Genomic DNA, 72,089 nt, shown 5'->3' with positions numbered 1-72,089 from the left:
AATGCTGATTTCATGGAAAAACTCAGTTTAGAGTTTAAAACTCTAATGCCGGCTGAAAGGAAAAAGTTCAGTTTAGGGTTTAAAACCCTAATGCTGACTAAAAGGAAAATTCAGTTTAGGGTTTAAAACCCTAATACTGATTGCATGGAAAAGCTCAGTTTAGAGTTTAAAACTCTAATGCTGGCTGAAAGGAAAAAGTTCAGTTTAGGGTTTAAAACCCTAATGCTGACTAAAAGGAAAATTCAGTTTAGGGTTTAAAACCCTAATGCTGATTGCATGGAAAAGCTCAGTTTAGAGTTTAAAACTCTAATGCTGGCTGAAAGGAAAAAGTTTAGTTTAGGGTTTAAAACCCTAATGCTGACTAGAAGGAAAATTCAGTTTAGGGTTTAAAACCCTAATGCTGATTTCATGGAAAAGCTCAGTTTAGAGTTTAAAACTCTAATGCCGGCTGAAAGGAAAAAGTTCAGTTTAGGGTTTAAAACCCTAATGCTGACTAAAAGGAAAATTCAGTTTAGGGTTTAAAACCCTAATACTGATTGCATGAAAAAGCTCAGTTTAGAGTTTAAAACTCTAATGCTGGCTGAAAGGAAAAAGTTCAGTTTAGGGTTTAAAACCCTAATGCTGACTAAAAGGAAAATTCAGTTTAGGGTTTAAAACCCTAATGCTGATTGCATGGAAAAGCTCAGTTTAGAGTTTAAAACTCTAATGCTGGCTGAAAGGAAAAAGTTCAGTTTAGGGTTTAAAACCCTAATGCTGACTAAAAGGAAAATTCAGTTTAGGGTTTAAAACCCTAATGCTGATTGCATGGAAAAGCTCAGTTTAGAGTTTAAAACTCTAATGCTGGCTGAAAGGAAAAAGTTCAGTTTAGGGTTTAAAACTCTAATGCTGGCTGAAAGGAAAAAGTTCAGTTTAGGGTTTAAAACCCTAATGTTGACTAAAAGGAAAATTCAGTTTAGGGTTTAAAACCCTAATGCTGATTGCATGGAAAAGCTCAGTTTAGAGTTTAAAACTCTAATGCTGGCTGAAAGGAAAAAGTTCAGTTTAGGGTTTAAAACCCTAATGCTGACTAAAAGGAAAATTCAGTTTAGGGTTTAAAACCCTAATGCTGATTGCATGGAAAAGCTCAGTTTAGAGTTTAAAACTCTAATGCCGGCTGAAAGGAAAAAGTTCAGTTTAGGGTTTAAAACCCTAATGCTGACTAAAAGGAAAATTCAGTTTAGGGTTTAAAACCCTAATACTGATTGCATGGAAAAGCTCAGTTTAGAGTTTAAAACTCTAATGCTGGCTGAAAGGAAAAAGTTCAGTTTAGGGTTTAAAACCCTAATGCTGACTAAAAGGAAAATTCAGTTTAGGGTTTAAACCCTAATGCTGATTGCATGGAAAAGCTCAGTTTAGAGTTTAAAACTCTAATGCTGGCTGAAAGGAAAAAGTTCAGTTTAGGGTTTAAAACCCTAATGCTGACTAAAAGGAAAATTCAGTTTAGGGTTTAAAACCCTAATGCTGATTGCATGGAAAAGCTCAGTTTAAAGTTTAAAACTCTAATGCTGGCTGAAAAGGAAAAAGTTCAGTTTAGGGTTTAAAACCCTAATGCTGACTAAAAGGAAAATTCAGTTTAGGGTTTAAAACCCTAATACTGATTGCATGGAAAAGCTCAGTTTAGAGTTTAAAACTCTAATGCTGGCTGAAAGGAAAAAGTTCAGTTTAGGGTTTAAAACCCTAATGCTGACTAAAAGGAAAATTCAGTTTAGGGTTTAAAACCCCTAATGCTGATTGCATGGAAAAGCTCAGTTTAGAGTTTAAAACTCTAATGCTGGCTGAAAGGAAAAAGTTCAGTTTAGGGTTTAAAACCCTAATGCTGACTAAAAGGAAAATTCAGTTTAGGGTTTAAAACCCTAATGCTGATTGCATGGAAAAGCTCAGTTTAGAGTTTAAAACTCTAATGCTGGCTGAAAGGAAAAAGTTCAGTTTAGGGTTTAAAACCCTAATGCTGATTGCATGGAAAAGCTCAGTTTAGAGTTTAAAACTCTAATGTTGGCTGAAAGGAAAAAGTTCAGTTTAGGGTTTAAAACCTTGATGCTGACTAAAGGAAAATTCAGTTTAGGGTTTAAAACCCTAATGCTGATTTCATGGAAAAGCTCAGTTTAGAGTTTAAAACTCTAATGCCGGCTGAAAGGAAAAAGTTCAGTTTAGGGTTTAAAACCCTAATGCTGACTAAAAGGAAAATTCAGTTTAGGGTTTAAAACCCTAATACTGATTGCATGGAAAAGCTCAGTTTAGAGTTTAAAACTCTAATGCTGGCTGAAAGGAAAATTCAGTTTAGGGTTTAAAACCCTAATGCTGATTGGCTGGGGGCAAAGTTCGAGAATACTAAGCGACCTCTTTTTTTGAATTTTCTTGTTTTAGTAGAAGATAAAAGGGAGTTTCGTGGAAACTTACCTTTCGAGTGAATTCCTTATTACCAAAATATTTCTTGTACCCATGTACCTTCTTCTTTGGGCGACACCTGCTCCTTGCACGGTTGTCTTGGATTACACCTGTTTCAACTTTTCAGACAGAGGACAATTGTTAGTTCGGAAATGACGGTCGGTTTGGTGACCTTGATCGTTCCCGGTTGCTTTGTTGCGTCTTCATTTCTGTTGTGAAGTCTCGCCATTGATTTGATTCATATGCCGAAACCCTTTAGACCGCTCAGGCTTGTATTTCCAGATTCTGTGATGATTTGCCTCGTAAGGCTCTTTTTTCTTTTCTCTCTTTTTTTTTGTGTCCCGTTTTGCTTGGAGGTTCTCAACGGGGATTTTATTGGAGGTATTTTGTGGGGATTTGTACAAAAGGGAAGCTCTGTGGGGAATATTTACAAAGTGGATTCTTTGTGTGGATTTTTGTACAATGGGCATGCTGGGGATTTATTTCAAAGTGGGATTTCTAGGATTTGTTGGGGTAAGCTTGTTGGGGAATGTTTACAAAAGGACTCGCTGGGATGTGCTGGGGAGATTCCATTTTTTTTTTTATATTGGGGAGATTCTGTGGGAGATTGTACAAGACTCTGTTGGGATTTGTACAGGGGGAGACTCTGTGGGGATTTGTCCGAAGGTGGACTTGCTGGGGAAGATTTCAAGATTTCTCTCTTTTTCCTTTACTCCGGAACACCATCAAACGTCATGATTCATCATGCTTGGGTAATCATATCAACGAGATGAGGTGCTTTTCCTTTCATGAGACGGGATTCCGTGCAAACAAACCATGCCACCTACTCTTTCCGGTGTGTCCTGAACTCGGGGTTAAAATGCAAAAGGGATTCGAAAAGAAACAAAGCAGGGGAAAACAAATCAGAAAAGGAATACCCTTTTCGGGACGAGAAAGACTTATCTGAGGAAGATAACGCTGGCTTTAAATGACATGACATGCTCTTTGGACTGGACGTCCGACCTTCCATGAACTTGCGTTTTCCTGAACCAGAACAGATCTGTGATTCCAAAACCGGTGGAACTTTGCCGAGACCTTCTTGGGGTGGCGTCATTCCTTTTCGGCCAACAGCGCCCTTTGCGGGTTTTCACTGGCTGACCTCTCTCATTTCTCTTCCTGTCATCGCTTGATAGCACTCTTTGCGAGTTTTTACTAAACAAGCTCTCTCATTTTGGTTTCTCTACTCCCGTCGCCTCGTGGTGCCCGAAGGTTTTCACCGCCGAGACTCTCTCATTTTATTTCTCTCAACTCAGGGTGTGCCGGTTTCCATTTGTGATGCTTATTGGTTTCCCACTATCTTTGGTAATTGATTTGAAGGCTTGTACTTGGTAAAGAGAGGTAGCTGATACTAAACTTCTCAAGTGTCCGACATGCCCCGGTTTTCAATTTCAGGGTGGATGGGATTTTGTTGTTGGTGTGACTGAACCTCAGGGAGAGGCTGCCTACGTATCCTTTCGGAATCAAGTCAAACGTAGTTCAGGCATCAATCAATGTTTTGTTTTGTTTTGTTTTTTTTTTTTTTTTTTTTTATAAGCGGCTCAAAAGTTGGTAGAGAGAATTGGGTAGTGTTTGGGGAGCGGTGGGGAATAAACACCTTCGCCATTTTCAACGTGTCAGGACCACTTGGAGTATGATCTAGACGTAGTACCTCTTGACTGCATCTGCATTCACCGCTGTGTCAGGGTCATTTCCTTCGATATCACCTAAATACAATGCTCCTCTTGGCAATATTTTCCTTACGATGTATGGGCCTTTCCAATTTGGGGCAAACTTTCCTTTTGCTTCTTCATGATGCGGCAGAATACGCCTCAGTACCAATTGTCCTACTTCGAAATTCCGAGGTCGGACTTTCTTGTTGTAAGCACGGGCCATCCTTCGTTGGTATAACTGTCCGTGACAAACTGCAGCCATCCGCTTTTCATCAATCAACGTCAATTGCTCCAGTCGAGTCTTAACCCACTCGCTGTCCTCGATTTCTGCTTCGACAATGATTCGAAGTGAAGGAATCTCTACCTCTGCCGGTATTACGGCCTCGGTCCCATAAACCAAAAGATAAGGAGTCGCTCCCACCGATGTGCGTACCGTAGTGCGGTACCCCAATAATGCAAAAGGTAACTGCTCATGCCACTGTCGGGAACTTTGTATTGTTTTCCTCAAAATCTTCTTGATGTTTTTATTTGCAGCTTCCACAGCACCATTGGCTTTTGGCCGATAAGGAGTGGAATTCCTGTGTGTTATCTTGAATTGCTCGCACACATCTCCCATCAAGTGACTGTTCAAGTTTGCTGCATTATCTGTAATGATAGTCGCAGGAATACCGAAGCGACAGATAAGATTTGAGTGTACAAAATCCACTACAGCTTTCTTGGTGACCGACTTGAGAGTGACAGCCTCTACCCATTTTGTGAAGTAATCGATGGCAACCAGTATAAACCTGTGTCCATTCGAAGCCTTTGGTTCAATTGGTCCAATGACGTCCATGCCCCAAGCGACAAATGGCCAAGGTGCGGACATGGGATGCAGTTCCGTGGGAGGTGCATGAATCAAATTACCGTGCACCTGACACTGATGACACTTCCGAACAAAGCTAAAGCAATCCTTTTCCATGGTCATCCAGTAATAACCTGCTCTAAGGATCTTCTTTGCTAAGACATACCCGTTCATGTGAGGTCCGCACACACCTGCGTGTACTTCGTGCATGATCTTTCTCGCTTCCTCGATATCGACACATCTTAAGAGATTGAGGTCCGGAGTCCTCTTATATAACAATTCACTGCTCAAAAAGAAACCACTTGCATGTCGCCTAATGGTCCTCTTTTGATCTCCAGTTGCATGCTCGGGGTATTCTTGTGTCTTCAGGAATTTCTTGATGTCATGGTACCAAGGCTGCGTATTTGATCCCGCCTCGATTACACTGCAGTAACCGTGTCTTTCCTTGATTTGGATTTCCAAAGGATCGACGTGGGCGTCGCCCGGGTAGGGTAGCATAGAAGCCAGAGTAGCAAGTGCATCTGCCAGTTCATTGTGACACCTCGGAATATACCTGAATTCTATTGAGGTAAAGCGCTTGCTGAGGTCCTCCACATGTTGTCGGTATGGGATAAGTTTGACATCCCGAGTTTCCCATTCGCCTTGAACTTGCCGGATGATCAGGTCAGAATCTCCCATAATCAGTAAGTCTTTGACATCCTGATCGATTGCCATATGTATGCCCATAATGCAGGCTTCATATTCAGCTGTATTATTTGTGCAGAAGAAACGAAGTCTAGCTGTGGCGGGATAATGCTGACCGGCAGGTGAGATCAAAATTGCCCCAATCCCTATACCCTTGGCGTTCACGGCTCCGTCAAAGAACATCTTCCAAACATGAGCTTCCTCTGAGATCACTTCTACGGTGTTTACCTCTTCATCTGGAAAGTAGGTATCCAATGGCTGGTATTCCTCATCGACCGGGTTTTCGGCCAAATGATCTGCTAACGCCTGGGCTTTCATTGCCGTGCGAGTGACATAAACTATGTCGAATTCCGTAAGCAAGATTTGCCATTTAGCCAGTCTCCCAGTAGGCATTGGTTTCTGAAATATATATTTCAAGGGATCCAACCTGCTTATGAGGAATGTAGTGTGGGCTTGGAGATAATGCCTCAGCTTTTGAGCAACCCATGTGAGAGCGCAGCATGTCTTTTCCAACAGAGTGTATTTGGCCTCGTAGCTGGTGAATTTCTTGCTCAGGTAGTAGATCGCCTGCTCCCTTTTCCCGGTCACATCGTGTTGCCCGAGGACGCAGCCAAAAGAGTTCTCCAAGACTGTCAGATACAAGAAAAGTGGCCTCCCTGGTTCGGGAGGGACCAAGACTGGGGGATTCGAAAGGTACTCTTTGACTTTATCAAAGGCTTCTTGACACTCCGTTGTCCACTTAATCGCCGCATCTTTTCTTAACAACTTGAATATGGGCTCACACGTGCTTGTCAGCTGGGCAATAAACCGACTGATGTAGTTCAGCCTGCCCAAAAGACTCATCACGTCTTTCTTCGTTCTTGGGGGAGGTAGATCTTTGATAGATTTTATCTTAGTCGGATCTAGCTCGATACCTCTCCTGCTTACGATGAAACCCAAAAGTTTACCTGACGGAACTCCGAAAGCGCATTTGGCTGGATTTAGCTTCAAGTCATACTTCCTTAGCCTCTCGAAGAATTTCCTCAAGTCTTGGATGTGATTATCCTGTGTCCTGGACTTGACTATTACATCGTCCACGTACACCTCTATTTCCTGATGCATCATGTCATGGAAAATGGCGGTCATGGCCCTCATGTAAGTAGCCCCAGCATTCTTTAGACCAAATGGCATGACCCGATAACAGTAGGTGCCCCAAGGCGTGGTGAAAGCGGTTTTCTCGGCGTCCTCTTCATCCATCAGCACCTGATGATATCCAGCGTAACAATCTACGAAGGATTGTATCTCGTGTTTGGCGCAATTATCAACGAGGATGTGGATGTTGGGCAGCGGGAAATTATCTTTGGGACTTGCTCTGTTCAGATCTCGGTAATCTACACATACCCGAGTTTTCCCGTCCTTTTTCGGTACTGGAACCACATTCGCCAACCATGTTGTATATTGGACTACCCGGATCACTCCTGTTTTCAGTTGCTTGGTGATCTCCTCTTTAATTTTGTCACTGACCTCGGTTTTGAACTTTCGTTGCTTTTGTTGAACCGGAGGACAATCAGGATGAATCGGCAATTTGTGAACCACTAGATCGACACCTAGTCCCGGCATGTCATCATATGACCAAGCAAACACGTCTTTGAATTCGAAAAGAAGTTGAATTATCGCCTCTCTCGTTTTCTTGTCCGTGTGAATGCTTATCTTGGTCTCCCGGATTTCTTCCGGGGTTCCTAAATTTACCGGTTCAGTGTCATTTAGATTCGGCTTAGGTTTATTCTCAAAATATTCCAACTCTCGGTTTATCTCCCTAAAAGCCTCTTCCGCATCATATTCTGGTTCTGGGTTCATTAATTCGTAGTTAAACAGCTCATTGTGATCTGGGCGTGAAGTCCGCAAGCATGTCATATTTAAAGCCGCATTATTAGGACTGAAAAGGAAGATGAAAGGAAAACTAATAAAGATCAGAACAGAGAAAGAATAGGAAAGCAATGATGATGATTTTTTTTTATTTTCTTTGGAAAATTGGAAGACAACAACGTTTACAACTAGGAATTCGGAACAACAATTGAAAAGAAGAAAACGTTCAAGTTATGTCCCGGAGATAACTTGTGATACAGGAAAGGTGGCAGGACAGGTCTACCCGGACTTCCGTCTAGTTGGGAATGGCGTGATCTCCCAGTTTTGGAGCTTGGCGTTTGGCCCCATGTACATCATCTCAGCAGTGCTCGTGCCTTCGCCTGGTTGAACCATGTGGACCTCGTAGAGCATTTCCCTCATTGCCCCACATATTTCCTCGATTTCCTCAACTGTGAAGACCTCATCTTCTTCTTCTTCAGTGTACCTTGGCCTGACAAAAGTCGCATGTAAATCCGGCAGTGGTTGAGGCAACTTCCAGCCCTCATTTCTCCTTTTCTTTGCCCATTTTTCGTCTGCTGGAGTAGGTTTGAAACCTAGTCCAAAAGGTTTCTTGATGACTGGTAAAGTAATGGGTTCCGTCATTCCCTGAAGGGTTCGTCCAAGCCCCTTCCCTGGCCTAAATCTGTGTCGGATCATCTCTTTGGCCACCATAACCGAAGCGTTAGACAAGAAAGGCTGGGGGCAAGGTACTCCCTCTTCGTGCTGCTCTGCCAATACCACCTCGAAAGCTTGATAGACCGTATGCTCGCTCCCTTCTCTTGGTTCAAGATACGGGATAGATGGGTCCCGATAAATGGCATGTTCATCTTCTCCATGGACCACGATCTCTTGGTCTTCATACTCGAACTTCACCATCTGGTGAAGAGTAGAAGGCACGGCTCCTGCCGCATGGATCCAAGGCCTGCCAAGGAGGAAATTGTAAGATGTGTCCATGTCGATCACTTGGAAAGTGACTCGAAATTCGACTGGTCCTATGACCAGCAGCAGGTCTATTTCTCCCATGGTGTCTCTCTTGATACCATCGAAAGCTCTTACGCAGACGTTGTTGGGTCGGATTCTTCCGGTCTCAATTTCCATTCTTTGCAGCGTGGAGAGCGGGCAAATGTCAACACCTGATCCCCCATCCAGCATCACCCGCTTGACATAGTAGTCCTCACATTTGACTGTTAAATGCAATGCCTTGTTGTGTGCTGCTCCTTCCGGGGGTAGATCGTTCTTGCTGAAGGAGATTTGGTTGACGGCGAAGAATCTTTCTGTCATCCGCTCTAATTGCTCCACCGAGGTTTCAACCGGCACATATGCCTCATTCAGGGTCTTCAGTAAGATCTTTTGATGCTCGGCCGACCTTGTCAATAATGATAGCATGGACACCTGCTCAGGGTGCTTGCGCAACTGATCTATCACTTCGTAATCCGGCATCTTCATTTGTTGGAAGAACACTTCCGCTTCTTCAACACTCACGGGCTCCTTTGGAGGGAAGCGCCTTTGTGTGGCGTTGTTCAGTTCTTGGGTATTTGAGTACCCTCCAACGAAAGTATTTTCTGGAAGTTCTTCCATGACCTCCTTACCTTTGTATGTTACCAAAGTCTTTTGATAATTCCACGGCACTGTGGACGGGTTGGTCATTGGCTTTTGTGGCACGCGTCCGATAACCACTGGCTCATTCAGCCGAGGTGGTTGAATCGTCCCCCGGACCACATAGGCCCCTTTTGGCACGTACATAGGTTTTGTCTTTTTGATCCCGAAGTTCTGCGTCTTCTTGGCTTGACCCCGCGGTATGTAAAGAACTCCACCCTTTGCTGGTACCACTTTCTTCTCCACCTTCTTTTCAGGCTTGCTTTCTGCAGCCTTGACCTCCTCCCCCCTTTCTGATTTCTGGTCTATTTCAGGCCTCCTCCCCGTGTCGACAATGGCAATTATGGCTTTCAAGGCAGGGTCGAACTCTTTGTCTTCACAAATCATGCCGACCAGCGGCCCATTATTGTGAGCGGGCAATGGATTGTTAGTCACATTTGGGATCTCTTCGTCCCTTAGCACTATTTTTCCCTGCTCTATCAAATTTTCGACCACTCTTTTCAATGACCAGCAGTCGTTTGTATCATGTCCTTCGGCCCCTGAATGATAGGCGCATCTGACTCCGGCTTTATAAGAAGGAGATGTCGGGTTTTGCCTCGTTTGGGGAATTGGTTGCAAGAAACCCAACTGGACTAGCTTAGGGAACAATGTGGAGTATTGTTCACCGATGGGCGTGAAAGTCCGCCGTCGAGGTGGCTCCTGGGGGCGGTAGTTATTCTGCGGGGGTTGTGGGTTATAGTGGTTGCGGTAAGGAGGCTGATTTCTGGGAGGTGGAGCTGGGCCTCGGTTGGCTTGTTGTGGTGAATGGTTATAAGGTTGGGCATTCATGACCATATAAGGTTGATGAGCATATGCCACATTTGAGTGGGGGTAGTAGTGTTGTGGGGCCCTTTCCGGAAAATGGGGCCTGGGATGACGATACTCCCTTGCTTCAGAGGCTGCCATAGCCGTTTCTTCCTTCTTCTTCCCCCTTGTCGTCCCTCCAGACCCGCTTTGGACGGCCTGGGAGGTTGCCCTTAGGGCTGCTTGACTCAGAATCCGACCCGTTTTCAGCCCATTCTCTACCATCTCTCCTATCTTGATTGCTTCCGCGAATGGCTTACCCATGGCCGACATCATGTTTTGGAAATAGTCAGACTCTTGAGCCTGGAGAAAGGTAGTGACCATTTCCACTTCATCCATGGGAGGCTTCACTCTCGACGCCTGTTCACGCCACTTAATAGCATACTCTCTAAAGCTTTCCGAAGGCTTCTTCTTCAAATTCGACAGAGAGTTTCGGTCTGGCGCAATGTCGATGTTATACTGGAATTGCTTTACAAAATCTCTGGCGAGATCATCCCATATATGCCATCGGGACATTTCCTGATCCATATACCATTCCGAAGCTATCCCTACTAAGCTTTCCCCAAAATACGCCATTAGCAGTTCTTCTTTTCCGCCGGCTCCCCGCAATTGGTTGCAGTATTTCTTAAGATGTGCAATGGGGTCACCGTGCCCATCGTATTTCTCGAACTTGGGGGTCTTGAAACCCGTCGGCAGGTGCACGTGAGGGAACATGCACAGGTCGGCGTAAGAGACGCTCTTTTGTCCGCTCAACCCTTGCATATTCTTCAAACTTTGTTCAAGGCTTCTCATTCTCTTAGCAATCTCATTTTGTTCTGCAATCCTGGGGTTCTGATCCTGTCCCGGTGCGAGTTCGCACTGAGGCGGTAGAGGATTATTGTTGGTAGCGAACCTGGTTGGTTCCATTGAGAACGATGGTGCTTGGAATGTAAAAGAGGATGAGTCAAAGCTTGGCTTGTATGTGGCAGGCTGTGCCGTAGCTGGGCAAGGCGATGCAGTAAAGATGTTCATGCTTGCATCAGTGGCCGACATTCGGGGATGAGGCTCAGAAGGTGATCCTGCGGAGAAGGCGGAGTTGGCTGGGTACCCGAATGGGGTAGCAGGGTAATTTATGGGGACATTAGAAGTCCCACCTGACCTGGAGAATAATTCAGGGAATCCGGGGACGACACTTGGCGGCTCTTTCCCATTGTTCCAGTCATCCAGCATTTCCAACATGCGGAGCCGTAGGATTCTATTTTCTTCCGCAGTTGCGGATTCAGGCGTGAGGACGGCTGAGATTGAGCTCTCCTCAGAGACGGGGACTGTTTGCAATGGAATTTCCGAAGACATTTCCACACTTCCTTTTGACCTGGTGAAGTAAGTGTGAGTACTGCTTCTAGTCCTAACAACAGGTAGTTGAACACCTCTCCTTGATCTCGTGAAGTATGAATGCGAGGCCAGACTTTCACCAAACCAACCGTCTTTTCAAAAACCCTGGAAAATGCTCAATGACAAGTGCACGGTTAATTTGCAGCAAATAACGGATAGTTAATCTCACGTTGGGCATGATGCACCTATACAGTTAAGTGGATTGCTATATGTCTGCTACGAGAGCATGCGTCATTCCGGTATTTTTCCTCTTATTTCCCCCTTTTTTTTCTTTTCTTTTCTTTTGTTTTCCTTTTATTTTATTTACATTTATTTTTCTTTTATATTTTTTTTTGTAGTGAAAGAAAATGCGATCGGATCCGATGAGGATTGCCTACGTATCACGATGCTCACGTGAATCAGATCATTACGTAGTTCGAAAAACACAAATGGACGTAAAAGAAACAGCCTCTTCATTGTTGAAATGTTCTATTACAAGCTACATTCCGCAAAAGGAAAAGCAAACTTGGAAAATGAACCTAGACTCAAAATAGACTGAAAATCACCTTGATAAAAAAACGAGCAGAAGATGCTAAAAATACAGATTTGACCTATGAATGCATTATGGTTTTAAAAATTGGTTTCCGCGGGGCATCGTTCGGCCTCGCCGCGGTCCTAGGCGCGAGATCCCTCTCAAGTTGTTCCAGCTCGTACATAGTCTGCTTGACATAACCCATTACTGCCGAGAGGACGGTAGCGCTGGACATGTTCTCACATCGTAGACATCGTCTGGTGATGGCATGGGCAATGGCCTTGATCCTATCTCTGGTTTGCTTCTTCTCTATGAGTAGGTGCCTTATCTGATCACTGCTCGTCTTGAATACCTGTGAGTCCTGTATGTGCTGATCCCTCAACTGCCGCACTTCTTCCTTCATTTGGGCCAACAAGTCGTAACAGTATCTAACTTCCGTTTGGAAATCCCTGGCTTGCTTAACTGCTTTAAACTCAAGTGTAGCCATCTCCCTTTTTATTTTGGCAACAGCCTTCTTGTGATCACGTTTCAATTGGCTCAAACATCGGCGATGCTTATCTACTCTTGTTTCCCACCGTGCCTTGAATTCTGTCATGACCTTTTCGGATTCTTCTAACTTGTCTCGCCATTCCGTGATCTCTCTTTTCAAAGCCTTTATCAACCGCTGGTCTGATTGACTTCTGGGTTGCTCATTAAGAGACAATCTCAATTCTTGGACTTGGGCCTTAAGTTCTTCATTCTCTTGGATCAACCTATTCTTTTCGCTTTGATCCGTCGCGATTTGTATGCTGTTATCGAATTTCAAACTATCTATTTGTAGCTTCAAATCGCCAATTTCTGCTCGATAACCCTTCTCTTTTGCTAACCAGTTCCATTGCCCTTGGGATGATTCTACGAAATCTTTGAGATGCGGCCTCTTAGCCGGTCTTTCGTAAGACAGGCTGCCTCTAAACCAAGCGTGATATCCTGGGGCGACCTCCCCTTTCGCCGTATCGATCACACAAGTGTTTGCTGTCAGATGTTGGCATTCACTCCAGATTTGGCGAACTTCTTCTTCAGGGAAATGACCGTGCGGACTGATTTCAATCACTTGGGTACTCAAATCTTCGTCTTTCGGTACCACTTGGTACCTCCCAAGTTGCCTCAAAACCCGATACGGTGCATAGGGTTGGATACTTTTCAGTCCCATCAACAGAAAATGAGGCCGGGTTGCCGGCATGTATATGATTTCCTCGATAGGTGACCATCCGAGCGTCCATTGGATTTGGCTGGCGGTGAGAGTTCGGAGAAATGAGGTCCATGATGTGACTCCCTCAGGTAAATTGAGCCCTTTGATTCTCATGTAGAATTCTCCAATACAAGTTTTCTCTGGCGAACCATAACCCAAAGGTGAGGAGCGATGACATAAATGATCGGTCATCCACACTTGCAACAGTAGGTTACATCCTTCGAAAAAGTCACCTCGGGCTCGACAAACAGTGAGAGCCCAGAAAATGTCAGTCATAATCATAGGCGCCAGAGTACTTTTATCTTGGGTAAGCAAAGTACTGACAACCCCAGTCATTCTTAGATCGATGTGGCCGTCCTTCCTTGGGAACACTATAAGACCTAAGAAGGCCGTCATGAAAGCCAACTGCCTGTGTTCGTCCCATTTTTGTCGGTTGCCTTTACTACATAGTTTGAAATCCGGCTTATTGAACCCGCCCTCATGACCGTATCTAGCATACATGAGATGGAGACTGCAGAAACCTTTGGCCAGATCTGGATGGTGAAATGTTCGGGGTATTTTCAGAAAATCCAAAAATCGGTGTACCGTGACGGCCCTAGGTGCAATCAAGTACTTGAACCTTAACGGAGCTTCATCACTCCCAATGTATCCTGCTATTTCCTCCAACGTCGGGGTGAGTTCGAAGTCTGAAAAATGGAATACATTGTGCGCCGAATCCCAGTAAGTGACCAATGATCTGATAATATCACCCCGAGGTTGAATGTCTAGTAAATCCGGGAGATTTTTCAGATATTTCCTCACTTTGCCTTGCCCTTCTTTGCCTAAGTCGTTCCACCATAATCGCAACTCAAAAGGGATCTTGGTCATTATTGAAAACGATTCATTTTGTATCGTGCTCATCCTGCACATTTATTTAAGGCGATTTTAACAAAATGACTGACTCAAAAAAAAAAAAATATTTTTACAGAGAGGATCAAGTTCTGAACACGGCCTTTAAACACTTCAGAGACGAAGATTTTAAGGCTCTGCGGGTTTATTGGATAAAAACGCTAAATAAGACCCAAAGGTGGCTGTTTATGCAAAGTCAGCCTTCCGGCGTCCCTTTCGGGAACATTCGGCTATTTATGATAAAACAACGTCACCTGACTTTTTTACTACTTTCGGGAAAATTTGACTTTTTATTTATTCACTGATTTTTGGCTGTTTTAGAAAAATGGGGTTGAACCCGACGAGGGTTGCCTACGTATCTCACACCCGGTGAGAATCAAACCGGCGTAGTTCGGGCATATCCTTTTTTTTTTTTTTTTACTTGGGCTATTAGTCTGAATTTATAAAAGGGTACTACAAAAGAAACAACACATTTTTTGAATTATGAGTTTTTCATTTTTTTTGAAATAAATACCCTCTTTTTTCTTAAAAGAAAAGAACAATTTTATATGTTTTTTTTTTAAAATCAAACTGAAAGGAAACTTTTGGTTTTATTCTTTTTTTTAGAAAAATTCCGACGAGGTTTCGACACTACTTGGACATTGGTTTTATTTTTCCAAAATAAGTAATTATCTCCCTACGCTACTATTTTCTTTTTTTTTTAGAAACCGGTCAACATGCGGAACCGAAGCAAATAAATGCGCAAAACAAATAGGATGCAGCAGGGTGGTCTTTTCATTTCTGGTTGCTTGTCCTAGACGGACCCAACCCCTGTGTTGAGCCCCCTAAGTCAAATGCAACATGATGCAAATAAGCGTTCCTACTAGGGATCCGGCATGAAGTCGAGTTATACTAGGTTTAAACCTTGGTATTTGTTCTAGACTGTGTACCCGAGCGGACAACTCGAGTCGAGGAGGGGCAACTTACCGGGAACCAAAAGGCCGTCCGGCTTCGTAACTTATCCGTCCTCTTTCTTATTTCGGGTATTGACACTAACAGAATAGGGAGTCTCGACCAGCGAGCTTCTCCCCGGAGGTAAGAAGAGAAGGGTTTCGGCACAGTTTATATACAGTCCAAATAATATCAAAGCGGTAAAAGACAACATTTAGCACGTTATGTAAAAACATGTAATAAAGAGCATATAATAAATCCAAATATAACAATTATTCTAAGCTCGAATTCTTGAACCCTGAACCAGTGGTTCTGGGTCTACAACTCCCCAGCAGAGTCGCCAGAGCTGTCACACCTCCTTTTGCGCGCCCGCCCCGAAGGGTTAAATGCGCGAGGGAGTTTTTCCAACTTAAGTGACAATATTCGAAATGGGATTATTTATTTAATTCAGAGTCGCCACTTGGGAAAGGTTTGGCTTTTGGTGTCCCAAGTCACCGGTTTATCTTGAATCCCAAATCGAGGAAAATATTCGACTTTTCCAAATGAAGTCTGCGAACCAGAAATTCTAAGTAAGGAATTCTGTTGACCCGAGGGAAGGTGTTAGGCACCCTCGAATCCCGTGGTTCTAGCACGGTCGCTTAAATTGTTATAATGGCTAAATATCTGATTTAAATACATGTTGTGACTTATGTGCTTTTATTAAGTTTAAACCGCTTTTATTATTATCATTTATTTTTATAGAATTGCAACGTCGTGAAAATGCATCTCGAACCACGTCACAATCAATGCACCCGTAGTTGTTAACACATTTTGACTCCGTTGAGACTTAGATTCGGGTCACATCAATGCGCACCCGATTTTAAGAATATAATTTATTTAAAGTCGCGCCTAAAGAAATCTAAACGCGTTATTATCTTTGGGAAAGGCAATGGAATTCACTAAACCGTCCCTCCCAAAACTCTAAATATTTATCATTGTCAATATTTGAGGGCCCCGCAATTTGTATTTTTATTTGGCGAGGCTCGTCTCATTATTTTAGAAGGGCATCCTACAGTGACTACATTTCTATTATTTTGTTTCCAGAGATAGAAGAACGAAAAATGTATGCTAATTGAAGTATATGTTTTGGCCTAAATCGGGCTCCTATCAATTTCTGATTAATTACTTATAAAGTAAAAAAAAACATCATGCCTTACAAAATACTTTGGTCGAACAAAAGGTTACATATGAGATTGATGAAATGCAATACTTAATCCGAACATTACATACGAAAAGATTTCTTGTTGGACTTAACTGAACTTATTTGGGCTAGATTAAAGGATAACTGGCAAAGTAAAATGTTTTAATTTGACAAAGAATCATGTACGAGCTAACGAAATACAACACTTAATCCGAACACTTCTCGAGTTGAACTTAACTAAACTTATGTGGACTGATCTGAATTAAAAAAAAAACTAAATGGAACAGGAACAGTATGGTATAAGGTCGAAGTATACATGCCCATATTAACAAACAAATGATAAACTTAAACAGTACATGACAAACTACCGAACTACCAAACTAAAACACAACATGATAAACTTAGTCGAATATCAGTACATACTTTTGAACTGTTGAATTATAAACTAATCAATTTTCACAGGCTTGTTAATGTACTATGAATATTACAGCAAATACTTGAACTTCTTCAACCTTTTCATTTCATGCTTTCAAACTGTTTCAATTACATCGATATGGGACTTGAAATGTGTACCTGAAAATGCTGAAAATGCAAAGGAGAAGGAGAAGAAGATGGGGGAATCAGCAGCAGCAAAAAGCAGAATTAACAGTAGCAGTAGGACAGAAATGCAGCAGCAATAGTGAGCAAGATAGCAGCAGTAATCAGAACAGCACAACATAAAGGATTCTGTTGCGAGATGGAACTAGAGTTGAAGAAGAAACAGCCAAATGAAACAGCACACAGTGTGATACTCCAGACAATCCCAATTCCGGAATATACCAAATGCAACAAAACACCAACAATAATCTCGATTGAAATTTAGAAGAAGGAACACTGCCTAACGTATTGACAATAGATGAACTTCAGACAAACAAGACCAAGTTTTTGATTTCTTAATCTATTTTTATCTCTTTCTTGCTCTCTTTCTATTCCTGCCAACTCTTTCTTTTTTTTTCTTTTCTCTATTTTTAGATCCTCACCATGTATGAATTTCAAGCTTTCTCTTTTAAAAACTCCTCACAGTGTATTTTTTCCTCTCTCTCTATCCTTTTTTTTTATCCCCTTTTATCTCTGTATGTCCTCCTTTTTATAAGCTTTCACATTACCCCTTTTACAGCCTGTTTAGACCAACAGAAACCCCCTCATGTGCTGCCCTCTTTTCAGTTCCACTTAGTCATTTAAGTATTAACCAAAACCCCATCATATTCCCTTGGCAGGCTTACTTTTGTAATGTTTATTATTTCTGAAACTAAAGTAGGGTGTGGGCAGCAGGATGTATCTGACAGCATATGCTGTCAAAACATTTTTAAATCAAACAAAAGCCTTTATGCACATGTTGTGCACAAGTGCACAAATGCACATGTTGTGCACAAGTGCACATGCCCTCCAATTCTGACTGCAACTTAAACAAAATCAAACCCTTTACACTTCTGATTCAGATTAACAACTATAAGTAGCTAAATTCAATTCCCAACTGATTCATACAATGCTAAACAGGAGCAAATCAATTTGTATATTGTTCAAACATCTGAAACTAATTGACGACATATGTCGACTCGACTATACTAGTTATAACTCGTACAATCGAGACCAAAGTCAGACATTTAACAGTATCGAACACATGATTCGAATTGTACTGACTACGCAAAATTACATGGGAGGAATCAGTTGGTCAGTTCACATTTGAAACCCAATTAATTGCACAACAAATACATACATACAAATTATCAGAACAATTAGAAGAAAGACTCAATCAAACAACAAAGGTTCAGGCGAGATGGACAGGAACAGTTGATAAAACTCAAAACACAGATTAAAAACAAAACCAGAACAAATCTTTTAAACGAACATGGACTAACATAAATAAGCAAAGAGAATCAAAACTCACCTCAAATCTTGAAAAATCAAAAAGCCTTAACTCGGATTCGGACAGACCTTTCTTAAGGCTGAACGGGCTTTAATCGAAGTGTTTCTCAGATGAGAAACACTTCGATTAAGGTCCATTAGACCTTAATCTTTTAGTTTGAACAAAACACGGACCATCGACGAAGACCTTCAAAGTTCCAAAAATTAGATCCGGGATTCGTGCTTCCCTGGTCAGATTCGGACCAAACCAAGCATGGTTTGGTCACGAGGGGGGTCTGGGGACTGTCTGGTGCGAAGTTGAGGTCGATTGGTGTAACTCGGGTTCCGACTCGAATCTTCAAATGAAGATTCGAGAAGGTGGGAAGGGATTCGAACTAAACGGCCAACAGATCGATGTTCAGGGCGGTGAGGGGGTTCTATGGTGTTCAGGCGGAGGTCATCGGCGTTCATGCCGCCGGGATTAATGGCGAGGGATAAGGGGGCGGCTAGGGTTTCGTGGGGAAGGAGGTGAAGACGGAAGCTGGGGTATTGGATAGGGGGGCAGGGTGTGGTAGGAGGCTTATATATGGAATGGGGGGATTGATTTCAACCGTTGGATGAGACGAGATGGACGGCTTGGATCTGAAGGTTTAAACGAAACGTCGTCGTTTGGCTTAGTAGGGGTCAGAATTGGTTCGGGTAACGGGTCGGGTAGTGGGGTTACGGGTGAAAGATCCGGACCGTTGGATCGGCTTGGTTTAAACGGTTGTGATGGGTTGGCATCGAAACGACGTAGTTTTGGTGTTAAACTACTTCGTTTTATGGCCTGGGGGTGGGCTGTTTGGACTGGTGGCTTGGGCTGTCCGTTTGGGCATTATTTGTTTGGGCCAATTTTAATAAATTGGCCCAAATCCGGAAAGGCAAGGCCCTTTTTTTTTTTATTATATAAAAAAAATACAAAACTAAATAAAATCAAACACCCAATACAATTATTCACACACACGTTAAAATAATTCAAAAATGGGTAAAATTAAACAAAAAAAATAAAATCACGGACGAAGATGCATATTTATGATTTTCTATTTAACGACCGGATTACGGTTTGAATTATGCAGGACACATATATTTTCGAATTTTATTTTTTTAATAAAGTAAATAAATAAAAATGGGCCGAAGTCACAAATAAATCAACAAGGTGCCGCACAGAAATTCAAAATTGTACAGCAGGGCCAATTATTATTTTTTTATTTCTTTTTGAAGCGATTGTCGTGCGAAACAAAAATCACGTGCTCACAGTGACACATTCATCAATGTCTTTATGGGTGAATCAAAGGGAAACACTATTGTCTCGGTGGTTGATGGCAATGAGAAAATCGGTAGAATGCTTCCGCTTCTAGAAAAGTGGAGTAATTATGGGAATTCAATTGAATATTCTTCTTGAGGCATATACTAAAAACAAGAATATTTAATGGACAAGCTAGGTTGCAGCTGCATTGAAGGACGCTCAAGTTTCTCGGAAACTCCATTTTCGAAGGAGTGCAAGACAACTCCGAAAAGCATGAGCAAACCTTTGAATCTAAATTGGAGTGATAGAGAAGAGGACACTTTGGCGTGCCTACTACAACAATCCCCTGCCCTCCCCCTCCACTGCCCATACTTTGGTCGCTTCCTCAACTTCTTAGTCTACTGCTTCAAACCCAGCTTCTGTACTTTTGATATCACATTTTTGTTTTTTATAACTAAATGCTTCTATTTTATACTTAAACTAGTAATATTGTCCGTGCTTCACGCGGTGACGAAGAAAATAGTAAAATTATTACATAAATTTCTGTAAATGTAGTGAATATAAAGATAGAGTTTTCACGTATATGTATACCAAAAAAAAAGTTTTATAAATTAATAACAAAAAATATATTATTTTTTTTATCAATTAGCTCTAACCCTATTCATATCATCAATTTGACACGACCAGTGCACAATGTGAATAAATCAATCATGTTGATATTTGGCCGAAAACAACATCAAATGTTAAGTTTCGCATTAGCTTATCCTAATTTTAATTTCTCGAAACCAAATGTGCATTTGTAATTTGTTTTAGAAAAAGTTTCCCATCAAAATTTAGTTTCAAATTGAGCATCCTACGTTGATCTATTAAATGTTTCTATTACGGTTACAAACTTTACAAAACATAATTTCTTTAAAAATATCTCAACACTTTCATATGCTTTTTAGTTATTTTTAATAATCGACTAAGTTTTTCTACAACATTTATTTTTTAATATTTCAAACAAAATAAATAACTCTTTGACCATAAAGTTACAGTAAAAAAAAGGAAAGACAAGTTGTTCGAACAACGGGTTAGAATCAACGAAATTAAACCCTTAAAATTTCTCCAATATATGGTTTACGGTTTATATTAGATTCAAACTCAATTCCAATTTAATCCTAATTGGTAGGAGAGTTCGAAGAAGCTTAAGCTTCAAGTTATAGCATTTAATATAATGCAATCCCAAAGAATCAATTAGAAACTTTCATAAAGTGGGAACAGGTTAAGCAATCCAATCAAATTGAAATATACAAAAATATTGAAAAAGAAGACAACAGTTTTCCGTGAAGCCTTGAATCATAAGTCATAGGAAATTTCTATGGGCACTACATTTCAGTAATATAAGAAGTCCTCGCAGCCACCAACTCTGTGCAAAGCAAGTATAGTTATGCATCAGAATTAAGAGTGAAAATGCATTTTAGTGTGTTCTTTGAACTCTTTCAGTTCGTCGAAATTAAACAATTAATTTGTTCAGGGGCTTCTTTCTCATAGTGAATATTAATTACTAATTGAGAAGAAATTGGGTTCTTACAGATAATAGATTTCATTTTAGAAAGAAACATGGTCTGTATGGAGATCTATATATACTTTGAGTTTGTGAAGCATATGCATGTGATATCTTTCTTTATTTTTGGTTGTGAAGTATGTGACATCTGTCATCGATCATATTGTAATAATGAGGGATCAAACTCTATTTTGCGCGTTTAAAACATTTGGAAAAGAATAAATTTTGGCTATGTGCCACCAAATATCCATAGCCAGCATCTAAATAAGAACTGAATCTTACCCTGCCTTTATAGAGAGAGAAAGAAAGAAACGTACGAAACAACTTTCATAAGAATCATAACCAAGCTTTTCAACAATATATAAATAATCTGTAGCGGCACATTAATTCATAAATTGGGCACCAGATAACTATTTTAAAAGGGTATTTATTCTTAGAACTTTGAAGAACATATCTGTAGGTTCCAAATGCTTTATCATCAAACTTGCCAATAAATAAGAGACCAAACAAATGAATTGAAGAAATGAGATTTTGAACACTAACACTTTCAGAAAAAACAGCATACCAGAAATAAGATAGTAGTACTTTGGCATTCGAAACATGTCCATATTATATTCCATTTTGGCCTAAAAAACTTGATCGCGGCAGAGAAATAATAAAATTCCTCTATGTAAGGATAGAGGACAATCATAAAATTTAAAATTTAATCTGATTCTACCGAAAGCAACTCGAAAAGTTTAATCTAAGTCTCAATTTACAGCTCTTGATAGCTTCCCAATTATTGAGTTTCCAAAAAAAAAAAAAAAACCTCAATCAACATATGATTATTACAAGCAAAAGAAAAGGGCTAACATCCTATATCTCCCCACTTCAAAGGATAATGCAATTTTAAGTTATGAAAACAACTAAGCCACAATTCTAGGACCCGTATGTCAAGCCATTATATGCTGATCACCTGAGGCTTGCTTCTTTTAGAAAGCCTCAGAACTCACAAAAATATATACTTCTACGAGTAGAAATAATGAACTTCTTCAAATGTAGAAACAATCATGACATGCCTACCTTTTAAACTCATATGGCTGAAACTTAGGCACTTGGAGGCATGGAAGACCAAATTTACTAAGATTTGTGACCTTTTGAACTGGTCGCACAACTTAGTTTCTCAAGAAAAGTGAGTAACAGTCATATCCGACTCAAACACATGTGAATGAAGATTATATTCAAACTAATCGTAAGTCGGCAAGAAAATATATGCAACATATGCAGGTAACAAAAATGAGTTGTTACTGATATATTTTTGTCTTGTTTCCCCAATGACAATTTGCGCGTGGTGACAAAGCTGGCGTAGAATTCATCCCAAATCTTTTGAGACTTCCTTGAGGTTGAAAACGTTTTGTTGGATATTTGATGATTGGCTTGCGGACATTCTGTAGTTCTCTTTATATTTTGTATCCTGCACCTCTTAAATTGGAGAAATTGAGAAGGCAAACGTTTTTTGCGTTTGATAAATTTTGAAACGGTACATTTGATTTAATTTTGAAACGGTACGTTTGGCTAAAGTTTGAAGCGACATCTTTCCTTATTTATTAGGGTACATTTAATACCCTTATTTTTTGAATGCAATAATTGGTTTTTGTGTTAAAAAATGAGAGGACAAAAACCAAAAAATTGAGATAATAGATAAATGCATTTTCTGGTTGATGGGAGGTGCCACATCACTCCTCTCTAGGCCCTCTTTATATATATATAAAAATGGGTTGTTTGAGCCCAAATTTATTCTTTCTCGGTGAACGAGACTAAAAACACGACCTCATTTACTAATTAATATTACTTAAGTAAAATAACTATTAAAATAAGACTAACCGTTAAAACAAACCTATTTTTTTGTATTTTCAAAATATCATACTAAAAGATAAAAAATGAAAAAATCATTGTAAAATTAAGATAATATTCCTCGAACTATTTTTGTATTTTTTAATTTTAGTAGACAAATTAAAAGTAACTATATTAGGTCTAAACTAAATATTTACAAGCTAAAATATATAAAATCTTGGGGAGGGTCAAAAATCACATGTCTATATCGGGTGATGGTTCTCACAGTTCTCATCAAGGCCACTCATCACTTAGTGCCCTTCTAGCCCAGAGTTCGTCCCGTGCTCCATCAGTTTAGGGTTCTTCCATGTCAGGTCCTTCTACTGGTCATTCCGATGCCAGGGGTTCCCTTCAGTCCCCATCTCCAGCACCGAGGAGTTGTTATGAGTGTGAAGAGTTTGGCATATGAGGAGGCAGTGTCCTCGTCTTTATGATGGTCAGTCTTAGCAGAGGGGTCAGCCCTCGACTTCTGCTCCAGTTACTTCACCACCTGCCCAGCCAGCTAGGGGTGGAGGTCAATCAGCTAGGGTTCGCCCTAGAGGAGGAGGTCGATCAGGTGGTGGTCACGCTCATTTCTATGCACTTCCAGGTAGACCCGATGCTATTGCTTCTGATGCTATTATTTTAGGTATTATTCCAGTCTGCCACAGAGATGCCTCTGTATTATTTGGTCCCGGTTCCACCTATTCTTATGTGTCAACATACTTTGCCTGTTATCTGGATACGTCCTGTGAGTCTCTTGTTTCACCTGTTCATGTATCTACTCTAGTGGGCGATACTGGTGTGGTAGACCCTGTGTATCGGTCATGTGTGGTGATTATTGGGGGTCTGGAGACCCGAGTGGATCTTTTATTATTGTGTATAGTGGATTACGATGTCACTTTGGGCATGGATTGGATATCTCCGTGTCGTGCTATTCTGGACTGTCATGCCAAGACAATCACATTGGCTATGTCGGGTGTGCCACGGATTGGGTGGCGAGGTTTGACTGATTATTTTTCCAGTAGAGTGATCTCATTCTTAAAGGCCCAACGTATGGTTGGGAAAGGATGTCTTTCGTATCTAGCCTTTATGAGGGATGTCGGTGCAGTGACTCCCAATATTGATTCTGTTCTAGTTGTGAGGAATTTTCCCGATATGTTTCCTGCAGACCTGTCGGGCATGCCACCGGACAGGGATATTGATTTTGGTATCGACCTAGTGCTGGGAAATCAGCCCATTTTTATTCCGCCGTATCGTATGGCACCAGCGGAGTTGAAGGAATTAAAAGAGAAGCTTCAGGAACTCCTCGATAAGGGGTTCATTCGGCCTAGTGTGTCACTTGGGGTGCTCGGTTCTATTTGTGAAGAAGAAGGATGACACTATGAGGATGTGCATTGATTATAGGCAATTTAACAAAGTAACAGTTAAGAACAAGTATCTTTTGCCTCACATTGATGATTTATTTGACCAGCTTCAGGGAGCGAGAGTGTTCTCCAAGATTGATCTCCGTTCGGGTTATCACCAGTTGAAGATCAGGGATTCAGATATTCTTAAGACAGCTTTCAAGACCCGATATGGTCATTATAAGTTCTTGGTGATGTTTTTTGGGCTGACCAATGCCACAGCACCGTTCATGCATTTGATGAACAGCATGTTCCAGCCTTATCTCGATTCGTTTATCATAGTCTTCATTGATGATATTCTGGTGTAATCACATAGTCAGGAGGAGCACGTGGAGCATTTGAGAGTTGTATTGCAGAGATTGAGGGAGGAGAAGCTTTATGCAAAACTCTCCAAGTGTGAGTTTTGGCTCAGTTCACTGGCTTTCTTGGGGCACGTGGTGTCCAACGAAGGTATTCAGGTTGATCCGAAGAATATAAAGGCGGTTCAGAGTTGGCCCAGACCGTCCTCAGCCACAAAGATTCGCAACTTTCTTGGTTTGGTGGGTTATTATTGCCGGTTTGTTTAGGGATTCTCATCTATCGCATCGCCCTTGACCAAGTTGACTCAGAAGGGTTCTTCATTTGTATGGTTGGACGAGTGTGAGGAGAGCTTTCAGAAGCTCAAGACAGTTTTGACCACAACTTCAGTGTTAGTTTTGCCATCAGCTTCAGGTTCATATACAGTGTATTGTGATGCTTCGAGAGTTGGTATTGGTTGTGTTTTGATGTAGGAGGGTAGAGTTATTGCTTATGTTTCTCGTCAGTTGAAGACCCATGAGAAGAACTACCCCGTTCATGATCTGGAGTTGGTTGTCATAGTTCACGCGTTGAAAATTTGGAGGCATTACTTGTATGGTGTGTCTTGTGAGGGGTTTACTGATCATCGTAGTCTCCAGTACTTGTTCAAATAGAAGGATCTCAATTTGAGGCAGCGGAGGTGGTTGGAGTTGCTTAAGGATTATGATATCACTATATTGTACCATCCAGGGAAGGCCAATGTGGTGGTCGATGCTTTGAGACGAAAGGTGGTGAGTATGGGGAGTTTGGCATATATTCCAGTTGGGGAGAGACCTCTTGCGGTTGATGTTTAGGCCTTGGCCAATCAGTTCGTGAGGTTAGATATTTCGAAGCCTAGTAGGGTATGGCCTGCATGGTTTCTCCGACTTCCTTATATGATCGCATCAGAGAGTGTCAGTATGATGATCGGCATTTGCTTGTCCTTAAGGAAAGAGTTCAGCATGATGATGCTAGAGATTTGACTATTGGTGATGATGGGGTGTTGAGGATGCATGGCCGAATTTGTGTGCCCAATGTGGATTGGGAGTTGATTCTGGAGGAGGCCCATAGCTCGCGGTATTCCATTCATTCGGGTGCCGCGAAAATGTATCAGGATTTGAGGCAGCACTATTGGTGGAGAAGAATGAAGAAGTACATTGTGGGATTTGTAGCTCGGTGTCTCAATTGTCAGCAGGTGAAATATGAGCATCAGAGACCGGGTGGCTTGCTTCAGCAGATGGATATTTTCGAGTGGAAGTGGGAGAGGATCACTTTGGACTTTGTTGTTGGACTTCCACAGACTTTGAGAAAGTTCGATGCTATTTGGGTGATTGTGGATCGGTAGACCAAGTCCGCGCACTTCGTTCTTGTGTGTACTACCTATTCTTCAGAGCGATTGGCAGAGATCTATATCCAGGAGATTGTTCGGTTGCATGGTGTCCCAGTTTCTATCATTTCAGATAGGGCCACTCAGTTTACTTCGCAGTTTTGGAGGTCTGTGCAGCAAGAGTTAGGTACTCAAGTTGAGTTGAGCACAGCTTTTCACCCTTAGACGGACGGGCAGTCCAAGTGCACTATTCAGATATTAGAGGACATGTTGCGTGCTTGTGTCATTGATTTCGGAAGGTCATGGGATCAGTTCCTGCCGCTTGCAGAGTTTTCTTATAACAACAGCTACCAGTCGAGTATTCAGATGGCTCTGTATGAGGCTTTGTATGGGAGTCGGTGTAGATCTCCAGTTAGTTGGTTCGAGCCCGGTGACGCTAGGCTATTGGGGACAGACTTGGTACAGGATGCTTTAGAAAAGGTGAAGGCGATTCAGGAGAGGTTTCGTATAGCGCGGTCGACGTAGAAGAGCTATGCTGATAGGAAGGTTGGGGATGTGTCTTACATGGTTGGCGAGAAGGTTCTGTTGAAGGTTTCACCCATGAAGGGTGTTATAAGATTTGGGAAGAAAGGGAAATTGAGTCCTCGGCTCATTGGGCTTGAGGTGCTTTAGAGGATTGGGAAGGTGGCTTATGAGCTTGCTTTTCCACCCAGCTTGTCGAGTATGCATCCAATATTTCATGTTTCTATGCTCTGGAAGTATATTGGAGATCCGTCTCATGTTTTGGATTTTATGACGGTTCAGTTGGATAATGAGTTGACTTATAATGTGGAGCCAGTAGCTATTTTGGGTCGCTAGGTTCAACAGTTGAGGTCAAAGGATATAGCTTCAGTGAAAGTGCAGTGGAGAGGTCGGCCCGTGGAGGAGGCTACCTGGGAGACTGAGCGGGAGATGCGGAGCAGATATCCTCACCTGTTTGAGGTTTCAGGTAAGTTTCTTGACTCGTTCGAGGACGAACGTTTGTTTAAGTTGGGTAGGATAAGACGTCCCGACCAATCGTCTCATGAATTACCGCTTAGTTCCCCCATTTTTGCTTCTTTATGATTTTTCTATCCGTGTTATGTGGTATCGGGTCGGTCGTTATCGAGTTCGGAACGGATTTGGTAAGGTTTGAGATACTTAGTCTCCTTAGAGTGAGTTTAGGTTGGAAAATTCAACCGGATATTGACTTGTATGTTAGAGGGATCGGATGTAAGTTCTAATGGTTTGGTTAGCTTTGGGAGGTGATTTGGGGCTTAGGAGCATGATCGGAATGAGTTTTGGAGGTTCGGAGTAGATTTAGGCTTGAATTGGCGAAATCGAAGTTTTGGCGATTTCTGGGTGATAGGCGAAATTTTGATATAGGGGTCAGAATGGAATTCCGAGAGTTGCAGTAGTTTTGTTATGTCATTTGGGACGTGTGTGCAAAATTTCAGTTCATTCAGACGTGGTTTGGTCGGGTTTTTGATCAAAAGCGGAATTTAGAAGTTTTTGAAAACTTAGGCTTGAATCCGATGTGTTTTGGTCTTTGATGTTGTTTGAGGTTTTTTGAAAATTGGTACAAGTTTGAATAAGGTTTTGGGATATGTTAGTGATTGAGGTCCCGGAGGCCTCGGGTGAGTTTCGGAGGGTTCAACATATCATTTTGAGTTGAAGAAAATTACAGATTTTGGTTTCAGTTGTTGCAGGAATTTTACTCTTCGCGAGTTGAGAAAGTTGGAATTTAAGTCTTTGCATTTATGAGGAAGGCTACGCGTTCACGAAGGGCTACGGGTTTGTGCATCACATTCGCGGTGGAGGAGTCGCGTTTGCATAGAGCAAGAAGGGCAGCTGAGCTTCAGGGGGGAATTTGTTCATCGCATTCGCGCTATGGGGAACGCGATCGCGAAGGTCTATCTGAGTGAAGCATCGCGTTCGCGATGGGGTTGTCGTGATCGCATAAGAATAATATTGGTCAAGATTATTTTGTGCTTCGCGAACACGAGGATTTGGTCGCATTCGCGAAGAAGGAAATTAAGACCTGGGCAAAAGGTTTAAAAGGTTGTCTTGTCCATGAATGTAGGGTTTATTTCTTCCATTGTTGGTCGTTTTTGGAGCTTTTTGAGGAATTCAGCCTAAAATTGAGGAATTAGGGCTTGAGATAAAGAGACTTTAAATGTGAATTTGAGGGGTCATTTGGACTCCGATTTCAGTATTCTTGGTATGTTTGGACTAGTGGGTGGATAAGGATTCTGTTGATGTGATTTTTATCGAGTTTCAAGACGTGGGCCGGGGGGTCGGGTTTGGCCAATTTCAGGATTTTGGTATAATTTGATTATTTTCGTTTGGGCTTCGTTTCCTTAGCATATTTTGACACCGTGATTCTGATTTTGGATAGATTCGACATGAGTGGAGGCCGATTCAAGGGGCAAAGGCGTCGCAGAGTAGTATTTTTATCGGTTTGAGGTAAGTAACCATTGTAAATCTGGAACTGAGGGTACAAACCCCGGTATTTGACTTGTTTTGATAAATGCGGTGACGTATATGCTAGGTGACGAGCGTGTGGGCGTGCACCAGTAGGGATTGTGACTTGGTCCGTCCCGTAGAGACTATTAAGTCGCGTATTTGACTTGGAACTTATATTATTCTGTACTTTAGTCATTTATACTACATTATATTGAGTTCCCTAAATTCTACTGTTGTGCTCGAAAGGCTGTAAGATTATTGGCTGAGAGAGGTTGAGAACCAAATGGTGAGGATAATTATATATGTATGAAATATGGACCGGGTTGCATGCCACAACGATATTTATATGGATCGGGCTGCACGTCGCAGCGATATATATATATATATATATATATATATATATATATATATATATATATATATATATATATATATATTGGATTGGGCTGCGCGCCGCAACGATATGACGCTTGGGTTGTAGGAGCCCCTCAAGAGTCTGTACACCCCCAGTGAGCGAAGTCGACTATAAATTATAGATCGGGCCGCACGTTGTAGCAGTTACTATGATTTCTATTATTATGAAATATTAATGAGCCTAAGTGCTGAGAGTAAGTACTGAGTGACGAGAGTGAGTGACCAGTGACTGAGAGGCTGCCCGAGAGGCCATGTTTTGAGTGATACCTTGCCCGAGGGGCCCAGTTATGATATTTTCACTGATGTTCACTCTTCTTTTTAAAATAGCCTCTGTTGGAAAAATTGCTTAGTATATGATTTCAAGTGTTTAAACTGAAGTTAATAATTTTACGACGAAATTGGTTTTAAACTGTGAAATGGAATTGTTATCTTGGAGAGAAGACAAGAGGGGTTGCTCTGATAGTAAGCAACCTCTACTTCAAACCAAGAGGTTGTGAGTTCGAGTCTTCCCAAGATCAAGGTGGGAAGTTCTTGGAGAGAAGGATGTCGGGGATCTATTTGGAAACAGCCTCACTACCCTAAGGTAGGGGTAAGGTCTGCGTACACACTACCCTCCCCAGACCCCACTAAGTGGGATTATACTAGGTTGTTGTTGTTGTTGTTGAATTATTATCTTGTGTTTATTCAGTTATATGATTTTTAACTGCTCGTCACTGCTTTCAGACCTTATTTACTTTAGTTACTTACTGAGTTGGCATACTCACGTTACTCCCTGCACCTTGTGTGCAGATCCAGGTGCCCGAGTGGCAGAGTGAGGGTCCTCAGCTGATTCAGAGGTTGCCGGAGATTTCAAGGTAGTTGCATGGCGTCCGCAACCCTGTTTTCTCCTTCTTATCTTGTTCTTTTCCACATTTTTCTAGACTTTTGTTGTATTAGACAGTTAGTTAAGTAGTAGAGGTTCTAGACTCGTGACACTAGATGTTTGGGGTTGTGTAGTTTCATGTTTATTTGACTTCCGCTTATATTTTGTTGTTTTTAAACACTTATTATGGAAATTTGGTATTTAAACCTATGTTAGAAAAATAATTTTATAAAAAGAATTTGTTGCACTTAATGGTTTGGGTTGACTTGCCTAGTAATGTGATAGGCGTCATAATGACCGGATATTTAGGGTTGTGACACATTCATCAATGTCTTTATGGGTGAATCAAAGGGAAACACTATTGTCTCGGTGGTTGATGGCAATGAGAAAATCGGTAGAATGCTTCCGCTTCTAGAAAAGTAGAGTAATTATGGGAATTCAACTGAATATTCTTCTTGAGGCATATACTGAAAACAAGAATATTTAATGGACAAGCTAGGTTGCAGCTGCATTGAAGGATGCTCAAGTTTCTCGAAAACTCCATTTTCGAAGGAGTGCAAGACAACTCCGAAAAGCATGAGCAAACCTTTGAATCTAAATTGGAGTGATAGAGAAAAGGACACTTTGGCTTGCCTACTACAACAATCCCCTGCCCTCCCCCTCCACTGCCCATACTTTGGTCGCTTCCTCAACTTTTTAATCTACTGCTTCAAACCCAGCTTCTGTACTTTTGATATCACATTTTTGTTTTTTATAACTAAATGCTTCTATTTTATACTTAAACTAGTAATATTGTCCGTGCTTCACGCGGTGACGAAGAAAATAGTAAAATTATTACATAAATTTCTGTAAATATAGTGAATATAAAGATAGAGTTTTCACGTATATGTATACCAAAAAAAAAAGTTTTATAAATTAATAACAACAAATATATTATTTTTTTATCAATTAGCTCGAACCCTATTCATATCATCAATTTGACACGACCAGTGCACAATGTGAATAAATCAATCATGTTGATATTTGACCGAAAACAACATCAAATGTTAACTTTCGCATTAGCTTATCCTAATTTTAATTTCTCGAAACCAAATGTGCATTTGTAATTTGTTTTAGAAATAGTTTCCCATCAAGATTTCGTTTCAAATTGAGCATTCTACGTTGATCTATTAAATGTTTCTATTACGGTTACAAACTTTACAAAACATAATTTCTTTAAAAATATCTAAACACTTTCATATGCTTTTTAATAATTTTTAATAATCGACTAAGTTTTTCTACAACATTTATTTTTTTTATATTTCAAACAAAATAAATAACTCTTTGACCATAAAGTTACAGTAAAAAAAAAGGAAAGACAAGTTGTTCGAACAACAGGTTAGACTCAACGAAATTAAACCCTTCAAATATCTCCAATATATGGTTTACGGTTTATATTAGATTCAAACTCAATTCCAATTTAATCCTAATTGGTAGGAGAGTTCGAAGAAGCTTAAGCTTCAAGTTATAGCATTTAATATAATGCAATCCCAAAGAATCAATTAGAAACTTTCATAAAGTGGGAACAGGTTAAGCAATCCAATCAAATTGAAATATACAAAAATATTGAAAAAGAAGACAACAGTTTTCCGTGAAGCCTTGAATCATAAGTCATAGGAAATTTCTATGGGCACCACATTTCAGTAATATAAGAAGTCCTCGCAGCCACCAACTCTGTGCAAAGCAAGTATAGTTATGCATCAGAATTAAGAGTGAAAATGCATTTTAGTGTGTTCTTTGAACTCTTTCAGTTCGTCGAAATTAAACAATTAATTTGTTCAGGGGCTTCTTTCTCATAGTGAATATTAATTACTAATTGAGAAGAAATTGGGTTCTTACAGATAATAGATTTCATTTTAGAAAGAAACATGGTCTGTATGGAGATCTATATATACTTTGAGTTTGTGAAGCATATGCATGTGATATCTTTCTTTATTTTTGGTTGTGAAGTATGTGACATCTCTCATCGATCATATTGTAATAATGAGGGATCAAACTCTATTTTGCGCGTTTAAAACATTTGGAAAAGAATAAATTTTGGCTATGTGCCACCAAATATCCATAGCCAGCATCTAAATAAGAACTGACTCTTACCCTGCCTTTATAGAGAGAGAAAGGAAGAAACGTACGAAACAACTTTCATAAGAATCATAACCAAGCTTTTCAACAATATATAAATAATCTGTAGCGGCACATTAATTCATAAATTGGGCACCAGATAACTATTTTAAAAGGGCATTTATTCTTAGAACTTTGAAGAACGTATCTGTAGGTTCCAAATGCTTTATCATCAAACTTGCCAATAAATAAGAGACCAAACAAATGAATTGAAGAAATAAGATTTTGAACACTAACTCTTTCAGAAAAAACAGCATACCAGAAATAAGACAGTAGTACTTTGGCATTCGAAACATGTCCATATTATATTCCATTTTGGCATAAAAAACTTGATCGCGGCAGAGAAATAATAAAATTCCTCTATGTAAGGATAGAGGACAATCATAAAATTTAAAATTTAATCTGATTCTACCGAAAGCAACTCGAAAAGTTTAATCTAAGTCTCAATTTACAGCTCTTGATAGCTTCCCAATTATTGAGTTTCCAAAAAAAATATAAAACCCCTCAATCAACATATGATTATTACAAGCAAAAGAAAAGGGCTAGCATCCTATATCTCCCCACTTCAAAGGATAATGCAATTTTAAGTTATGAAAAACAACTAAGCCACAATTCTAGGACCCGTATGTCAAGCCATTGTATGCTGATCACCTGAGGCTTGCTCCCTTTAGAAAACCTCAGAACTCACAAAAATATATACTTCTACGAGTAGAAATAATGAGCTTCTTCAAATGTAGAAACAATCATGACATGCCTACCTTTTAAACTCATATGGCTGAAACTTAGGCACTTGGAGGCATGGAAGACCAAATTTACTAAGATTTGTGACCTTTTGAACAGATCACACAACTTAGTTTCTCAAGAAAAGTGAGTTACAGTCATATCCGACTCAAACACATGTGAATGAAGATTATATTCAAACTAATCGTAAGTCGGCAAGCAAATATATGCAACATATGCAGGTAACAAAAATGAGTTGTTACTGATATATTTTTGTCTTGTTTCCCCAATGACGATTTGCGCGTGGTGACAAAGCTGGCGTAGAATTCATCCCAAATCTTTTGAGAGTTTCTTGAGGATGAAAACGTTTTATTGGCTATTTGATGATTGGCTTGCGGACATTTGTAGTTCTCTTTATATTTTATATCCTGCACCTCTTAAATTGGAGAAATTGAGAAGACAAACGTTTTTTGCGTTTGATAAATTTTAAAACGGTACATTTGATTTAATTTTGAAACGGTACGTTTGGCTAAAGTTTGAAGCGACATCTTTCCTTATTTATTAGGCTACATTTAATACCCTTATTTTTTGAATGCAATAATTGGTTTTTGTGTTAAAAAATGAGAGGACAAAAACCAAAAAATTGAGATAATAGATAAATGCATTTTCTGGTTGATGGGAGGTGCCACATCACTCCTCTCTAGGCCCTCTTTTATATATATACAGATGTGTATTATCTAAGTTAACCGGCTCTTTCAGGATGAATGTTCCAATTTGGTGTTTTAATTGTACGTGGGTGCATACATCCCAAGGTATTGCTTGCGGAGCGATGATCTAAAAAGGGATCAAAATATCAAGTGTTCGGTTAATATTTTCCTTATTGTATACATAACATAAAAGAAGATCCCGTACTGTATTTAATGCATATGAAAATAACGTTTTAGTTTCACTTAGGCTTAATTAAGGTTATAATGAATCCGGATTGTTGTGCATGTATTAATATGCTAAATATGAATGGGATAACTTATCCAGATGAAAATAGATGATGTTCCTTTTCATTGAATAATATGGGATAAGTGATATGAATAACATATATTGTCACGACCAAAACCGATGGGCCGTGGCGGACACCCGATACATTACTGAACCGAGTACCAACGTAACGTATCTTTCTTATTATATTATCATAGGTAAGTGAGCCAGAAGGGGCGTCATGAGATAATCAGAGTAAACATGAGGGAATACCCGATGTAGAATGACCCATCTGATATAGAAACTCATACATGTGACATACGGGCCTATAAGGCCAATGTGATCCATTATATACTTAAAATATAGGCCGACAAGGCAATACAAGTATTTGTATACGTCACCTCTATCTACAAGCCTCTAACAGTACATACTTATCATAAAGGTCGGGACACGGCCCCGCCATATGAAACAATACACGTCTAAATCACACTGACCAAGCAAGCAACTACGGAGCAAATGGAGTGCACCAACATCTTCCGCTGAGCTGATGGCCTACTTGGAGGAATCTTGACCTGTCTATCGAGACCTGCGGGCATAAAATATAGCGTCCCCAGGAAAAAGGGACCTCAGTACAAATAATGTACTGAGTATGTAAGGAATGAAAATTAGTAAACAATAGACATGAGAGAAACGTGGAGTAAAAGACTCAACATGTGTACCTGAATAACTCTGTAAATCATTTAATATTACAATGTCATGCATATGCGTATAAATGTCATACCATGCATGGGTATATGCGTTCATAACATCATCAAGCCTATGAGGGCATCCCATCATATCATCTCTGCCACTGTGGGCAAATCATCAACATATACCAGTTGATCTTGTGGTGGTACGTATATAACGCTGTAACCTTTACCCATATCTCATATACATATACGGATATATAATACCATCTAGTCATGGGTCAATGTAAATGAATGCAATGCATGAGAAGTACTACAATAAAATCTTTCGGAGTGTCATAAGACCATTATGCCTTTGATTAGTCTCATGAAATAAATTTTATCAACTTATGTATTTTCTGAGACCCATGAACAGATGATAAAATAATAGAACACATGGGAATTCAAGAACATAGGTACCTCTAATACTTCTATGAATAGAGTCATTTATGAAAGTTGTGCATTTGCTCGTTTCGTTTGTGTCGTATAAATCATGCCAAAAGAAAGAAGGGATAACTTTAACATACCTGAGCCAATTCTCTTGAAATTTTCTCTAACACACGTCAATTGCGACAACACGTAACGGCATATCGGAGTAGGCAAAAAATCCGCATGATATTCTTGGGAAAGATTACACCGTACTTCCTTAGAATCGCAAAATCCCGTTGCTATTATGCAGTATAATTTCGTATGAAATTTTTTGCATGGAATCATTACCTTACTGAATTTTTAAATCCATCTCTTAATTAATTAGAGTCTTATACCGTAGTGGGTGTGGACCCCACTAAGATGATGACTAAGCCTTTAAGAAAGATACATTATCAAGTGATTTGAAGAGTCACTTAGGTTATTTATGTTGCTGCCACATTAATTCTTAGCCATTCCCAACCAATTAGCTATCAACATCTTAATTAACTGCTAATCTCCCACTAAAATTAATAATTATTCGATTATCCACATAATTAAGAATTATCTCAAATTACTTAAAATACTACTCACTTTTAATACACCTTACTGTCATGGTCATGTGGTACCTTGTATGGCACTAGTCCATAAATACCGGGTATTTTAGTTGGGGTCGTATTTTATCCAAACATGCCAAACTTTGATGAAAATTTATCTTCTTTGATTTGCTTACCTTCTCACATTCACGAATTTACTCATCACTTGTTTGAAATAGCATAATGCTTATAATCTCAAAATAATCTCATTCCCGAACTTACGTCAATTAGCTTACGACGAACTTTTACGTACGAAAATGCGGAATGCAACATCTCATTTTCGAGATTATATCAATTTACTTATGGCATACTTCTACATACGAAAATATGGGGTGTAACATCATTCCCTCCTTTGGAACATTCGTCCTCGAATGTTGATTGATGCAATTATCGTTTACATAACTTATGTCTTTCGAATCCTTTCATACTCTCCTTGCTATCTAGGCAACTGTTCTGTGAATTATTCCAAAGGCCAAGGCATTCCCCCCTTTAGGCCTCTTTCTCACACCACGACTTGTGGCCAGATTCTTTCCAATCGCGTAATTGTTGCTACCTTTTATCATGTAGCATGTATGACTCTAGGCCTTACTTTGTAAACATATACAGAGCTTAATAAGATGTCCCTCTAGGCATCTATAGTTATACTGAAGTTCTTCGCTCGGTACTTTATCGAACTTACGAATATTTCTATATCTTATTTCATAGGCCCGGTTATCTATGTGCATGACTTTACTGCATCTAAGTAGGTCATAATATACCATAACTCTTACCTCAATTTATCATTACTGAGATCTGCTACCAAACTCCAAGTTACGTTCGTTGATTATCCCATATGTATAAATTTATGTCCTTTAATGCTTCCTCATTATTGTTCATCTAAAGGATGGAATCCATATCTCACTCATACGTTGGAACTTTATCCATCTATTATCTATTCCTTTTATCGTTGATCCATAATCTACCATTAATCACTTGACCTCTTATGTAACACTACCGCTATGGCTCACGTCTCATTGGGGAACATCTGAAATGATTAGACTGATCCACCTAGGGCGATACCATGCTTTCATAACCATATTTTATAGCATCCCAATGTGGTTCATCTTATAGGTAGGGATATTCTAATATCATGTCGTTCATGAAATCCGTTTTTCCTTCAAATTATTACTCAATCAAATGCCCAAACGCCATCCTTTATCTGTCATAATTGCATCCTCATTTTATTATCAGGGCAGCATTCCATCTATTCTAAATGCTACTAGTCTTAGACTCCTTTGAGTTCATTCAGGCTATGTTGAGCTTTACATAACTTAGAGAAACCATCAGCTCTGTCGTTTTTGTGGGCTTAATCCGAGGACTTATCCATTCTCATCACCTTCTCACTCGCCCTTTCTTATCCTTACTCATGTCTTCCTAAAACCTTTCCGCTCTACCATACTTTAGCTTGCGATTTACAGATATCCATTTATACTACTCGTAACTTTCCTTCAACTTGCTTGTACCATAGATTTTCTTATGTTATTCTGGAACATCAAACGTGACGTCACATTGTCTCTAACTCTTTTCTACTCTCTTAACTAGACCTATCGATACATAAAAACCATAGGCTGGAAGATATGCCACTGAAGATGCCTCTATCATTCCTGGATACTGAATCCTAGTGCTTCTAGCCCTATATCTGAAGTATAAATTACTCACAATCTTCTGCACCTGAGTATCTCGTACGTTGTTCACCTTTACCTTACTTACCTTAAAATTTTGCATCGCATCTTCCTTCTCTTTCATGACCTTCCTTCCATGTAGGTATGATTCACATCCCAACTTGAAGCTCTATTATAATACTTGCACCTCTGGCATTTACACAATCCGGTGGGAGCTTCATACTGACTTCTTATGAGGCTGGTACTTTTCTAACCGGCTTTATCGTAGAGTCGTTATAGGATATGGCTGTTGTACTATCTATCTTGTACCTCTGATATTAAGAGTGATTCTTGTTATGTTCTCAATCACGATTCCTATAATTTTTCGGGTCCAATTATCCGACTCCTGATTTACTTAGTTTATTAAACTCTTTAGTTTCCTCTTCCTTCTGATCAGTCTTCATGTACGCTTAAGCTATCTTCCAATCTGCAACTCATGGTATTAGTTATTACTTTTAACCTTTCATAGGCGTAATGGAATATCCATGATACAATCCTTTAACAACCCAATCATTTGTCTATGACCTGGGCTCAATTCTTTCTTTTAACTTATACCGGAATTTTCTACGGATGTATATGCTACATTTATAAACTTGGAACTCTTAAGTGCATTCATAATGTAACTAACTCTGGATCATTAATCGAATAATTCTTTTCATTCCATCTCAGCCGTAAGCAATTATTTTCCTGGACTTTCTGCCCCCTTTTTGTGTGCATACTCAACTTATCTTAGTTACCACACATAATGGAATTCCATACAACTCATATGATCTTGAATATTACTTCTGATTTTACTTCCCAATCATTAGCCACGGTAGGTGCCATTGTTTTTATGGAGTGCATACAATGTTGTTGTGAGACTGTTATTATAAGATCATTCCCTCTTTAGGTCACTGAGCTTAGGCTGAAGCCTTCTTCCTGACTTTCTCAACTAGTCTTTTATTGTAGTACTTAGGGAGGACCCCTAATTCTTGCAACGCTGCGAGCTTATTACATCATTTACTGGGTAGATTGTTTGATGTTATTTCTTATTTGTCATTATCCTTACTTACTTACCTTCATGCCCTTATGCTCATAGGGTATCTTCTAAGATGATATTTTGATTGTCCTCCTAGTGGAACCCTTTTTAATCTCCGTAACACTCATACGATACCCTTAACTACCCCAACTCCTATCTTAATATTTCTCAAGGTTACAATGTTATATCTGCGAGACTGAATTCCCCATGTTGGGGTTTACTATGTTTATCTTGCACGATCTATTGATTTGTCTTTATCCTCTTGTTTAGCCATAACTAGGCTCTTCCTAAATCAACTGCTAACTACTCGTTAGTCCATTCTCATAGCAATATTCCGTGTAATCTTTCTTGGTTTATTTCATTTATCTTAACTTATTTCTCGCACTCGCTCCTTATTAATCAATAACATCTCGGGCAGGAACCCTTACTTCCTCTCCTTGATGTCGTGCTTGCATAATGTCCTGGAGTCAAAGCATACCTATAGGATTCAGATAAGTGCAATCTCATTCCTTTCTCATTTTTATCGCATTCTTCCTTTACCATTCCATAGTTACTAAAATCAAGCACTTAATTCTGACTTAATTCCACATCACCCATATCCCCCCCCCCCTTTAGGGAAGCACTAAGATTTAGTTCCATGACGATCTACCAATAGATGTTTTACCTCTTTATCTCTAGCATCTTTTCACATCATCGATGACCCATATTCACCTTGCGGTAATCCTTCCGTACCAAGGATAACGAAATTCCTTACTTACGAGGCAAACACCTAGTGTAACTAGCACACACAGTTCTTAAGCTTAACTTTTCTCACATTTCTTGCTTTAGGGAAGTGTCTTCCTGAATGACCTTTCAAGATTATTCTTCTGTCGTCCATTCTATTATCGCCGGAACGCAATCTGAAATTCTCATGATGTCGACTATTACCAAATCACTCAGTCCCAAATCCATGTTTACTTTATCTTGTTCACCAGCTCATACTGTTTTCTATTATTCTGGGGTCTAACTCTCCCTTCTGGTAATCATGTTAGAGTCATAAAATTAATCCTCGAAATGAGGATATGACTTTATGACCTATACTCTTTTGTTGCCTCAAGGCATGTCGCCTCTCGTATTTTCCTTCACTTGACAAAAGACTTTGTAATATTGTCATCTTTTTTATTTACCGTTGTCATCCATGTATCACATCTTACTCATAATGCTTATATCTCTTCTTCTGAATTGTAAATAATGATCATCTTCACTAACTGGGTACCTCATACTCTTCTTCATCTTTCTTCTTTTACTTGTTTAAATTTGTATCTATCTTCTAAATCTCTCATTGCCTTTCACCACAGGAGTGGATAGATATTCTTTCCTTAAGGCTCTTTATCAAGAAGCTTGCACGTCTTAGTATCCACATGTTCTGCTGGAGACCTTACATTTACTCATCATAAGCATGATGCAAAATCGAGTTCCTCTGACTCAATTCTTCCACAGCTATATTCAATCCCTTACCAACCGTCTTTCTAGATGTCGGTATCAGTGTATTACAAATATAATAGAATTTTGGAATTTGAATTTCTATGACTGAGCTCTACTACACGATCTAGAGTAAGAAGAAAGAGTGACAAATGCATTATAGCCTCATGCTTATAAGTATGGTGTACAACACACCCATAAACAAGACTCTACTAGACACGGCTTATAGACTCCCTAGGATAGAACTGCTCTGATACCACTTTTATCATGACCCAAACCGATGGGCCGCTACGGGCACTCGGTACCTTACTCAACCGAGTACCAACGTAACGTATCTTTCTTATTATATAATCATAGGTAAGTGTTCCAGAAGAAGCGTCATGAGATAACCAGAGTAAATATGAGGGAATATCCGATGTAAAATGACCTCATCTGATATAAAAATTTATACATGTGACATACGGGCCTATAAGGCCAATGTGACCCATTATATACTTAAAATATAGGCCGACAAGGCCATATAAGTATCTGTATACATGACATCTGTCTGCAAGCCTCTAATAGTGCATACTTATCATAAAGGTCAGGCTAGGGCCCCACCATACCAAACAATACACGTCTAAATCACACTGACTAAACAAGCAACTCCGGAGTAAATGGAGCGCACCAACATCTTCCGTTGAGCTGATGGCCTACTTGGAGGACTCTCGACTTGTCTATCAGGACCTACGGATATGAAATGCAACATCCCCAGGCAAAAGGGACACCTGTACAAATAATGTACCGAGTATGTAAGGAATGAAAATCAGTAATTAATAGACATGAGAGAAACATGGAGTAAACGACTCAACATGTGTACCTGAATAGAAAGGTGAATCATTTAATAATATAATGTCATGCATATGCGTATAAATGTCATAACATGCATGGGTATATGCATCCATAACATCATCAAGTCTCTGAGGGCATCCCATCATATCATCTCGGACATTGTGGGCAAATCATCAATGTATACCAGCTGATCAGGTGGTGGTGTGTATATAACGTTGTAACCTTTTCCCATATCCTCTATATATATATATATATATATATATATATATATATATATATATATATATATGCATATATAACACCATCTGGTCATGGGTCAATGTAAATGAATGCAATGCATGAGAAGTACTTCAATAAAATCTTTCGAAGTGTCATAAGATCACTATGCCTTTGATTAATATCATGAAATAAACTCTATCAACTTACGTATTTTCTGAGACCCATGAACTGATGATAAAATAATAGAACACATGGGAATTCAAGAACATAGGCCCCCTTTAATACTTCTATGAATACAGTCATTTATGGAAGTTGTGCATTTGCTCTTTTCGTTTGTGTCGTATAGATCATGCCAAAAGAAAGAAGGGATAGCCTAACATACCTGAGCCAATTCTCTTGACAATCCCTCTAACACACGTCAATTGCTACAACACATAACAGCGGATCGGAGTAGGGAAAATTTCGTATGATATTCTTAGGAAAGATTGCACCGTACTTCCTTAGAATCGCAAAATCCTGTTGCCATTACGCAATATAATTTCGTATGAATTCTTTTGCATAGAATCGTTACCTTGCTGAATTTTTGAATCCATCTCTTAATTAATTAGAGTCTTATACCTTAGTATGTGTGGGGCCTACTAAGAGGATGAGTAAGTCTTTAAGAATGGCACATTATCAAGTGATTTGAAGAGTCACTTAGGTTATTTATGTTGCTGCCACGTTAATTCTTAGCCATTCCCAACCAATTAGCTACCAACATCTTAATTAATTGCCAATCTCCTACTAAAAATAATAATTACCCGATTATCTACATAATTAAGAATTATCTCAAATTACTTAAAATACTACTCACTTTTAATACACCTTATATACCTGACTATCATGTTCATGTGGTACCTTGTATGGCACTAGTCCATAAATACCAGGTATTTTAGCTCGGGCCGTACTTTATCCCAACATGCCAAACTTTGACGAAAATTCATTTTCTTTGATTTGCTTACCCTCTCACCATCACGAATTTACTCATCACTTGTTTGAAATATCATAATGTTTATAATCTCATTCCCGAACTTACGTCGATTAGTTTACGACGAACTTTAACGTACGAAAATATGGAATGCAACATCTCATTTTCGAGATTATATCAATTTTCTTATGGCGTACTTCTACATATAAAAACATGGGGTGTAACATATATAGAGAATAACTGATTTTATATATATATTTATATATATATATAACTTTTATGAATAATATATACTAAGCCATTTTGATGGATAGCCATTATTGTACCAACAATACGTAGGATACAATGGGATAACATATTTGAACGAAATACAATGGGATAAAAATCCGAATGGGATAACTAATCCGAATAGAATACAATGCAATAATACATCTTAATGGAATACAATGAGATAATAGATCCGAACGCGATAACAAATTCAAAAGTAAACCGTTGAAAGGAGTTATATTTTTATAAAATGGTTTCTACCAAACTATTAATTGATAAGCAAAGAAATTGTTCGATTGGGATGCGTTCTCAGATGTTACTTGTTGGGATAAGCTTGTCCCTAATATTCTCATTTTTATGATGACGAGCTGAGATAGATCGTCTTTGTATAGTTTAGACTCAACATATAGTAGTGTATAGTGGTATCCCTATCTTTTGAGTTTCAAGAATAAAAGCTCAAACACTGGGCTTGTTTTCCTGGTTGTTTTATCTTTTTCGATTGATATTCCATCGGTATGATTCCTAAAAAGGAAGTTTGGAGGACATATAATATAGAGATAAAAACAACACTAGTATTTGGTCAGAAAGTTTTAACCCCGGCTCCACTATTGTTATTTCGGTATGTTTGTTATGGATGTGAGTTGTAATCATCCGATCTAGCCATGCCTATCATCTAAAAATATTAGAACAAATAAAAATCTATGAAAAGTATAAAAAAGGGGGAGGGGGGGGGGAGAATAAAATTGTTGGGAGTCCTTAGAAGTTATATTTGCTTCTTGAACCTTTATCAGTGTCAGTAGATAGTATCTCATCTTCTTATACACGAAGGTTGGTATTATATCGGTACACATTGTTCAAGTCATTAGGGAAAATTCTTGCATGTTGTCCTTCAACCTTCTAATACCCTCCGAACCTTTCTCATTCAAATTGTTAGAAAAATCTAATGCTGCCCAGTTATCCGGGACCTCTGGTTGACCTTTTAAAACCAGGCCATAAAGCCTTGGAGTAGATTTATGCTTTCCTGCCAAATTTTAAAGATATTCTCCAACTTCTTTTAATATTTTAAGCTCCGCTATGTGCCTTAACTAAGACATTTGCAACTTCTACAAAAGAACCTATTGGATTTTCAATCAAACATACATACTAAGTTAATGCTCCCTTTGTGAGCATTTCTTCGAAATTTTGACCATCACTAACTCGATTTTCTATTTTGTCAAGTTATTTCCTTTTTGATTCTAGTAGTGTAGGCTGTGACACGATCTCGAGGATATGAAGTCTTATTATATTTGACAAGCTCTAGCATCCTGAATTTCTTGAGAATATGAAGGGGAAAGGCCTCCGACTTCCAAGGTTGTTGAGAGTATCATTCAACATCTATCCCTTTGAGAACGGTGAGCCCTCGATATTCGATCAATAAGTTTGTTTTTCTCCGTGATCTATTTCAACAAAGTCTCCCACGAAGATAAAATAGAACTTTATAGTTTTGAAGTAACACTAGGACCAATATTTTGCCATGTGTTATCAGTTCCCATGCCCCCCTAGTCTATGTCACTTGTCAGTCCCTCATTATTAGAGCTTCTTGGCATAGGAGCTATAGTGACTTCTGTTGGTTCCCCAGGGTGCTATGGGTGACCTTGACTTTACATTCTCGATCACAACCACCAATATCATGCTAATATGTTGGTTCCAATTTCCATGCCTGTTGATGGGCTATGAATTCAGCCAAGTCAGGTTGAATCCTTCCAACCTCTTCGTCTGCATTTCTTTGTGGTGATGCTTTTGTGAATGTCGTGGTGAATTTGGTAGGGATTAATATGGAATTTGTGATGGTGACCTACTTTAATCTCCAGCCAGGATGTGTCGCTAACAATAAATAGAAAATAAACCAAAAGATAAAAAGCTTTGGATAATTACACAATTGCTTGGGCCCTACAATGTCACCAAATTGTTTAACCTAAATTCTTCAAATATGCTAAGTAATTGAATTGTAAGATTGGGCCACAAAAAAATTCAATTAAACCAAAGTTAATGATCCTATGTTAGTAAAGAACAAGGTAATGATAATAACAATATAAGTAGAATAATGAGAGCAATAATGAACTAAGGAAGATATTCTTATTAAATGATTTGAGCTCTTAGACTGCTAGTAGACAATAAGAATGAGTAGAGAATTTAATATAGATTCAATATAATATTGTGAACATGATCAAAATGAGATACAATTGTGGGGAAAATGGATGTTTATAGTATAATCTCTTTGTAATTGTCCCAAGTATCACGCCCACCCGTTGCACATGTTTCAAGTGATAATGGTGAATCTCGTTCGTTACCCTTGGGAGAATCATAATTTCTGGGGTATTAGGGTGTGACTCTCCAAATCAATTACTTCAGATAAAGCTTGTCCATTACGAATAGGGTTAGGGTGATCATAGAAACAGCTCCTCTATAATGAGCTGGCCGGTTGTTTCGAATTTTAGCATTTTGTTTGGCAATTTGAGACCTTGAGTAGCTTCATATGATGTATCATGACTTACATATGTAGTTGATTTTGATGTTTGCAAGGTTCGGGATTGATTTGATAAAGTGATTCTCAATTTGAAAGCTTTAATTTGGTAGAGTTAACCAAGATTTGATTTTTGAGTAAACAATCTCGGAATTAAAATTTGATGATTCAATAGGTCTATGGTAATTTTGGACTTGGCATGTGTTCGCATTTGAATTTGGATGTTCCTGGAAGGTATTGTCTCTATTTGTCGAAAGTTGGCGATATGAAGAGTTGGAGAGTCATAGGTTTTATGGGAGTTGACTTCGGTATTATCGGATTCCTATCATTGTTTTGAGACCTTGGATAGGTTAATTTGGTCAATTGGAGCTTGTGTGCAAAGTCTTATTGTGATTTAGAATGTCTAAGTATGACTCGGATACATTCGGCAAAGTTGGAGTGATTGGAGGTTAACAGAAGGATTGTTATCTTCAATTCATGATTTTGATATTATTTTTGGTATTTGAGTCATTGGATATGCTTAAATAAGGTATATGGACTTGTTAATATGATTGGATGGGTCCTGGGTGCCTCAGATGTGATTCAGGATAGTTTCAAAATTTTGGTGGTGTCGCGTACGCGTGGGTGGCCTCGCGTTCGCAAAGCAGAGACTGTACTTGGGGGGAGGGGGGACTTTGTTCTTCGTGTTCGTAGGAAATGACGAAATTTGTGAAGGGTGTTTAGGAGCTAGGTTCCTTTGTGATTCGCGTTTGTGGGTGAATCACTGTGTTCAGGTAAAGTGTTTGTGGCCTGGAGGGTAGGCTTTCACAAACGCGTAAGGACAGACGCATTATTGTAGGGTTGCTGGCCAGTGTTTTGTATCGTTCACGAGATGGGCATTTCATTCGCAGAGAAGGATTTGGGGGTCAGTGGAGAATGTACTTTGCATTTGTGTGGGTAGGGCAGCGAATGCAATTAAGGATTTCAATCAGGGGTAATATAAGTCCAGATTTTCGAGAGGAGACTCATTTTTACTATTTTTGACTAGGGAGCACGAGAGGAGAAAAACTTTAAGAGGGTTTCATTACTACGTTGTGGGTAAGTAATTTTTACTTGAATTTGAAAATATATCTTGATTTCCCATGAATTTGCACACTCTAATCATAGAATTTATAAGGCACATTTGGGATTTTTGACTACATTATAAGAGAGCGTATTTTGGGTATTAGAGTACTGATTTGGATTCAGATTTTAAATCTAATTATATATTTGGACTCGTAGGGTATAAGTCATTGAGATTTGATATCGGTTTCGGATTTCGGGCATATAAGTTGTTGCCTCCTTGAAAAACTTCAAAGATCGAAGCTTTTGGAGTAGGATCACTTCCTATAGCATTGTTTGACTTCTTTGGTTGATGACTGGCTTGGATTTAAGTGACTGGAGGGCTAGATTGAGGTTTGTGCGCCATTTGAGATTGAAGGCTAGCCTGGATGACGTAAGTATTAACCTAATCTTGTTGTGAGATAATAACCCTTAGGATATGACCTTATTTCCGTAATTGGAATGTGTAAAAGGTGACGTATATATAAGGTAACAAGGGTATATGCAGGTGTTATGTATGATTCATGACCGGAGTAGTCTTTAGGTTGTACGACGTCTTGTTGGGTATCATGTTTATTACTATCATGCTTTATATGTTTGTATGACTATTTGAACTTCCTAAATCATGCTAGAAATTATAAATAGGTTTGATTTCCCTGTTCAAATATGATACTCCTTCTGTGTGGTGTAACTGCCTAATCTAAGATGTAGTTATATATTTTGCACATGCATACACATTAGCATGTTATTTTATCAATACATAACTATATAATTTGATATCCATTGATGGTATACATGTATGCTTGTATATGCTTTTTGTGTGATGGACTGGATTGACAACACGTGAGTTGTCTGTATGGTGTTATAATTATGGCATGTGCGTTGTTTGTGCCATAGCGGTGTTATGATTATGGCACTTGAGTTGTCCGTGTGATGTTATGATTATGGCACGTGGGTTATGATAAGTGGGGATTTTGACTACTTATTAGTACCTTTTTGCTTTTGTTTTAGTCCTAAAGTATTGATTATGTTCCTGAAACTAATGAAATTGAGCAAATTGTAGGAATATAGGAAGTTTAGTCTCCCATGTTGAAATCTGACTCAATAAGGAGTGATCTGAATCACAAGACAATAAAGGGCACATAATCAAAGAAGTACGATCCGTAGAAGGATTTCTGCGGCCGCAGAAGAAAGTGCAGACCACAGAATTCCAACTGTGACCGCAGACCAAGTGAAAGAGCCCAGTAGGACTTTGGCCAATATGTGGTCCGCACACAAACTGTGCGGCCGCAGAACAAGGTTTGCACTGGCAAATTATTCAAAGTTCAGAGGATGTGCAAAAGATCAATACCTGAAGCCTTGCTGAAGTGCGGACTGCACAAGAATTGTGCGGTCGCAGAAGATGCTTCGCAGTCACAATCCAGAAATGTGCGGCTGCAGAATCCAAGTTCTTGCCAACTAAAGAAATATGCGGACCGCACATGGAATTGTGCGGCTGTAGAACCTCCTGATAGGAATTTTTGTCAGCGAATTTTGGGCTACTATAAATAGACGAGTTTCATATTTTTAGGTCAAGTTTCGAAGTTTGAGTTGTTGTAGCCGTTATATTTTTCCATTTTAGGAAGTTTGTGACCATTTTAGTGTTTAAACATTATATTTTATCATTTTAATCTTAGATTATGGGTTTAATTAGCATCTCTTCTTTATTTTCTTCAATTCTCACTATGAGTAGCTAGATTTCTATTAGGGTTGTGACCCAATCCTATTGTGTAAACCTTATGGGTACTTAGCTTAATGCTTTTTTATGCTTGGATGTTGATTATTTAGCTTAGTTTATGCTTCAATTTTATAATTAATGGTTGCAAACATTGGTTCATGTCTTTTTGACTTAGTCTCCACTTGAGAAAGAGGGACCTAGTCTAGGGATAACTTGGCTACCAAGTAATTGGGCTAACTGAGGATTTGATTAGCCTAATTAAAGGGTTCAAACTAGAGATAGTGTGAACTCGACTTGCTCTCAAATCAACTATTTTGTTTGATACCTATTTGGACTTGAGAAAACCAAATTGGGCAAAATCACTCTTTGACCTAAAGGTATTGAGTGGGTAAAGTAGAGTTGAGAGCTATAACACAACCCAATGAACAAAATAAGGTTTAACATATTTAACCCATTAGACGAACACCTAGGTCATGGTCACATCCCTAGGCTTTTTAACTATTTGTAAAGACACCAAAAACAATCATTCGTTTCTAGTTTCTTTTCTTAACTTACAATTGTTAGAGCAAAAGTAGAAGTAGAAATCAAAACCTTTTGTGGAACTGCAAATTTAGTTAATCCATTAACTTTCGTTAAGTGGATACTCCTAACACCCCTAGTAACTCTCTATGGAAATCGACCCCGACTCTTGTTGGGTACTATTCTTCCAACGACCATTTCTACTCACTATTAAGTGCGGATTGGATGTTGATCAATTTTTGGCATCATTGTCAGGGAGTTAAAACGATGTTAGTTATATATTTGGGTTTGTTTTTGGAATATCTTTTTTTCCTTCCATGTTACTAACTTGTATGAGAAATTTTAGGTACCACCATGGCAGCAAACAATGATCTCAGAAATGTGCCTTTGGGGGATGTGGATGGCGAGGATGAGCAAGTCGAGGAAGTACCTCTTGAACCTCAAGCTAATCGAAGAGGTCGGGTGCCTCATGACAATGTGCCCGCTCACCCCCTCCTCCACCACGAACGGATCCACATCGGATATTGCGCAACAAAGGTCATACTAGTGCAATAGTCCCTCATGGTATTAGGGCGGACAACTTCCAAATAACTTATGTGATGCTCACTTTGCTTGAGCAACGGGGATTCTTCACCGGTGCTCCAATACAAAATGCTTATAAACATTTGAAGGGGTTTGTGGACACTTGTTGGGGGAGCAAGAAAACTAATGTCTTCGATGATGCATTGAGGCTAAGGATTTTTCCCTCTCTCTCTACGGTGGAAAACTTTAGATTGGTTGGAATGATTTATGAACTATTCAATTCACACTTGGGATGATTTGGCAGAAAAGTTCATTGCTAAGTTCTTTTCTCCCAGACACATGGCTACACTTTGAGATGAGATTTTGGCATTCAAGCAAGAGCCAAATGAACCACTACACGAGATGTGGGAGCACTATTGAACAATGGTTAAAGATGTCCCAACAAGGATATGACAGAAAATATGATTCAACAAGCCTTCTATTGTGGGATTAACACAACCAACCAATGTGTAGTGAACCAACTAGCCGGTAGGAACTTTATGACTACGCCTTATGTGGAGGCGTGTGAGATTTTGGATGAGATAGTGGAAACGTCGTCGGCTTGGCAATTCTAGGACAATGTTCCACAAGGTGACTCGAATATGATCCACCTGCACAAAGAATTTCATAACCATGGCAAGCCATTTCTGAATTGACAACTATCATGACTCAACTGGCAAAAGCCCAACAAAATCAAGTGCAAACTCCGTAGCAAGTCAATTCTAAGGAAGGAGTGAGCATGATGTTGAACAAGAGGAAGACCAAGGGTCCAAAAGTGCAAAATCGAGTGGAGAACTATGTGCAAGAAGATGGTGGATTTGAGCAAGATAAGTCCTATAATGAACAATAATAGAAAGTGCAATATGTGAATAATTTTCAAGGGCAAAGAAACCACTTCTAAGGCCCAGGCCAACAACAATGGAGACCTCAAAACAATCAAGGCAATTGGAATTCTAACAATCAAGGAAATTGTAATGGAAACAACAATCAAGGGAATTGGAATAACAACAACAATCAAGGAAATTGGAGTGGAAACAGCCAAGGAAATTGGGGAGGTAACAGTCAAAGCGGATGGAACAACAATCAAGGCAACCGGGGGTCCGGTTTTCAATGGCCCCCAAGGTACCAACAACCAAGCAACCCACCTCCTTATCCTTCCCATGGTTTGAGTTCTTCAAATAATGAGATGGGGACTATTGAGAATATGTTCAAGTAAATGATGGAAAAGAATGTCGATTTGGATGCGCAACTTGCCTCACATAACACATCAATTCGAAACTTAGAAGTTCAAATGGGGCAAATATCTCAAGATCTAAATTATTGCCCTAAGGGGGTGCTACCAAGTGATACAGTGGTAAACCCAAAGGGTGGTAACAACATGGGGCATGTTATGTCGGGTATCACAAGAAGTGAAAGAAGCGGGAATGCACCCACCTTAAGTTGAAGGCAACTTGTTGATGATGATCAAGTGATGCAAGAAGAAGAGATCCCGAACAATATGGTGCAAACTAATGATGAATTTTGGATTGACATTGATGATAGTGTGGAAGATACTCAAGAGGAGGTGAACCTATTTAGGGAACACGTTATTGACATACCAAAGCCGATAGTGCAAAAGGATAAGGCATCATTGTCTAGGCCTCCACCTCCATACCCTCAAAGACTTGCCATGCAAAATGGTGAGAATTAATTCAAGAATTTCATTCAAATGATAAAGAGTCTCTCAATCAATGTGCCATTAGTTGAAGTTTTGGAACAAATGCTCGGTTATGCAAAATTTATGAAGGATCTTGTAACAAACAAGCGGTTAATGGATTTTGAAACCATCAAAGTCAATCATCAAGTGAGTGTAGTTGTTCATTCAATGAATCCTAAGTTGGAGGATCCCGATGCTTTCTCGATTCCTTGTACAATTGGAAGTGCTGAGTTTGCTAAAGCTCTTTGTGAACTTGGGGCAAGTATCAATTTGATGCCCTATTCGATTTTCAAGACTATGGGAATTGGTCAACCAAGACCCATCTCTGTGAGATTGCAAATGGCCGACCGTACCATGAAGAGGCCTTTGAGAGTGATTGAATATGTTTTGGTTCATGTTTATAAATTCATTCTCTCGACAGATTTTGTCATTGTAGATTGTGAGGTTGATTATGAAGTACCGATTATTCTTGGGAGACCTTTTCTTGATACGGGGAAGGCTTTTTGTGATGTTGAAGTCGGAGAATTTACCTTCCGGGTTGGTGATGAAAAGGTGGTATTCCATGTGTGTAAGTCCATGTGGCAACTAAATAGCAATGAGGTGTCTTCTTTTGTAGATTTGGTGACCGATTTTATTGTTGATGAAACAAGCGCTACAATAAATGTTGGTGATATGTTGGAGGTCTTCTTGCTTAAATTTGATGGTGACGAGATGAATGGCCTTATGGAATGTGGGTCGTACAACTATGCACCCTGGAAATTGTCCCTGGATCTTGAAAATAGGACAACTCCTCCTACAAAGCCTTCTATTGAAGAGCCTCCTATATTAGAGTTGAAGCCATTATCTCCACATCTTCGGTATGAATTTCTTGGTCCCTTTTCTACTTTATCGGTTATTCATTCCTCTTGTTTGACTAACGTGCAGGTAGATTCCACATTGGCGGTGCTACAAAAGAGGAAAAAGGCTATTGCGTGAACCTTGGCAGATATTCAGGGGATAAGCCCCGCCTTTTGCATGCATAAGATCAAGTTCGAGAAGGGCGCCAAACTATCTATTGAACATCAAAGGAGACTCAATGAGGCTATGCAAAAGTTTTCAAGAAGGAGATTATCAAGTGGTTAGATGTCGGGGTTGTCTACCCCATCTCTGATAGTTTGTGGACTTCTCTGGTTCAATATGTCCCAAAAGAAGGGCATGACAGTGGTCACCGACGACAAGAATGAGTTAATTCCTACTAGAACGGTATCCACTTGGAGGGTGTGTATGGACTGTCGCAAGCAGAACAAAGTCACAAGGAACGATCACTTTCCACTTCCTTTATTATATCAAATGCTCGATAGATTGGCCGGCCGCGCTTTCTATTTATTTCATGATGGGAAATCGGGCTACAACCAAATTCTCATTTCTCCAGAAGATCATGAGAAAACAACCTTTACATGCCTCTATGGTACTTTTGCTTTCAATCGGATGCCATTTGGTTTGTGCAATGAACTGACGACTTTTTAAAGATATATGATGGCTATTTTCACGGACATGGTGGAGGACTACCTTGAGGTTTTAATGGGTGACTTCTCGGTGTTTGGAGATTCTTTCGATTATTGTCTGGAAAATTTGGACAAAGTGTTGGCTAGATGTGAAGAAACAAATTTGGTGCTCAATTGGGAGAAATACCATTTTATGGTCGAGGAAGGCATTGTCCTTGGCCACAAAATCTCCAGGAATGGAATTTAAGTTGACAAGGCAAAGATTGAGGTGATTTCTAAGCTTCCAACCCCAATCTCGGTGAAGGGTGTGTGGAGTTTGTTAGGGCATGCGGGCTTCTACCGGCACTTCATCAAAGACTTCTCTAAGGTGGTGAACCCATTGAGCAAGCTTCTTGAGAAGTATGCTAAGTTTAACTTCAATGATGATTGCATTAGAGCTTTTGAGTTGTTTGAAGCTAAAGTTGACAAATACTTCCATAAACTCATATGTGATGCAAGTGATGTGGCGATTGGGGCTGTTTTGGGGCAACAAATCAACAAGATTTTTCATCCGATCTACTATGCTAGTAAGACCATAAATAGTGCCCAAGTCAACTATACCGTTATGGAGAAAGAGCTCGTTGTTATTGTATTTGCAATTGAGAAGTTCCTCCCATATTTGATGGGTGCAAAAGTCATTGTCCACATGGATCATGCGGCTCTTTGTTATCTTATGAGCGAAAAGGACTCCAAAAGTTAGTTGATGAGATGGCTGCTTTTGTTGCAAGAGTTTGATATTGACATCCAATATAGAAACAGTAGTGAAAACCAAGTAGGGGACCACTTGTATCATTTGGAGGAGGAGAGGAGGCTTCATGATGGCCGTGAAATCAATGACTCCTTCCCCGATGAGCAACTCGTAGCTATTTCAATGAGAAAGGTGTCATGGTTCATGGATTTAGAAAATTTTCTTGTGTGTGGAATCATTCCGGATGAGTTATCTTTAAGCCAAAGGAAGAAGCTCAAACGGGATTGTCAAGATTATTATTGGGATGAACTATACCTTCCATATTTGTACGGATGGGATGATTTGAAGATGTGCACCGGAATAAGAGCAAGGTAAAATTCTTGAGGCTTGTCATTCTTTGTCATATGGTGGCCATCATGGTGGAGCAAGAATGGCAGCCAAAATGCTTAGTTGTGGTTTCTATTGGTCTACTCTTTACAAGGATGCTAGTGATTTGGTGAAAAGATATGATGAATGTCCAAAACAGTGAATGCTAATCGGACGGATTTGTCCAAGAAGCTTGATGATGCCTTATGGGCTTATCAGATGACTTACAAAACACTTATCGGAATGTCACCATATCGGTTGGTATTCAGAAAAGCTTGTCATCTTCTAGTAGAACTAGAGCACAAGGCCATGTGAGCTCTAAAGAAGTTGAATCTTGATTGGGATGTAGCCACTAACTTGAGCGTAGCACACTTGAATGAATTGGATGAGTTCGTTACCATGCTTATGCGTGTTCATCCTTGTACAAAGAAAAGATCAAATATCTTCATGACCAATACATTTGGAACACAGAATTCATGGTGGGTGATCTTGTGTTGTTGTTTAACTCACGGTTGAGGATGTTTCCCGGGAAGCTAAAATCCAAATGGAGTGGTCCTTTTGAAATTGTGAGAGTGACACCTTTTGGTGCATTAGACATGAAGAACAAAAACAATAAAGTATTCCGAGTCAATGGTCACCAGGTGAAGCACTACTTGGGAAAGTTTGGAGATAACCATGTAGTGGCAGTCATTCCTTTCACTTGAAGGTATTCTACGTCGTGCCGCGACATTAAATCAAGTGCTTCTTGGGAGGCAACCCATGTTTGTTTTCTTTTTCTATTGTAGTTAGGTGTTATTTTTGTTCTAACTTGCTTTGAAGTGTGCTACAGTGTGACATGACTTACAATAATTATGGACGAAAATATGGCTAAGTGTTCAAAAGAGTGCGATCGCACATTTGTAGGTGCCATAGCAGATGAGCATTGCGGCCACACATTATCTTGCGGACCACACATTTGAAACATCAAAAATACCAACTTTCTAAAGTTCAAGCTTGTTAGTGCGGAGGTTGATTTGTGGCCGCACGTGTGATATTGTCCAAGTCACACCACTATTTGATGTTATGAAATGGTCGATGCAATAGTAATACCCAATAGAGAGTCGGGGTAGAATTTCACAGGGAGCTATAAGAATGGTATTTAGAAGTATATATTATGGTGAATGAGCTTGAAATATCTTAAATTACACTTCCACAAAGTTAGTTGATTCTAGGTCCATAAATAATTGAAAGTAAGAAATTATTTTTGTTGTTGTTTTCAAATAATGTAAAAGGCCTAGGGCTATGACCTTCACCTAAGTGTTTTCCTAACGGGTTATAAACTTTAAAGCTAGTTTTGTTGGTCGAGGTATATTGTAGCTTTCAACACTCAAGTACCCACTCAATACCTCTCGGTAAGAAAGTGGTTTAGCCCAATATGGCTTTCCAAAGTCCAAATGGGTATTGAACAAAATAGTTGATAAAATTATCAAGTCGGATTTTACTATCTCTAGGTTCAACTCTTTAATTGGGATGATCAGTCTCTTAAGTTTGACCCAATTTCTTGTTAGCCAAGTTTTCCTAGACTAAGTCTCTCTTTATCAAGTAGACACCAAATCAAATAGGCATGAACTAATGTTTGCAACCACTAATTCTACAATAAAAAGCATGAACAAGGCTAAATAATAAATACCCAACCATAAACTAGCCATAAATAATCAAACTCCCATTAGGTTTACACTCTAAGGTTGGGTCACAACCCTAGTGAAAATCTAGCTACTCATAGTGGGTATAGAAGAAAACAAAGAAGAAAAGATAATAAAACTCATATTGAAATATTAAAATATAAAAATACAATGTTAAATCACCAAAATAAGCTAAAGTTGCATAAAGAAGCAAGAAGAAACGGGTACAATACTTTGAATATTCAAAACATGACCTAATTTCGTGAAACTATTCTATTTATACAAAGCTAGAATTTTCGAACAAAAATACCCTTTCAGAAAGGATTTGAATCTGCAGTCGCACAATTCTGAACCGCGGCCACATCTCTCATGTTCTGTTGTTCGCACATTTCTGGGTGCAGCCGCGTAGCTGACTTTTGTCGTCGCACAATAATTGTGCAGTCTGCACATCCTTTGAGCATGAAATAAGAACTCTTTGAATTTAACAGGATGGCCAAAAGTTCAAGATATGAGTGCGGCCGCAGAATTCCATCTGCGGTCTGCACTCATTTACCTGCTACATATTTACCATTTGATAATCTGCGGTCCGCAAAATTCTTTTTATGACCGCAGATTTAAGTGTGGACCGCACATTTCCTTGTGCGGCCGCACTTTGGCCATTTCTCCGACAGGCAAACTTCAGAGAGTGTGCAATTTTTTCTTTCCAGTTGTGCGGTCACAGATTCCCTCTGTTGTGGCATTCCAAATTGTATGGTGATCTTGTCCAAATCACACCTCTATTTAAGGTTATAAAACGGTCGATTGCAATAATAATACCCAACAAAGAGTCGGGATCGAATCCACAGAAAGCTGATATGGGAGTTAGTAGTATATATTTGGATAGAGCACGTGAAATATCTAGATTGCACTTCCACAAATATGGTTTTATTTTTTCTTCTAAAACTATGCTAAGGATTGCAATTCTAAATATATAAAACTAGGGAATATTGTTTTTGGTTGTTTTTCAAAGATATAAAAAGCCTAGGGCTATGACCTTCACCTAGATGTTTGCCTAACAGGTTGTAAACTTTAAAGCTTGTTTATTGGTCGGGGTGCATTATAGCTATCAACACTCAAGTACACACTCAATAACTCTCGGTAAGAGAGTGATTTTGCCTAATTTGGCTTTCTCAAGTCCATATGGGTATTGAACAAAATAGTTGATAAAATCCTCGAGTCGGGTTTTACTTTCTCTAGGTTCAACCTTTTTATTGGGACTATCAAGCTCTTAAGTTTTTCCCAATTCCTTGTTAGCCAAGTTTTCCTAGACTAAGTCTCTCATTCTCAACAAGAGAACAAGTGAAATAGGCATGAACTAATGTTTGCAACCATTAATTCTACAATTAAAAGCAAGAACAAGGCCAAATAATAAACACTCAACCATAAACAATCCATAAATCAAACACCCATTAGGTTTACACTCTAGGGTTGGGTCACAACCCTAGTGAGAATCTAGCTACTCATGCTTAGAATAGAAGAAATAGAAGAAGAAATGATAATAAAACTCATATTGAAAGATTAAAAGATAAAAATACAATGTTAAATCACCAAAGTAAGCTAAAGTTTCCTAAAGAAGCAATGAAAAATGGCGATAGGACTTTCAATATTCAAAACTTGACCTAAATTCGTGAAACTATTCTATTTATACAAAGCTGAAAATTTCGGACAAAAATACCCTTTCGGAGGTTCTGCGGCCGCACAATTCCATGTGTGGTCCGCACTTCTCTTCAATCTTGATAGGAGTTGGATCTGCGGCCTCACAATTCTAGAATGCGGCTGCATCTCTCATAGTTTGTGGTCCGCACAATTCTTGGTGCGGCCGCACAGGGCTCTTTTGCGGACCGCACAAATCTAAGTGCAGCCGCGTAGCTGACTTCTGCGGCCACACAATAATTATGTGGTCCGCATTTTCCTTTGAGCTTGAAATGAGACTCTCCGAACCTTAGTTCTTGCATAGCTTCTGTGGCCGCACATTTCAGGTGCGGTCCGCACTTTTCACTTGGACTCTGATGGACTTTCCTTCACATTCTGCGACCGCAGATGAAAATCTGTGGTCCGCACTTTGAGCCTTTGTGTCTGACTTTTGTCCTTGAGTTCAGATCACTCCTTCTTGAGTTGGATTTCATTTTAGTGGCTCATTTTCCAATACTCCTGCAATTGAGCATATTTTATCATATTTCGGGAATACAATTAAACACTTTTGGATTAAACAAAAGCTAAAAGGCGTTAATAAATAGTCAAAATCCCCACTTATCATGCAGTCTGCACAATAAATGTGTGGTCCGCACTTTTTCCATGCTTAGACAATTATTCTTAGCACAGACTCTGTAAAGCACACTCATTCCTACAACACACTTCAAAACCAGTTAGCACAAAATAAGACCTGTCTAAATAATAAGAAAAAGAAAGATAAACATGGGTTGCCTCCCAAGAAGCACCTGATTTAACGTCATGGCACGACGCAGATTACCATCATCACTTGAAATGAATTACTGCCACGACGTGGCCATCACCAACTTTTCCCAGATAATAATTTACTTGGTGATCGTTGACTCTAAATATCTCATCATTTTTATTCTTCAAGTCCAATGCACCAAAGGGTGTCACTTTCACAACATCAAACAGGCCACTCCATTTAGACTTCAACTTTCCCGAAACATCTGTAACCGAGAATTGAATAACAAAACAAGATCACCTTATTTAAACTCCTTGTTTCTAATGTACTTGTCATGGAGGTACTTCATCTTCTCCTTGTATAAGGACAAACTTGTGTATGAATGGTACCGGAACTCATCCAACTCATTCAATTGTTCCACCCTTATGTTGGCGGCGACATCCCACTCAAGATTCAACTTCTTTAAAGACCACATGGCTTTGTGCTCAAGTTTCATCGGAAGATGACAAGATTTTATTAACACCAACCGGTATGGATACAATCCAATCTATGTCTTGTAAGCCATCCTATAAGCCCATATAGCATTATCAAGTTTCTTGGACCAATCTGTCTGATTAGCATTCACTGTTTTGGACAAAATATTCTTTATCTCCCCATTGGATACTTCCACTTGACCGTTTGCTTGAGGATGATAGGGTATGAGCGACACCATACTTGGTGAGTAAGGTATCGAAAGCTTTGTTGCAAAAATGCGATCCCACATTACTTATGATAGCCCTTGGAGTACCAAATCTTGTAAAAATGTTCTTCTTCAAAAATGCCACCACACTTCTTGCTTCATTGTTGGGCAAAGCAACGGCCTCAACTCATTTGGACACATAATCGATCGCGACCAAGATGTAGGTGTTTCCACAAGAACCCACAAATAGACCTATGAAGCCAATACCCCACACATCGAAAATATCAATCTCCAAAATGGTGGTGAGGGGCATTTCATTTTTATTTGAGATTCCACCGGCCCTTTGACATTCATCACAACGCTTGACGAGATCACTTGCATCCTTGTAAAGTGTGGGCTCATAGAAACCATATTTTAACACTTTGGCCGTCGTTCTTGCTCCACCATGGTGACCACCATACGACTAAGAATGACAAGCTCCAAGAATTTCAACTTTTTCCTCCTCCGGTACATATCTTCTAATCACTCTATTTGTACAAATCCGAAAAAGGTATTGTTCATCAGAATAATAGTCTTGACAATCAGGTTTGAGCTTTTTCCTTTGGTTTGAAGAGAACTCAACAATAATGATGCCACTCACAAGATAATTTGCTAGATCCGCGAACCCAGACACCTCTTTCATTGAAATAGCCAAGAGTTGCTCATCAGGGAAGGAGTCACTAATTTCAGGGACATCATGCGGCCTCCCCTCCTCCTCCAAACGAGACAAGTGGTCCGATACTTGGTTTTCACTTCTTTTTCGATCTTGGATGTCAATATCAAACTCTTGCAACAAAAGTACCCATCTCATCAACTGGGCTTTAGAATCTTTCTTTCTCATAAGATAGTGTGTCGAATGATCCGTATGAACAATCACTTTTGCACCCATCAAGTACGGCGAAACTTCTCAATAGCAAGCACAATGGCAAGAAGATCTTTCTCTGTAATAGTGTAGTTGACTTGGGCACTATTCATGTTCTTCCTTGCATAGTAGACCGGATGAAATATTTTGTTGATGTGTTGCCCTGAAACAGCTCCTACCGCTACATCACTTGCATCGCACATAAGCTCAAAAGGAACATTCCAATTTGGAGCACTGATGATGGGAGTAATAGTCAACTTAAGCTTTAGCAACTCAAAGGCTCTCATGAAATCATCATTGAAATGAAACTTGGCATTTCTCTCCAAAAGCTTTCACAACGGGTTTACCACTTTAGAGAAATCCTTGATGAAACGCTGGTAAAATCCCGAATGGCCTAAGAAACTCCGCACGCCTTTCACTGAAGTTGGAGGTGGAAGTTTAGAAAACACCTCATTTTTGGCCTTGTAGACTTCAATGCCATTCTTTGAGATCTTGTGGCCAAGGACAATGCCCTCATAAACCATGAAATGACATTTCTCCCAATTGATCACATCTTGCCAACACTTTATCCAAGTTTGCTAAACAATCATCAAAAGAATTCCTGACCACCGAAAAGTCATCCATGAAGACTTCAAGATAATCCTCCACCATGTCCGTGAAGATTGCTATCACACACATTTTAAAAGTCGTCGGTGCATTGCACAAACCAAATGGCATCCACGAGAATGCAAAAGTACAATAAGGACATGTAAAAGTAGTTTTCTCTTGATCCTTCAGAGCAATAAGAATTTGATTGTAGCAAGAATACCCATCAAGGAAATAATAGAAAGCCCAGTCGGCCAACCTATCAAGCATTTGATCTAGGAAGGGAAGTGGGAAATGATATTTCCTTGTAACTTTGTTAAGCTTACCATAGTCCATACACACTCTCCACCCACTCACCGTTCTTATAGGAATGAACTCATTTTTATCATCGGTGACCACCTTCATGCCCCCTTTCTTTGGTACACATTGAACTGGAGAAGTCTACAAACTATCGGAAATGGGGCAGACAACCCTGGCATCCAACCACTTGATGATCTCTTTTTTGACAACCTCTCGCATGGCTTCATTAAGTCTCTTTTGATGTTCAATAGATGGTTTGGCACCTTCCTCCAAGTTAATCTTGTGCATGCAAAATGTGGGGCTTATTTCCCGAATATCCGCCAAGGTCCATCTAATAGCTTTCTTCCTCTTTTGTAGCACCGTCAATGTAGAATCTACATACATGTTAGTCAAAAGAGAGAAAAAAATAAATAGTAAAGTAGAAGAAGAGCCGAGAAATTAATACCAAAGATGTGGACGCAATGACTTCAACCCCAAGATGGGAGGCTCCTCAATTGAAGGCTTTGTTGGAGGAGTGGTTCTATTTTCAAGATCGAAGGATAATTTGCGGGGTTCATAAGTGTACGACCCCATTCCTTGCAAAGAGTTCACATATTCCATGTAACCCTCCATTTCTTCATCATCAAAATTGGGCAAGACGGCCTCCAATGTATCATCAACATTCATCACAACACTTGTTTCATCTACTATCACATTGGTCCCCAAGTCCACGAAAGAGCACACCTCATTGCTATTGGGTTGCCTCATAGACTTACATACATGGAAAACCACTTGTTCATCACCAACCTGGAAGGTAAGTTCTCCGACTTCAACATTAACTAGAGCCTTCCCCGTAGCAAGGAAAGGTCTCCCAAAAATAATCGGCATCTCATAATCAACCTCACAATCAAGAATAACAAAATCCACCGGAAGAATGAATTTATCAACACGAATCAACACATCATAAATTATTCCGAACGGTCTTTTCATGGTACAGTCGGCCATTTAAAATCTCATAGATGTGAGTCTTGGTTGCTCAATTCCCAAAGTTTTGATAACCGAATAGGGAATCACATTGATACTTGCCCCAAGATCACAAAGAGATTTAGCAAATTCGGCACTTCCAATGGTACAAGGGATTATGAAAGTGCCGGGATCTTCCAATTTATGAGCTATTGAATGCACAATTGCACTCACTTGATGAGTCATCTTTATAGTTTCACAATTCATCAATCTCTTCTTTGTCACCAAGCCCTTCATAAACTTTGCATAACCGGGCAATTGCTCCAAAGATTCAACCAATGGAACATTGATAGATAGACTCTTCATCATGTCAATGAACTTTTTGAATTGATTCTCGCCATTTTGCTTGGCAAGCCTTTGAGGATATGCAGGAGGAGGCCTAGGCACTGGTGCATTTGCCTTTTGCACTACTAGTTCTGGTATGTCAATAATGTGCTCCTTAGACGGGTTCACTTCCTCTTGAGTTTCATCCACGTTGTCATCAATATCAATCCGCACTTCATCATTTGCTTGTACCACATTGTTCGGGATCTCATCTTCTTGTACCATTTGCTCATCATCCACAAGTTTTCTTTGACTTGAGGCGGGTACATCCCTACCTTTTCCACTCCTTGTAGCAATAGCCATGGCATGTCCCGTGTTGTTCCCACCCTTTGGGTTCACCACCGTGTCACTTAGTAGTGCCCCCTTAGGACGAGTGTTTAGAGCTTGAGAGATTTGCCCTAATTGAACTTCCAAGTTGCGAATTGAAGTATTGTGTGAGGCTAGTTGGGCATTGGAGTCAGCATTCTTCTCCATCATTTGCTTGAACATATTCTCAATTCTTCCCGTCTCATTGTTGGAAGAACTTGGACTATGGGAAGGATAAGGAGGCGGGTTGTTCGGTTGTTGATACATCGGGGGCCTTTGAAAGCCTGACCCCCGATTGCCTTGATTGATGTTCCATTCCCCTTGGTTATTGCCACCCTAATAGCCTTGGTTATTTCCACCACTCCAATTTCCTTGATTGTTATTATTGTTCCAATTTCCTTGATTATTTTCACCGCTCCAATTACCTTGGTTGTTAGAATTCCAACTATCTTGATTACCTTGAGGTCGCCATTGTTGTTGATTCAGGCCTTGAGAGTTGTTTCTTTGCCCTTGGAAGTTGTTAATGTATTGCACTTCCTCCTCTTGTTCATTGTAAGATTCATCTTGATCAAACCCATTATCTTCTTGCACATAATTCTCCACACAGTTTTGCACTTGTGGACCTTTTTGCCTTCTCTTGTTTACCATCATACTAACTTCCTCCATTGCATTGACTTGCTTAGGACTTTGCAATTGTTCAATTTGAGCCTTGGCTAATTGATTCATCGTGGTGGTCAACTTGGTAATGGCTTGCCATGATCATGCAATTTTTTATGTAGGTGAATCACGTTCGGATCACCTTGAAGAACAGTTGCCCTACTTTTCCATACCGATGAAGTATCCGCCAATTCATCTAAAATCTCACAAACTTTTGCATACAGCGTTGTCATGAAATTTCCACCAGCAAGTTGGTTTACTACGCATCTATTTGTAGTATTGATCCCCCGATAGAAAGTTTGTTAAATCATAGCCTCTGTCATGTCATTGTTTGGGCACTCTTTTACAATTGTTCGGTACCTCTCCCATATTTCATGCAACAGCTCATTGGGTGCTTGTTTGAATGTTAGAATCTCGTCTCTAAGAGTAACCATATGCCCGGGAGAAAAGAACTTAGAAATAAATTTCTCCGCCAATTCATCTCATGTATGGATGGAATGGTTCGACAATCTTTCTAACCAATCCAAGGCTTTCCCCCGTAGAGAGAAAGGTTATAGCCTCAACCTTAAAGCATCCTTGGAGACATTTGTCTATTTTTCTCCTTGAACAAGTGTTTACAAACCCCTTCAAGTGTTTGTATGCATTTTGACTCGGAGCGCTGATGAAGAATCCCCGTTGCTCTAGCAATGTGAGAATTACATTCGTGATTTGAAAGTTGCCCGCCCTAATGCGGGGCGGGACTATGACACTTGCATACCCTTCATTCGGCAACACCTGGTATGGAGCCGCTCTTGGTGGAGGTGGGGGTGGAACTGGGACATTGTCTTGAGGCACCCGACCTCTTCTATTTTCTTGAGGTTCAAGAGGAACCTCTTTAACTTGGTCGTCCTCAACGTCCACATCCCCCACAGGCATGTTTCTGATTGGATAATTGTCGAATGCCATTGTTTCACCTACAATTGTTTCACAAAAAAGATTAGTAACACAGAAGGAAAAGAAAACAATTCACACACAAAACCAAATATATAGCTAAATTCATTTTTAGCTCCCTGGAAACAACGCCAAAAATTTATCTCGTCCAAGTCACACCTCTATTTGAGGTTATGAAACGGTCGATGCAATAGTAATACCCAATAGAGAGTCGGGGTTGAATCTCATATGGAGCTATAAGAATGGGATTTAGAGGTATATATTATGGTGAATGAGCTTGAACTATCTTAAATTACTCTTTCACAAAGTTGGTTGATTCTAGGTCTAGTTTAAACTAAGATTGCAAGATAAATAATTAAAACTAAGAAATTATTTTTGTTGTTGTTTTAAAATAATGTTAAAGGCCTAGGCTATGACCTTCACCTAGGTGTTTGCCTAACGGGTTATAAACTTTAAATATTATTTTGTTGGTCAAGGTGTATTATAGCTTTCAACACTCAAGTATCCACTCAATACCTCTTGGTAAGAGAGTGATTTTTTCCAATTTGGCTTTTTCAAGTCCAAATGGGTATTGAACAAAACAGTTGATAAAATGCTCAAGTCAAGTTTTACTATCTCTAGGTTCAACCCTTTAATTGGGACTATCAATCTCTTGAGTTTGTCCCAATTTCTTGTTAGCCAAGTTTTCCTAGACTAAGTCTCTCTTTCTCAAGTAGAGACAAAGTCAAATAGGCATGAACTAATGTTTGCAACCATTAATTTTACAATAAAAAGAAAGAATAAGGCTAAATAATAAGCACCCAACCATAAACAAACCATAAATCAAATACCATTAGGTTTACACTCTAGGGTAGGGTTGGGTCACAATCCTAGTGAAAATCGAGCAACTCATAGTGGGTATAGAAGAAAATAAAGAAGAAAGGATAATAAAACTCATATTGAAAGATTAAAATAAAAAAATCCAATGTTAAATCACCAAAATAAGCTAAAGTTGCCTAAAGAAGCAAGAAGAAACGGTTGCAGCACTTTGAATATTCAAAACTTGACCTAATTTTGTGAAATTATTCTATTTATACAAAACTAAAATTTTCGGACAAATGCCCTTTTGGAGGTTCTGCGACTGCACAATTCGATGTGCGGTCCGCACTTTGCTTCAGTCTTGACAGGATTTGAATCTGCGGTCGCACAATTCTAAATTGTGGCTGCATCTCTCATGTTCTGCGGTCCACACATTTCTGGGTACGGCCGCATAGGGCTCTTTTGCGGACCGCATATTTCTGGGTGCGGCCACGTAGCCAACTTATGTGGCTACACAATAGTTGTGCGGTCCATACTTCCTTTGAGCATGCAATGAGAACTTTCTGAGCTTCAATTGTTGCTTAGCTTCTGCGGCCGCACATTTCATGTGCGAACCTCACTTTGCACTTAGTATCTGATAGACTTTCCTTCACGTTGTGCAGCCGCAGATGGAAATCTATGGTCCGCACTTTGAGCTTTTGTGCCTAATTTTGTCCTTGAGTTCAGATCACTCCTTCTTGAGTTGGATATCATCTTAGTGGCTCATTTTCCAATACTCCTGCAATTAAGCATATTTTGTTAGTTTTCGGGAATATAATTAAACACTTTTGGACTAAAACAAAAGCTAAAAGGCGCTACTAAGTAGTCAAAATCCCCACTTATCAACGTGGAATCTGCGGTCGCACCCAAAAATGTGTTGACCGCGGATTGGTTTCTCAGAATGTTCGCCCAGGTTAAATAGTGCGGACCGAACTTGTCTCTGATCCCTTCTCATTTTGAATGGTATAAATAGAACAATAGGGCTCGTTTTACTCTTTTCCCACTTTGAACAAACATTGTTGCCCGCTAAGTTTTCTTGGAGATTTTCACTATCCCCGCACACAGCCACCTAGATTACTTACTCAGTGTATTCACTCCATCTAGTATGCTTCAATTTCATAATAATCTTTTTAGTTAGTTTAATTTGTAGATTTTTAGTTCTTTTTAGGCCATTTGTTATTAGAGTTCCATTATGTGTATACGTGGGGTAGATCCGAACTGGGTTAACTTGATACATGCTCTACGGGGACTGGGTTAGTGAAATTTCAAGCTTTTACAATGTTGCCATGCCTATTTGTGCAAGAAATTTAAACAATTCTTAGAATAAAATGTTATCTATCCGTAATTGTTGGAATTCTATGGCCGCACTTAAATTTTTTTTGTAGCAATTCAGTAAGCAAGTGCCTCGGGCTAGTTTTTATATATAAAATTCACAAAACAATATTAAATGTCAGGAGGTCTTATATGGTGAAAGAAATAAAATTTGACACGTACATAATTCCTACTACCAATGTTGAGGGAAGTACTCAACCATGATATCACAGCTTGCACACTAAAGAGACGCCTAAAATGAGGATGTATATGCTCTAGCAGTATACATTTGAGGTCCAGCTGTGCTTTCTGCTGCTTACACAAATAGCCATTTTCCTTTTGCAATATGGTGAACGCTGTCCATATTAAAGTGATGTTACATTCCCTTAGTTGAGATTGTAGTATCATTTCTAATGCCTTTCCATTCCAGCAGTTCAGATCTTCCTTCCAGTGACTGTTGCAATCCATTTAAACCCAGTACGTTGTCCATAGGAATCTTGGCAATGCTGTGAGTATGGCTTCTTGGGAACACCTCTCACAGCATCCTCCTTGTATATCAGTAATGTTATTGCTTTACAGGGGCTCCTTGTCGTGCTGCTCGTGTAACCTGTGCAACCCATTGAAACACACTGCCTCATCCTCCCACATCTATGCATTGTTTGCTTCGTGTATTTGTAATTATCAACACTTTGGTAGTCCAACTCCACTGCTTGGGAATGCCCCATATATGTATATAGAATGAACAAGTTGAAAAATTTAGTGTCCATGTGAAGTTTTTGTTAGTTTCCAGCACTGTCCAACCCCAGTTACGCGTGATGACTATGCATTTTTGCGTCCATATTTTGTGCATATTTCTTGTGTGGAAGCCTGAATTTCCTCTCAATGTATCTTCCCTATATATCCTACTTGTTGTAGGTGTTGAGCTGATCCATTTTGCATCCGTCAAATCTTCCATAGGATCCCATGAACAACACTACCTCGAGCATGAAAAACTGTGTAAATCCCTCAGCCTGCTCCTTGTTTCCTTGGTTGTGCCTATCTTTACCTCACTTTCAATGGAATGAGTACGTTGTACTAATACCACCAGCTAAAAGTTCATTAAAGAATAATGCATTGATACACTAACATCCCCTGCAAGAAGAAAACAATGTTAGTGTAAAAATCATCCTCATACTCTCCTCCAAAGGGATTTGATCAAGGCGATCAGAAGTGTGATCTCCCATTATCTCTTTCTCATTTGGCAGAGCTTCTCCTCCCTTTCTTAATTCCTTGATACTCTCACTCATAGATATGGACATTGCATCTTATCATTATTAACCAACCTTCTAGCTTGTGGATTGAGATCCTCAAAATAGTGGCATTCTATAGGTCCAATATCTAAGGCATAGTTTGCAATATGGTCTGCTAAACTGTTGCCTTCTCTAAGCGTGTGAGTCACTGTCACATTGCACCCGGTCATCATCTCCTTAATCTCCTCCATAGCTACAGAAATAGCCCATGGAGGTCTCCATTCTCCAGTTATTACCTTCTTAAGTAACATAGAGTAAGTGTGCAAATCAATGAGCACATGTCCATTCTTCACACAGAACCTCAATGCTTCTAGTGTTGCTATTGATTCAGCAACTGTATTTGACCCTTCCTGAATCTCCTTACCACAGGCATATACTACATCTCCCTCTTCAGTTTCTCAGTACATAACCAATCGAGCTTCTACCTGGATTGCCCCTACATTCCCCATCTGTTTTAACTTTGATCAATCCTTGGCTTGGATATTCCCATAGCACATTAGTATATTATTTCATCATGTTCAATAAGTCTGGCCAAGTCTAAGCGTCTTTTCAGAAATAGGCATTGCAGCTTTGGGAAGTTAACACTGCCAGCTTAACACGGCCGCAATAATCTACCCAGGGGCGGAGCCACAGTAGAGGGTGGGTTCAAACCCAGTGACTTTTTCCGAGACCCTGTATTTGTATTGAAAAATTTATTGTTTATACATAAATATATCATACCAAACCCAGTAACGAAAGAGGTTTGGGTTCAATGGTAAGAGTTTTGGGTTCGCGTGGAGAGCACGTGGGTTCGAATCCCTTCAAAAGCAGTGTGCTATTTTCTTGTTTTTTACAATTTTTCTTTTTAAGAAAGCAGAAAGTAAACGATGTCGTAATCCCCAGACAACTTCAAAGTCTAAATCACGCTTTGCCTTCCTTTAAACTACTCCATTTATTCTTTTTAGGGAATAAATAAACCATAAGGTTGTCTCTTCTAATCTTCTTAACTCCAAAATCAAAAAAGCTAGGGTTCTGCCTCTGTTGATCGCCGGCGCTGCTACCACAATCAGCCGGAGCCGGACGCCTTCCAACTCTCGCAGTGTATGCTCTTTCTCCCTCAGAAGTTATACCCTATTTTTCTTCTTGAACTTTTATTTTCTGATTTTTTTTTCTTCATGTTTTCCTCTTATATTTTATATTTGACAATTTATACGAAATCTGATTTTTAATCTTTGATTCTAGGATTGCCCACATTTTGAACTTCATTCTCTTTGTCAATTTGTGCTTTGGTTCTATCCAAAATTTCAAACTTGAAGTCTGTCGACAGACAAGGTATGTGGTTGTTGTCCTACTTTCTTGTTTTTAGTTTCTTAGTGAGACTAACTTGCATTCACATGGAGTGGTCTTATGCCCTTATTAAGAAGAAAACATTCATATGTAGTCAGGGGCGGAGCTATAGTAGCTATAGTAGAGCTACTGCAACAGTAGTAGAAAACCCAGTGACTTTTTCCGAGACCCTGAATTTGTAATTCAGAACCCATACACCTTAAATCCTAGCTCCGCCTCTGAATCTACTCCATCACCATTGCCAACTTTTCAGGTATACAATTATATCTTATCCATATTTAGCTAAAGAGGAAACTTTAAACTTTTTCTTTTGTTAGTAATATGATTTTTTGTCCAAGTAAATGGATGAGAATTTTCAGCTTTATGAATAAAAAAGCCTATTATGACATATGGATATCTTCAAGTAAGGAAAATGGAACTCTTCAAGACTGCAGAACAGAGTACTGAAGCATCTAAATGAAATACACCATCATAACAGATCTTCCAGTCATTAATGTTTAGCTTGTAAAAAGATTACAAAAAAAAAAAAAAACAATAACTAGCAACACGACCCACGTAGAACTAGTATTCCCTTGTTTCCCACTGCTTGAGAGTCATCAAAGGCCAGCACATTCTCTTAAACAGCCTTCAACCCCCTACTGCAAGGAGAAGGAACTTATATATCATCACTGCTTAAACTGTCAGTATATCATGAGGCAATGTGAAAGAAGAAAGGGGGCACATAAAATAAAGATAGAACCCTTTTAAACTGATTAGCGAGCAATAATTTTAGACGGAATGAGTCTTACCGATGATTATAGATGACGACATTGAGGCAATCATTCCCCATGCTCTCTTGCTCTTCTCCAATTGCTTCGGCGGATTTTGCAGCAGATATACTGCAACCGTGCAACTCTATTGACTTCAACGTACATATTTCGCCAAAGTCTTGAGGGATTTCCTCCAAGTTCATGCATCTTTCCAGAAGTAGGCGTTGGAGCTTTGGGAAGTTAACACTACCAGCTTCCCAGTGCTTCAGATCTGTCCAACTGATTAGTAGGAACTTCATCATTTAATCTCCATACATCTCCATCAAATCCATGGTATTTAATTTTAAGCACTTCGAGGTTTGGCAACATTACAATATTCGCCATGTCTCCCCATGGTAAATAAGTATGACTTAACGTCAACCTCTTCAGAGATGTAGGCAAAGCATACTTACTTGGGATTCGGGAACGTTGTAGCCCGTCGCCCTTAAACTTCAACATTTCAAGTTCTTTTAAACAGGAAAGGCTACTTAGGCGCTCTCCCATCATTTCCATTAGATAATTTCCAATAACTTTTAGCTTCTTAAGATTTGGAATAGCAGAAAACAATTCACAAGTACAGCTGGACAAAGCTAGGCACGAAAGTCCCTCCAGATATTGTAGCTTATTTGATGGAATAGGAAAAGAAAAGAAGTCACCGACATGAAGATGTCGTAGCCAAATTCCCGCAGGTAGAGTTGGAGGTGATAACCCTTCAACTAGGTGACCGAGAATGAACGTCTGCAGATTATAAAGTTCTGACACTGACCCGTGAATATCATCATGACAAGTGAATTGAAGGTATCTGAGTTGTACTAATTTTCTCATCTCTAGTGGGAAAGTTTGAAACGTAACAGTAAGGATAGCCAACACTCTTAGCAGTTTGAAGCGCGTCAAAAGAAGAACTTGTTTATAAGGTGTTTTTAATCCATGGAAGAAGTGCACAGTTTGGGTGAGAACACTGGATGATGACTGTCAGCAATCATCCTGATGTGTGTATGAATGGAAGCTGTAGCGACAAACACGAAGCTTTTTTGCCCAAGACTTGGTGGCTTCTTAATTCTATTAACCTGTAGGAACTTCTCCTTCTTAGCTTTTCTTAAAATCAAGTCACGAATCAGATCATGGACACCACATGTTTTCACCTCGCCATCAAATCTCTGCTTTCTAACCATTATCAGATTCCTACTAACAAGATCTTCCAAACAATCTTTTCCCACAAATTCTTCCGATAGAAAACCCTCAGAAACCCATAAGTTGATCAATATCTCAATGTTAACCTCACTATCTTCTGGGAAAACTCCCATATAAAGGAAACATGGTTTAAGATGTTTAGGTAAGTAATTGTAACTCAGAGCAAGCACTCCTAGACATATATCTGATTCATGAGCAACAACTTTACTTACACTTTTGGCAACACGTTCCCAACTTTCTCGTGTTCTAGCAATTTTAGAGAGATGCCCCGCAACCACTAGAAGAGCTAAAGGTACTCTTGGCATTTTTGTGCTATTTGCTTACCGATATCCTTTAGTTCAGTAGGACAAACCTCATGTTCTACCCCAAACACCTTCTCATGAAGTAACTTCCAACTTTGATCTAAATTCAAGAGGCTTATCTCATGAGGAAAGCTGTCAGGATCAGCATGAATTAGGGGTGGGCATCGGTCGGTTCGGTTATGAATATTATCGATTTAGCATATCGGTTATCGGTTTACAAATTTGATAACCGATAACCGAACCGATAAGATATCGTATATCGGTTAATCGATTATCGATCATTATCAGTTCGGTTATCGGTTTACCCGATAAGATAACTCAATCTAGAGTTAAAGTAAAAAAGAAAAGACAATTCACTGGAGTTAAGCAAAAAAAAAAGAAGAATTCGCATATAGTATACTAAAGACTTACGCTAGGAGTAACTAGTAAGGTCTATGAAGAATGAAGATGAAGCAACTGAAGAGTAGGGTTGAGAAAGAACAGGAGAGAATGAAAGCCCTAGCATTTGTATATACTTAAGGATAAAGTCGTATTTTATTAATTCTTATTGGGTTATCGGTTAACCCATTAACAAAATTGACAAACCGAGGCCCGAACCGATAACCCAATAATAAGAAAATTCTAAACCGTTACGGAACCGTTAGCCCAATAACCCGATACCGATAACCCATTAAACAATTAACGGTCCGGTTTATCGGTTTTACCCGATATATGCCCAGCCCTAGCATGAATAGCCAGATCTTTAAGCCTACTAGTCAAAATAACTCGACTACCATTGTTGCCATCTGGAAAAGTTCTTGTCATAAGATCCCAGACATCATTACTCCAAATATCATCCATTACAATAAGATACCTCCGACCCTTTAACTGTTTGTATATCATATCCATCAATTGATCATCAGTCACTTTTTTTATATCATTTGTAGGACTAGAAAGAACGCCTAGCAACAAGTCTCTAATTTGGTATTCTTGAGATACTGTGACCCAAACATAGATGTCAAAGCGATGCCTGATTTCTGGATCATCAAATACTTTTTTGGCAAGGGTGGTTTTTCCTATCATCCATTACAATAAGATCCCAGACATCATTACTCCAAATATCATCCATTACAATAAGATACCTCCGACCCTTTAACTGTTTGTATATCATATCCATCAATTGATCATCAGTCACTTTTTTTATATCATTTGTAGGACTAGAAAGAACGCCTAGCAACAAGTCTCTAATTTGGTATTCTTGAGATACTGTGACCCAAACATAGATGTCAAAGCGATGCCTGATTTCTGGATCATCAAATACTTTTTTGGCAAGGGTGGTTTTTCCTATCCCCCTCCCCCCCCCCCAAATCCTAAAATGGGGATAATCTCTAGAGTAGACATTGGCCCTTGTAGTCTTTTGATGATTCGTATGAGGTCATCTTCAAGACCGACGATGATATTTTCTGGATTGAGTTTTGCAACATATGTAGATGAATGACCAGGAAAGGAAGCACCTGTTTGCAAATCCTCACAATAGCCTTGAACTTCACTTGTAGCAAAACCACTTTGCGTCACGTTCCTCTTCAGAGCATCTATTTTTTCTACTAGTGGAGACAAGGTTTTGAGTAATGCCTTTCTTTCCATTGTTTCATTAATCTTTAGTTCAATCACATCTTCTACTTCATTCAATACACTTTTAATCTCTCTCTCCAACTCTTCATCCTTTTCAGAGTGCTGACTTCTCTTCTTAAGAAAGTCTTGGAAATATTCAAGACTAGAAAGGAGAGAATCCACTATTATTCTTGTTTCGTCACTTATCCATGGTGGATTTAGTTGCACGAGTTGCTCCAGAGTTTGTAGGAGAGAAATCACAGCAAGATAAGCCATCCCTATGTAATTGGTTTTCTAGATAAATAAATAAAAAATAAAAAAACATCAGTACAGAGAACAGGGAAAGAAAGAGTTAATGAAGAGTTCTAAGCCTCATCAAATTCTTACCTACATTTAGCTGGAAAGAAACAGTTGAACTCTTTTGTAGATTGCAAACAAGCCCTTCAAAAAATCAAAATCAACGCTGCTGCAGATTGTTATTAATGTTGGGAATAAACCCCTTACCAAAATAATATTCACGGTAATAAAGCGGAATAATAATGTAGCACCGAGATACGGTAATTAACAAGAATAAAAGAGTAACAATGACACCAAGATTTTTACGTGGAAAACCCTTCTGAATAAGGGAAAAAAACCACGACCCCGAGAGGAGCAACTGATATCACTATAGTAAGGAATTTTACACTTTGTAGGTCGGAGGTAAATACTCCAAAGACCACTACAACACTCAAAAGAAATAACCCTCTTTTGATATTCCCACCTCACTACAATATCGCTCACTCTCTATTTTCCTCACAGACTATTTTCTTATACCTTGTCTGTGAAACCTCACTCTTTCTTTCTCTCTTTGTTGGTGTGAAGAAATGAGAGTTGAAGCTCTCCTTTTATAGCCAAAGCTTCACCCTCTAAAGCCTACAATATTTGACAATTTACACACATTTTTCACAATTCAACAAAGTTGGCTACCAAACCAAAGAAATTCAACAAGGTTGGCTACCAACCAAACCAAGTCAACAAGGTTGGCTACCAAACCAAAGAAAACTCTTATTAGGCACATGCCTAATACTTCTTCAATGAGATGGACATCATCAATCTCCCCCTCCAGTCTCATTCATCCAGAGGAGGTAGCACTGTCTTCTAGTTTGAATGCATGCCGACAAGTTCTTTGCATAGCTCGAACTTGTTCCTTGGTACCACCTTGGTCAGCATATCTGCGGGATTCTCATTTGTAGAAATCTTCAAGACTTTTAGAGATTCATCATCTACCATTTCTCGAATCCAATGATATCTCACATCAATGTGTTTGGTCCTTGCATGGTACATAGAGTTCTTGCTAAGGTCTATTGCACTTTGACTGTCACAATAGACGACATACTCCTTCTGATGCAATCCAAGCTCTTGAAGGAATCGCTTGAGCCATATCATCTCCTTGCCAGTTTCTGTAGCAGCAATGTACTCTGCTTCAGTTGTTGAAAGTGCAACGCACTTTTGCAACTTAGACTGCCATGATATAGCTCCCCCTGAAAATGTAAACAAATATCCA

The 72,089-nt window shown here is 39.4% G+C and overlaps 3 protein-coding genes and 1 long non-coding RNA gene across 4 annotated transcripts; 1 reads left to right on the top strand and 3 right to left on the bottom strand.

The window, feature by feature from the left end:
• Positions 1 to 49,358: 49,358 nt before the first annotated feature.
• On the top strand, positions 49,359 to 50,531 carry LOC138880912 (uncharacterized). The gene is made up of 2 exons (XM_070161095.1): positions 49,359 to 49,539; positions 49,603 to 50,531. The coding sequence occupies exons 1-2, from the start codon at positions 49,359 to 49,361 to the stop codon at positions 50,529 to 50,531; spliced, it is 1,110 nt and encodes a 369-aa protein (XP_070017196.1).
• Positions 50,532 to 56,308: 5,777 nt separating this feature from the next.
• LOC138880911 (uncharacterized) lies at positions 56,309 to 56,724 on the bottom strand. The gene is made up of 2 exons (XM_070161094.1): positions 56,601 to 56,724; positions 56,309 to 56,493 (listed from the first exon to the last, which is right to left on the bottom strand). The coding sequence occupies exons 1-2, from the start codon at positions 56,722 to 56,724 to the stop codon at positions 56,309 to 56,311; spliced, it is 309 nt and encodes a 102-aa protein (XP_070017195.1).
• Positions 56,725 to 59,677: 2,953 nt separating this feature from the next.
• On the bottom strand, positions 59,678 to 60,592 carry LOC138880910 (uncharacterized). The gene has a single exon (XM_070161093.1). It carries the CDS (start codon positions 60,590 to 60,592, stop codon positions 59,678 to 59,680), a length of 915 nt encoding a protein of 304 aa, XP_070017194.1.
• A 6,504-nt stretch (positions 60,593 to 67,096) lies between these two features.
• Positions 67,097 to 71,350, bottom strand: LOC138882353 (uncharacterized). The gene is made up of 3 exons (XR_011403939.1): positions 70,934 to 71,350; positions 67,464 to 70,840; positions 67,097 to 67,313 (listed from the first exon to the last, which is right to left on the bottom strand). It is a non-coding gene; the product is annotated as an uncharacterized lncRNA (long non-coding RNA).
• Positions 71,351 to 72,089: the final 739 nt, after the last annotated feature.

Source organism: Nicotiana sylvestris, chromosome 11, assembly GCF_000393655.2.
Source record: "Nicotiana sylvestris chromosome 11, ASM39365v2, whole genome shotgun sequence".
Lineage (NCBI taxonomy): Eukaryota > Viridiplantae > Streptophyta > Magnoliopsida > Solanales > Solanaceae > Nicotiana > Nicotiana sylvestris.
Note: the sequence above shows the minus strand (reverse complement) of the source record. Positions and strands in the feature narration are given on the sequence as shown.

Excerpts from the sequence above, each read along its gene's own strand:
- LOC138880910 (XM_070161093.1), bottom strand. The coding sequence starts at position 60,592 with ATGTATCAACAACCGAACAACCCGCCTCCTTATCCTTCCCATAGTCCA.
- LOC138880911 (XM_070161094.1), bottom strand. The coding sequence starts at position 56,724 with ATGAAACTTGAGCACAAAGCCATGTGGTCTTTAAAGAAGTTGAATCTT. Across the intron at positions 56,494-56,600 it reads CCGGTACCATTCATACACAA|ATGTTTCGGGAAAGTTGAAG; the intron begins GTTTGTCCTTAT and ends TCTCGGTTACAG.
- LOC138880912 (XM_070161095.1), top strand. The coding sequence starts at position 49,359 with ATGGTGCAAACTAATGATGAATTTTGGATTGACATTGATGATAGTGTG. Across the intron at positions 49,540-49,602 it reads AAGACTTGCCATGCAAAATG|TTGAAGTTTTGGAACAAATG; the intron begins GTGAGAATTAAT and ends ATGTGCCATTAG.